This window comes from Acipenser ruthenus, chromosome 8 (genome assembly GCF_902713425.1).
Source record: "Acipenser ruthenus chromosome 8, fAciRut3.2 maternal haplotype, whole genome shotgun sequence".
In the NCBI taxonomy this organism is placed as follows: domain Eukaryota; kingdom Metazoa; phylum Chordata; class Actinopteri; order Acipenseriformes; family Acipenseridae; genus Acipenser; species Acipenser ruthenus.
The window spans coordinates 54325121-54397209 of record NC_081196.1 but is presented as its reverse complement, the minus strand read 5'-3'; the positions used below and the strand labels follow the sequence as shown (position 1 = coordinate 54397209).

The window sequence follows — 72089 nt, the reverse complement described above, 5'->3', positions numbered from 1 at the left end:
TTACCATTTATTATATTCCAGGTATAACTTTTAGGTTTTAGTGTCAGTTAAAATAATTGACCGCAATATGGATAGTGCTGCATCTATTCATACAAATTTTCCCATTACAAAACATGTAGTAAGAATGCCAGTATATATCCATCTGTGTATTAGTATTAGGTTTGACACTATGTCAAAGGAACTATATTGAAGGTCAAGATGGTGTCATAATAGATGCTGGTCTATTCGAGAAGTCACCTGTCATGAAATAAAATAAAATAAGACTGTGTTTGACAGCTACATGTAAGGATTAAACAGGGCAGTCAGAGGCCAAATAAGGTTGTAAAAACAAAGTGAAGCACATGTATGTCAAAACAATATTTGACAGTTTGTTGGTGAATGTCATGTTAACTATGTTAATACTGGTATGTGTTACAAACACACACACACACACACACACACACACACACACATATATATATTATATATTTTTTAAACAAGAAAATAAACACTTTTGGAGACATAGTGAGTGCAAAGGCAAATATTCCAAGTAAGGTAAAAACAAACAAACAAAAAAAAAACTATTTTACAGTGTAAGAGAACTAGAGTGTCAGAATTGGTTTATTTATTTTACAAAAGGGGGCTTTGTTTTTGCTCTTATAATACAGGGCCCCTAGATCTTGTCTTTACTGGCTGGGAGGATTGGCAAGCAACTAAAGCTGCATGGTGAAGGTAACGTATTCCAAGACACAAAAGCAGACGATTCTCTGTGCATTAAGACCAATCTTACAAAGGGCAACAATAGCTTGCATAAACACTATTTAAAACTATTCACATGGTATTGAAGACAGGGGCGTTGACACAGTATTGCAGCAAAGCCAGCACATTGTGTTGAGGAGAAAGGAGGCCTAATGAACAGGAAGCATTATTTGAGCGGGCTGACAGTAACCATACAACGGCCGCATTGTAGGACTGCCATCAACCCTGTGGGTCCCTGCATTAAGAGAAATGATGAGAAAGTAACCTCCAAAGATGTACTGGCTCTTTTTCTGGAGCCTACATGGGGCACTATAACAAACATGACAAACTGCGCCTTACATGCATAGGACACAACACGTTTTCAAACATTGTCATTCTTATGGAAATGTTTATGCTCCCATGGATTTTTTTTGTCACATCCTTGTAACTGAAGGATTTGTTTTTTTATTTATAAATCAAATTCATGCCTTCAAATAGTATAATAAAATGTATATAAACATCCCACAGTAAACCTAGTTATATATATATATATATACACAGACGTGCTCAAATTTGTTGGTACCCCTCCACAAAAAACAAAGAATGCACAATTTTCTCTGAAATAACTTGAAACTGACAAAAGTAATTGGCATCCACCATTGTTTATTCCATATTTAATAGAAATCAGACTTTGCTTTTGATTTTTTATTCAACATAATATTGTAAATACAAAAACAAATGAAAATGGCATGGACAAAAATGATGGGACCGCTAACCTAATATTTTGTTGCACAACCTTTAGAGGCAATCACTGCAATCAGACATTTTCTGTAGCTCTCAATGAGACTTCTGCACCTGTTAACAGGTAGTTTGGCCCACTCTTCCTGAGCAAACTCCTCCAGCTGTCTCAGGTTTGATGGGTGCCTTCTCCAGACTGCAAGTTTCAGCTCTTTCCATAGATGTTCGATAGGATTCAGATCAGGACTCATAGAAGGCCACTTCAGAATAGTCCAATGTTTTGTTCTTATCCATTCTTGGGTGCTTTTAGCTGTGTGTTTTGGGTCATTATCCTGTTGGAGGACCCATGACCTGCGACTGAGACAGAGCTTTCTGACACTGGGCAGTACGTTTCGCTCCAGAATGCCTTGATAGTTTTGAGATTTCATTGTGCCCTGCACAGATTCAAGGCACCCTGTGCCAGGTGCAGCAAAGCAGCCCCAAAACATAACCGAGCCTCCTCCATGTTTCACTGTAGGTATGGTGTTCTTTTCTTTGAAAGCTTCATTTTTTCGTCTGTGAACATAGAGCTGATGTGACTTGCCAAAAAGCTCCAGTTTTAACTCATCTGTCCAAAGGACATTCTTCCAGAAGGATTGTGGCTTGTCAATATGCATTTTAGCAAATTCCAGTCTGGCTTTTTTATGTTTTTCTTTCAAAAGTGGAGTCCTCCTGGGTCTTCTTCCATGGAGCCCACTTTCGCTCAAAAAGCGACGGATGGTGTGATCAGAAACTGACGTACCTTCACCTTGGGGTTCAGCTTGTATCTCTTTGGCAGTTATCCTTGGTTCTTTTTCTACCATTCGCACTATCCTTCTGTTCAATCTGGGGTCGATTTTCCTCTTGCGGCCGCGCCCAGGGAGGTTGGCTACAGTTCCATGGACCTTAAACTTCTTAATAATATTTGCAACTGTTGTCACAGGAACATCAAGCTGCTTGGAGGTGGTCTTGTAGCCTTTACCTTTACCATGCTTGTCTATTATTTTCTTTCTGATCTCCTCAGACAACTCTCTCCTTTGCTTTCTCTGGTCCATGTTCAGTGTGGTGCACACAATGATACCAAACAGCACAGTGACTACTTTTCTCCATTTAAATAGGCTGAATGACTGATTACAAGATTGGAGACATGTGTGATACTAATTAAAGAAACTAATTAGTTTGAAATATCATTATAATCCAGTTATTTATTATCTTTTCTAAGGGGTACCAACAAATGTGTCCAGGCTATTTTAGAATATCTTTGTAGAATAAGCAATAATTCATCTCTTTTCACAGCTTCTTTGCTTTATTCTATGACATACCAAAGGCATGCAAGTATACATGATAAAATAGCTTTTAATTTCATCACTTTTCAGGAGGAATGAAGCATTATTTCAATGAGCTGTAAGGGTACCAACAAATTTGAGCACGTCTGTATATATATATATATATATATATATATATATATATATATATATATATATATATATATGGTCTTTGGGGTGTTTCTGACAACTGAGTGCAGTATATAATTATTTTTTTTAATAACTATTGGTATATAAACCCAAATTAACTAAATGTAAATCTTTTAAGTAAATATTTCAAGAAAGTTAGTAAATTCTGATATGACTCTAAACCACCACCAAATCTTGTCCTGAGCTTCATCATTTTCTTATAAAAGGATGACATCATCAATAACCATTTTCTCCTTAAGCTCCAGGCAATAACGTACGTTATTTATTGATGAGATAAGCCCCTCTGTTGTCCATTGCATTTTTTTCACTTGCATCTTAAGAATTGCATGGCATTTTGCGGAGTCTTTACAGAGTTAAAGCAGGCAAATGGCTTTGAATTGTCTTCTATTTTCTTTATTTGTCCCTGGGCACGGCCTTGCCAAAAACTGATTTCAGGTAAACCACTCAGCTGGATGAGGGTAGTCTGTGTTCCTCAGTTAATGTCAAGGGTAGTTTCTCAGGCATAGTGAATGACTGTTCTGTAATTGCATACATTTTGTCGAATCTAGGTATGCACAAATTCAAATTCAATTTTGTATCTTGGCAGCAGTGTGTCCGGGTACCCATGATACTGTACTTCTGATGTTCTGCATTAACAAGTTGCTAGTGCCTATTTCAATTGTCTAAATGGAGGCAAGATTAAATAAAGCCATCTATTTATTCCCACCATTGTCCCCGCCCCCCCAATGTGGCGATTTATGTTAGCATTATTAAATTATATAAAATAAGTCTGCAGCAGGTTTTTTTTTTTAAGGTGGTGACATTAAGGTCTTCTTTCCATTCTGATGGTCATCATGACCAACGTTCCACTTCAGCACACAACCTTGGGGTCATCTTCAATCAAGAATTAAACTGTACAGGGAATGGGTTAGATTTGATAATATACATTCTTCCATTGGTGCAACACCATCAAGCTGAGGATCTCTTTGAAAAGTTGGTTCATGCACGATTGAACTTCTCCAGAGAAGACTTCTGTCATGCTATCTTCACAGCTCTATCCACATAAGTCCAGGTTCTAGTGCGTCCAGAAAGGATGTTGAGCAAAACAAAGCTTTCAGAGCAGATAACGCCTGTCCATGCATCCCTGCACTGGGCCAGTTATCTGATTGATTTTATTGTTCCTGCTTTTAACATACAGATCTCCATTCATCTTACTTGCTACTTGGAGCTTGGGTGGCTTACCATCCCCTTGACTATCAGCATTTACTATAAATCTCATGGATTTAGCTTTTTTGCTGTTTGCTCAGTTTGCTGATCTGACAGCCATGCACAGCCATGTAGTTTTAATGTTATTATTTTATTTAACTTCAAAGTTTATTATTTTAATTTGTATATCATAAAATAAATACCTTATGACCAAAACCGTGCATTCAACTGTAGTAGAATGCGTTATTATTATTATAGTATATGTTTGTAAAGGTATATAAAAGAAACATTATTTGTAATAAAATTACCTACAACAGTTAGTACAGAGTTATACAAGGCAAATAATTGTATATTATTAAGTAGCCTCAATACAGTTTAGATAATCTTTAAATAGGGCAGGTAATATAAAACATAAAATGTGTCTTTATCGAGGTACTTTGTAAAATTAGTGTCATTGTGTTTATAAACTACTAGAGTTGAATATGCTACATTAAGTGCATATTAATCATATTCTTTTGGTACCAGGAACATTGTTTATTAAATTAACATTAAAATTCATGACCAAGGAAAAGTCAAATTTATAAAAATGAGCTCTCCAAAAAAAGAAAAAAGTCAGTGGGTTAGGATTTACATTTAATTTGAACCTTCGGGAACTAAATTTTTTTTTTTTTTTTAAAAAGCCCATTTAAATTCTACAAACCACTGTATTTCTTTAGCTTTATACCAGAAGAAAAGGGGATGAACGTTAAATAAAAGTGAATCAAGGTTTAGTCAAAAAGCCTCCTCAGCATGTCTATCACAACCCCAATGACAAACATCCATGATACAATTGTTTTGTAACATATGGGTTAATCAACCAGCATATTTTTTAAGGGAAATTTGGAATTAGAAGCACTATTAACATCGATTGTTGCTGGGAATGGTCTAAATTAAATGTCTAGTAATTCAGATATTTGGGCTTACAATTAATAAATATTCATTTGAATAGAACATTGAAAAACCTGGCAGTGTGTATATACATTAATGCTAAGCATGTTAATGTGTCTGTCACAAGCCCTGGTTTGAATTTTACAACAATGCATATTTTGTATGGATTTGGAAATCGAAACAATTATATTAGACAGCCATTGCAAGACACCAAATAGCAATTAACATGTTTTACATGCCTTGTAGTTCAGTGATCGTGCCTTCATGCATCTCTTTTCACAGAAGTGGAAAATGCAGCATATTAAAAAAAAAGTTCCTTTCCCCTAGTTCCTGTTATCACCTACCATTCTACCTTACCTTCCCATAATCCGCATGTGCAGTCATTTCAATGAAAAACACATATTTGGTCATATATTTGTCCAACTTAAACTCATAACCATAAGACGTTTCTTTATGTAGCAGATGTAGTTTGAACTTAAAGCCATATAATTAGGTGAGGGGTACACCCAAGCTTGGTCAGTTCGGTAATGAGTTTTGAAAATGCCGATTCTGCATGATTTCAATTAATGTCATACTAATAAAATTATAAGAGGCTACGATGTTGTACTATTGAGAAATACTTAAATAGCACACTACAGTACATAGCAAAACTTTTGTTACATGCACTTAATTTGTTTTGACTTTAAAATGTGTCACTGCAAACCATGTCCCACAATCCCCAAGTAATTATACACTACTTAGAGAATAGTCTTAAATCTTTCTATCTAATGATTTGAGTATGTAGAGTATTTATTTTTCTCACTTTGCATTAATTGTTTCTTACTTGGATTAACCAAGTCATTAGTAGGTGAACCAGATGCTAGTGTAGTTTTTTAAACTGTAAATGAAGAAGTGGGGTGCAAGCCTACAGAACTGTGTAATAAACATGAAGCAAATAGGATATCAGATTCAATTTAAGAAATTATAATATAAGAAAAAAAAAACAGATTTGCAGGTTGCTTTTTTGTTTGGAGCTTCAATAAATCAAAGCTAGACAGCAGCACTGTCTTTATATTATGCTTGTTACAGTTTACAGGCCTCCAATAAATGCATTCCTTGGGAAACTTGTAAGAGATTTTGTTTGCAGTGCTTGAGAAATGTTGAAAACACAGCCTCTGGGGAACCTCAAGACTCAGAATCTCTTCTCCGTGTCACCAACAGAGAACAAAGCCAGTATAGTTGTTTCTTATAATTCCACCACTGCCTGATTCAGTTACTTCCATATGTAAAGTACACAGAGGTGATCAGTCTGAACTGAGTTACACAAACTTAAGCGCGCGCACACACACACACACACACACACATCGCCTCTCCAGCCTGGCTTTTACTGTTTTATTAAAGCAGCATATGTTATTCTGTTGCCAAAATGGCTGTTTATTAAAGCAATATCAGCACTCTGTTGACAGCTTTGCTATTACGCAGAGGATCAGATATGCTGTTAAGGCTATTACTGTGTTAAGAATGCTGCTATTATCCACAGTGCACCAATGTATTGGGTGTATAATAATACTTATTGTGCAAACTTTGTAGTTCTTCTAGTTCCGGACACTATCAGAAAGGATTGTGATGATATGTGTTGACTGGGACGTAGATTGTGTTCTGGGCATTCATATTGTGTTGACAGTATGCACTACTTTTGCAGATATGTTTTGAATACTGTAGTGCTGTATGGGGTATATAAGAGATCCTTTACTGCTGCAGCTGCTCAGTTGCTGTCCCTCCATCAGTCCTGGCCAACAGCCCTGACATCCCTGCACAAAGTAATCACAGATCACAGCATTTAATCACTGAAACAAGCACTCCAGAGAACAGCAGTGTCAATATCCCACTCTCTCATTATCTGTTTGGATTGCACATCCATACTGTCAGATAAACAGAGTGGAAAATTAAGATTAAAAATATGGTAATTTCATTTCAGGCAGCAAGCTCCACTCACTGCCCCATTATGCCATTGATTACCTCTGAATTCAATTTTTCTTTCAATGCAAACTTTAATCTGTTTGCAACCCAGCAATCCAACTCCCCAAGGGCTATTTGAGTGTAAGTAACCATTTAATATGATGCTAACTGAAAAATCACTATCTTTAATGAATTGTGTAAATCATTCAGCTTTAAAAGGACCTCTGGCTTCCATTCCAGTGTGTGTGTGTGTGTGTGTGTGTGTGTGTGTGTGTGTGTGTGTGTGTGCCCGCTTTCTGTTTAATGTGGGCTAACTGTGGCAGTGAATAATTACATTGTTGCCAGTATATTTAATAAGAAAATATGATAAAACTACTCTATTACAGCATATGTAATTCTAGTGTAGAAAAGTTATTCATTTAAGAAAGGCTTGGAAGCGAGATATCAGCCACTGTAATTACCTGTTTAATTTAAAATAGGTATTCTCTGTTGACGATATACAAAAATATGACATGCCATTACATTTATTTGAAAAGTCTTTTGATGTAAATTAAAATTAGCCTCCAACAAGACACAATTGCCTTCTCGGGAGGCATGGTAAAGTGGTGCTGAAAAAACATTTGATATTCTTATACAATACATGTATACAAATAAAATTGACATCAGTAACACTTTAATTTATATATGACCATGTACATCGTGTAGAGCGTGTAAACAAATTGTTTTGGTTCATGTTTACCATTTTTTCAAAAAGTAACCCAAAGTTCCCTGTAGCATACTAATACCATTTTTATGTGCCGTGTGGTCTTTTTCTGTTGGTGTTTGTTGCATTTGCACAATCTGACCAGTGACAAGGTGGCCTCTCATTTTAATGTAAATGGTATGAATAACTGCATTAATGTATCATTCCTCTCATTGTCTTCGGTCTGAGCTGATAAAACCCGTATTATTCTATTTACATAAAGCGGGTTATGGAACTGCTGCTACATACTTACTAAACAAACACATGGAATGCAGCCTGCTGTTCTCTTCGTACTGCTTGAAGTGAGCGCTACTTGCATCTAATACATTACTCACTTTTGAAAACGTGATATTCTATCAATTTGTATTCAATTTTGAATGTATTTTCCCTATAATCCTCTAATTGATTTATTTATTTTAACAGTCGTCTTCCAATCATCGGTTTTACATAACGTTTCAGATAGTTATGATTTGAGCTTTCTTTACCGTGCTAATTTACATTAATAAAGGAAACTCGTCTTGGTATTCCAAACGATTGTGTTCTTATTCTTTGGTTATTTGAAATATGTATGTTCTGACCCATGGTTTTGATTATTTATACAATTATGGGTAATTATAAAGTAAATCAAATAAAACTATTATTTCTATTTTGAGGAAGCAGTCAGTGCTAAAACGTCACTAGATGTGTAATCCAGTCCTTTATGTTTATGAGGAGGGGAATGGCTGGCATTTAATATCAACCCCCTCGAGGCTTTTATGTAATTCAGATGGGTGCTTTGGTTTCGTTATTCTGTATCAGACTGAAACGCTATCATTAAAACACCTAAAAAACGATCTTATTACATTCGAATAGCCCAATAGACTCTTAAACAGAACTGACCCTCTCCCTCCTGTTTGTTATGTACAGTTACGTGCTATCACTGTTATTCAGCACTTTCAGCAAAGTGCTCATTATTGTGATAGGCAGTGTGATATGTCTTCTGTGGTTGTCTCTCTGACTAACATGCTGTGTCTGCCCCGAACCACAACATTTTACAGAAGCTGCTGCAACCCATAATACCTGTTAAATTACATCAACCGCCCACTGATTCACCTTTACAATTATATCAAACATATGAAACTCAATCGCACATCAATTTAGGATATTCAAACGCCTCTGGGGAGCCAAAACATTAACTCTTCAAAGGAGACACGTCTGTTAAAATGTTTTTACAAATATAATTCTAACCTCTATAGGTTCCCAGAACTCTTTCCACATTTAAAATGAATACCATGTTTTTTTTTTTGTTGTTTTATAAATAAAAAGCGGTAATAAACTAAAAGTGAAAATTGGGTACCGGCATGATTTAACAAACATAAGTACCGTTGTTTTAAAGAAAGCATGTGTTTGGTAAAGAAAAATAAATACGTGATATGTGGTATACTTCGCATTAAAGATACATTCCTTAACTGAATTAAACAAGGTCTGTTTACATCTGTTTTAACCTGGCATTAATGCAGTACATAAATAGGCTAGATCAGAAAACGGCAAGTTTACTTACAGGTATTGTTTCAGTACTCTGCATCGTTTCTCCGGCTACGAGTGTCTTATCTTCTCTGTTCTCTGTGTCCACGTTTTTGGGTGGTTTGCATGTTGCTAGTAAACCGATGTTCTTTTAATTATCGAAAACCGAACAGATTACAATCATCTCCACCTGTAATCTGTTTTACACATCACAACACGGTCAGATTAACCCCGGCAAGATCAGAATTTCCTCAACATTTCGAAACGAAGTTCTAATTGAAATCGGCAGTAAGAAAGAGGAGGGAAAGGAATCGAAGCCCCTGTCCAGGTAGCCCCAGCATGTAAAAAGAACACACACGTTTTTGTTAGTGTTTTATTTTATTTTATTCAATCACCAATAATAGTGCATACCGTCTATTATTACGAGTAATAATAATTGCCTTAATATTCAGCCAGTGCCACCCCTTTAAAAAAAAAGAAAAAAAAAAGGTGTATGACAGTTTAAAAACAATTATTCAGGTCAAAGTAATTTTCAGATTGCAGGAGCACTTTTAGTTCATAATAAAATTAACTTGATTGACGATGTGTGTTTAACTGTTGAGAACATAAGGTCATAGAAACACATGTTTTGTTTACAAGGATCCCTTTAAAAAATAACATGTATTGTGTACAACAATCACAAGAGTCATACATATAGTAAACGAATTTGCAGTTCAAATAAGTGAATAAACTGATCCAGCAGAGGCGTTCTGGAAAATGCTTACATTCAGTTTCCAGTCTGCTTTGCAGCGCAATGTAAGCACTTCCAGTTACTCTTTATATTACGAACTGTAATACAATACAGCCAAAAATTAAATTGCAACAGCACCTTGTGATTGAGAAAAGATTTATATGGACCAAAACATATGCGTTCAAAAAAACAGCACAAATTAATTACATATATATATGTGTGTGTATGAATATATATATGAGAGAGAGAGAGAGAGAGAGGGAATACGTAATCATTCAGTAGAGAGTCATTAAAAAGTGTAAACAGTATGAAGGAAGAAACCACAAGGCAGTTTTAAATTTCCACCCGACTTTAACACAGTACGTTAATATGTGTGCAAGTAACACCAAATCCTCCCTGTGTACCTTTAAGTACACAGAAAGCAATACATTTCGTGTTTATTTGTACAGAGCACAACTCCTTTTAAACCTTATTGTTCAGGAAGAGCTTATCTTAAAAAGAAATACTCCGGGACAACATTAAGCTCCGTGCAATTCATAAACACGAGTTAGTGTTTAAAATGTCACTTACAAAAACATTGGAATTGTGTTCGTTTTATTCTTAAAACAAACATACGATGGATTCATTCACTCACCAAGACAGCTGTGGACTATATTGATAAAAACATATTTACCAAATGAACATTTCTTAATAAGGCTGTGTTACCTTAAACTGCTTTAAAAAAAAAGTTTTTAAAAAGCCCAATGTTTTGTATTTTTAGCGTCTTATAACTGAGGTAAAACTACAGAAAGTCAGTTGTTTTATAACGATAAATCTAAAGTTGCATTCAGTCCACGCTATACCTCGTAAAATCTTCACGGTGCTCAAGGAGAGGAAGAAACAGACATCCAGCGCAGTACAGGATGTTGTTACTCAGGAAGCCGTTTCTTTTGTGAGCTCTGTATCAACACTACCGCACCTGTAACTACCTATGTGTATCTGGAGTTCTGGATGCTTATTTTTGCGCTGATTTAAAGGCCCAAGGCCGGATAAACACAGGGCTTCAGATTTTGAGGGTCCCCCTCCCAAAAAAAAATATATATATATATATATATATATAATTTAGAATACAATATCTAAAATAAATAAGTAGCGTGTGACACTGGATCGGAACAACGAGGCTGTTTAACTACGCCGCATTCAAGAGCAGCAACTGCCTGATCATATGACTTGACCTGCGATCAAATCACATGACACTTTTATCAGTTGTGTTGCGGCGCCAACGTGACGCAGTTCAGAACCGGTGTAGCGTTAGAAAGTGCCACTTTGTCAGATTTGAGTACATGTGCAATCAATTGCGATCTGATGGGTGTTTCGGTAATGTGAAAAGGAGGTACATTTTTCACTTAACAATGAGTGTTTTGCAGCAGTGCATTTTTCAGTGGGATTTTTTTTGGCTGTATTTGACTCTCTTCATATAAAAATTCTCTAAAAAATCTATTTTTTACAGGAGCATCTTGGATGGTGTCCTTTTTTCATAACACTCCAGGGAACATTATAAAGTTCTTCAGAAACCATACAAACGTTTCACTTTTTTTTAAACACCATATATATATATATATATATATATATATATATATATATATATATATATATATATATATTTTATGTATTTTTTTTTATTATGTCTTCTGCTTAGATATACATACTTCCTGAAAGTTTTGTTGAAAAATATTGATGTTTGGGCAAATTATAAGACATTGTTTCACCTGAATGATTGCAATGACATAATACACGTTTATTCTCAGGGTCTTTTATAAGCAATCATTTACACTACTCTCGATTATTTTCTCAAAATAAATATTTATAAATAACATAATAGTTATTCATTCCATTATTATCAGTAGTAAGAAAAATGTACCTGATAATTTTAGTTAATGAAATGTACCTGATAACTTTAGTTAATGAATATTTTCTTCTGATTCACAAAAACTGTTTGAAAAAGTTGATAAATGCAATTCTCCGTGGGAGTTTAAATATTGTTACATTTTCTTTACACACAGTACAGTAGCTACATAAGAACGAGAGGAGGCCATTCATATATATATATGTGTGTGTGTGTGTGTGTGTTTTTGTGATGTCAATAATGTATTATTGTGAAAACTGAAGGTAATTTATCTCTGCCTGTAACATGGGTATATAAAGCACCTGAGTGAGTTCAATACATTTTTTGTTTTCAAGAATGGGAAACTCTGCTGCTGTCACTTAGACAGTGCACCAGTAGGAGGGTGATTTATTAGAAGATGTTCTTCCAAGGTGTTTGCCTACCCTGTGTACACTTGAACTCAACCGAGTTGACAATTTGGGTGTGTGTGTGAGTTGAGGAGACAAGAAAATCTCTGGCTCAATAGAATCATTTTAAATCTTTGTGAGGAGCTGGAGGGGGAATTAAAAACAGACAAACCCTGCATAATTATGCAGCGCCCCGTTTCTGTAAAACACCAGCGGTATAGCCACCGCCAGCGCCAACAGCTTCCCTATGGAGATGCACCGCTTTATTTTTCAAAAAAGTTTTCTGCCATCGCTTCTGACAAGCCAAGATGCTTCATTTTACAACCGAGACAGCATTGACATGTCCTGTTACTTCTGCTCACATTTCTTTTTGCTCAGTTTTATTGATGCACTTTTTTCCTCCCAACAATTTCACTGTATTTGCAACAACCTCTCCTCTAAAAACGATTAAGATCCTGAGTGGAACATTTGGGGTTTCTATTCCTCGCTCAGAATGGTTTGAGTTCCACAAGCCTGTAGTGCAACAAAATGAACTTTCCAGCCAGCTCTGTTGACGATATAGGAATGGGACAAGTTCATTTAAATAAATAAATAAATAAATAAATAAATAAAAATAATTAGCTGTCACTATATTGATCCTAACTGTGTTTTTATGAAAATCAGAAAAAACAAAACAAAACAAAACAAAAAAACACATGCACATTGGGACAATCTGGAAGTCTTTTTATGCATAACCCCCATGCATTTCTTAAGATGCAACACATTTTATTGAAAGATTAACCTGTGATCTAGAATGCAACAAGCACACATTTTTCAGGTGTTGTTCAGGCTTTCGTTTTCAATGGTGCGACCAGGCAGAACAAGACACATATCACTTACTGAACTCCCTCAACAAGATTTCTTTCTCCACCACACTACCCATGAGGATAAAATCTATTCTGAAATAAGTAGTACAGATGTTGTCAGAATTGGTTAATACTTTTGGTACCGCATCTTAAAATCCCTGTTCAGGATGTTCATACAATCCACTTCAGATCAGCTGGTGACACAGCTCTATTTGGCTAACTGCTCACATGGTGGAATCAACCTTTTGACCTCACATATAGATGCACTTCTTTGTGGCTTCTCCGAAAACAAACCTGTTCTCAGATGACATTTTTCACAATGAGTAAGGACTTATAAAATCAATGTATTTATTTTGCAATCATTCTGTTTGGTTTGAAATAATTATAAAGTGCACTAAGGCTATGATGAGGCCATTTTAAAAACATTATTGTTGGCTAGTCAAGAGTGTTATACTCATCAGATTATGTAATGCTACCACAACATACTTAGGGCTACAAGACTTGAATGTTGCTAAAATGAGCAAACTATGACTCGACATGTAACCCAAAGAAAGTTCTACACAAGAGCAATCTGCTTTAATTTCAGTTCTGATGCAAATCTGTCATTGTTTTTATTAAATCAGTAAAATTAGCTAAAACCTCATAAAATAAAAGCACTTTTAACTCCCGAAACAGAAAACTCAATTTTATTGGGATTTCTTTTTTACCCTTGATCCAAGGACAACATTTGAAAGTCTTTATCCAAGGCGACTTACAGAGACTAGGGTGTGTGAACTATTCATCAGCTGCAGAGTCACTTACAACTACATCTCACACACAAGACAGAGCACAAGGAGGTTAAGTGACTTGCTCAGGGTCACACAATGAGTCAGTGGCTGAGGTGGGATTTGAACTGGGGACCTCCTGGTTACAAGCCCTTTTCTTTGACCACTGGACCACACAGCCTTCTTATATAATATTATAAAACCATTGTCTGCTTTGCCACTTATTATTCTAATAAGGCACTATTAATTATTCAATCTACTGTAATTACAAATTACATTCAGAGTATTTTGTCCCTAGTGGGGTTCCATCAGATTCTATGTGGTTCACATAGTAAAAACGGGCCTGTACATCAGTTCACATTATCTGTGAACAAACAATCATTCTTAAGGCTTAAAGAATACTATAGGCTAAATCACATGTCACTCTTTATATGAAGTGCTTGAGATATAGGTTTGGAGTGTGTTAGAATCCCAGCACTGGCCTTCCAGGTGAACAGTACTGAAAGAATGTGCAGGCAGCATACAGAGCAACTTGTTACAGAGTTAAAGTGCGCTTTCAAAGACAATGAAACTGGGGTCTGTGTCTTTCGAACTGGTCGTGGTGTGCATCTGACCATTTGGCACAGTATTTGGACGACTGCTTTTCATATATACCTGAAAAAAAATAAAAAAAATAAACATGCAATTAATTAAAACAGCTGATAATTTATAATTTGAAGACTTAAAACATTAAAATAATTATTATTATTATTATTTTAAACCATTATGTTATACATAATAAGAACAAAAATTAATCTATTATAAAGACACTTGTGTAAGTGGGATGAGTCACCAATACTGTGACAATAACATCTTCAGTATTTTGGAGAGGTGCATTCTTTCCATTTTGAATTTTATGCCAAAGCAATCCTCATTGTTACGAGCCTAGAGGCAATATACTTTTGTTAATACTCTCTTTACAAGTTACATTGAAACTGGGAGTGTGGTACTGCAGTACAGGAACACAATGCCCAAGATTCAGACAATGGGACAAAAACAAACACACACACATATATATATATATAAAAACTGCCTTACAAAAAAGTTACATTGCAATGCAGCAAAAAGTAATTTCAAATGCTTGTAAAAGATGGAAAAAAAAAACCCAGTTAACAACAATAGTAGATCTACTTCTGACACAAGGTTCCTCATTCAATGCACACAATAGATTTGGAGGTTATTATCAGATTATGATCCCAATGTATTTAAACCCTGACTGACAACTATAGAAACTTCACACTCTATTTATGAAATGTCTCAGTATTTAATAAGTGGTGCTAGGCGGTTATGGGAGTTAAAGTAATCTGATCTGTGGAGGGAACCGTACAATAAAGAAACGAGACGCAAGTGCTCCAACAATGTCTCAACCAAGCAACTACTATGCAGCGTAAGGTGATACTAAACAATAGGACACTATGCAGAGTCTTTGAAATCTAGTATTTTGCCATTTTCTGTCTGGGCTTGAAGAGATACAGCTTTTCTGATAAATGTGTAAGAGGGACAGAAAGGAAATGAGATGATGCCAAGTTTGTCTTATTCCACAATGACCAGCTTTAAGGTGCTATATTGTATGTGTGGTTCCTGGCAGATGCACATGAAAAAATCATATTGAATGATGAATAGACTGATATCTGAAATACATTGGAAGGAAAAATGCACCACAAATGAATTAATGAAAAAAAAGGATGAAAACTATTGTAGTAAAGCCCATAGAAAATTTACTATAATCCAGTTACATTAAAGATATGCAGGGAATGAGACTAGCCTACAAACCCCACTTCAGCAATACAGTTTGGAATTACACAAATTTAGATAAGACCATATATATTTTAGAAAAGCTGTAATCCTTTCAATACAAACAAAGTAAACTCTCACAGTTCATCCCAATAACACAACTGCAATGCAGTGGAGAATTGTGACCTCTGCCTGGGACTCTGGGTTACGGCTACCCATGGCAACAAAACAGGGTGTTTCCACTGCTCGCCCAAGCAAGGCTATCGGGTCAGGTTTTGCACTTTATATTAAACGTAGACAAACTGGCTAAAAGGAAGTGTGTCATCATATAGGTAAAGCACACATATGACATTTTCTTTATTGTTTTTGTTTAAGCTTTATTGTATTCTCCGAACAGCAGAGCACTTTTTTGAATTAAATTGAACTTGCTTCGGCACACAAGGTAAAAGTCTGGCTGTTTGTTTGGCTCTGCTTTACTTCTTCTTTTTGTACAAGATACACCAACAAACCCCCTTATACCTTTTTAAAAAACTATTTTAAAGAAATTAACAATACGACAAGTAATGCAAGTAATAGAGTATATAGTATATTTTACACTTAGTAGCATCATGTTAACACTTTAAGGGCAAAATTAGCTCAAATGTATGGCGTGTGCAAAAAGGTGGTTTATAGTAGGCAGTGCCCCTCTGAGTAGCCATAGCAGACACCCTTGCTTCACAAGATTTATTTTGGCTTCATAACACTTTAAACATCATGTTTAAATCCTGGGTTGTGCAAAAGAGAACTAAGGTATTGAGAACTGCAGTGAAAATGCTGTGCAATGAAAAAAAAGTGAGTGGCTCAGCCAGTTGTCCATGTAATGATAGCCTGTGTGATGTCTTACCTGTTTGGCTGTCTCAAGAAGAGCTGCAGCTTCAGCCTTGCCAGTCTGCTGAACCATCTTACAGAATATGCTGTCATTATTTTGCAGAAGAACATAGGGCTCATCATATTCATGTATTCTTCCTGCATCTAAAACCTGTAATCAGTACAAACATGTATAAGCAAAAGTTTGTTGCCCTCAACTCTTTATCTTGATTATCATAACTGGTACTTCAGATGTGTTAGTTAGCTGGGAATAATAAAACAAAATACATTAAAAAAAAAAAAAAAAAACACAGGGTATGGTATTACAGTTCATCTTGACGTGACACAAACGAGATCCCTTTACTGTACTATTATACTAAATGTAGCCGTAGTAGTTGAAATTGAGTACGAGTTGAAACTGGAACCTTCTATAAGCCCGTTTCTACATTATACATTCAAAAGTACTTGGCACACTTTAACAGTTCTGATTATTAGTCATTTGTATACATATTTACCCTATAGATGGCTATTATCCAGGCTAGAATGAGCTCCACACAGGAATAACATGTCCATTCTAGACTGATAGGAGGAAGGAGTTGACCTGCATATGGGTTTCTTCTAGGACATAATGAACTTCCAAAGTGCTCAAAGTCATTCCCAGCAGAGGACTGGCAATGGGATTCAAAGCCTTTCACAATACTCAGAAACTATGAACACATACGGGTAGGAATTCAAAAGGCACTATATATAGCTAAGGCTCTGCTATCCAATTATAAAAACTCCCTTCCATCTTCCATCTCAATTTAACTCAAATGTGGGAAAAATCAGTGGCCTGCTGGCAGACCACAAAACACTGCAGTGTGTATTCACATGTTCCCTCATGCTGCGCTCAATCATTATCATGCTTAGGTGGTTATATAATGGAAGCCTGTCTGCAGGTAGGTCCCTATCTACCAATTACTGTTTGTTTGCTTTTTGACCTGTATATCATTATATGATTATGAGGACAGTGGAAGTACAGTATGTGGCAATATTTGTGTTTTTAGCTGTACAGTGTAACATATAGCACTGCCACTGGTATGGACAAGTACATTTACAAAAAGTTTAAAACAGCCGTCCTGTTCCTAACTGTATTTACTGTGGCTGTAATTGGGGATAAGTCTATCATATCTGTATGTACTGAACAAAACCCGTAAAAGGTGGATCTACACTGGAAGCGAGCAAATAATTTAGAAGTGACTGGAATGTATGGGTGCGTCTGCACTGAGTAGCGATGCGAGCGGCCAGTCTGTGTGGAGCGAGCTATTCCAGAGGAATAGAAATGTGTTCTATTTTTCCGCCACCAGTCGTGAGTGACTAGAGTGAAGCAGACCAATCAGAAGCAAAGTCAGTTTAAACCCACTCACAAAACCACATCCAGGGTCAGTTTCAGCCTTATGTCCAGGCACAGCCCCAGGGTCTGTCCCAATTCCAGTTCCAGGATAAGCCCCACCTGCAACACCTTTAATGCAGTATGGACAGTTGGGACTGTGGGAGAGGGTCGACGAGAAGGGGAAATTATGTAAATAGATGTTTGTGTACTGTTTTGTGGGCATCGGGGGTGTATTATGTTGTATTACTGTGAACGTGATTGTGTGTGTTTTGCTCGCGTCGCCCACTTCCAGTGTAGATCCACCTTAAGGGACTTGATTTAGGGAATCAGAGAACACAGCTATGTATCAATTATAAATACCATGTCGCAAAAGTGTGCCGTCTCTATCGTGAATCAACCGAAAACACTTTCCCGCTGTCAATGTCATTTGGTCTTTCGTGTTTAAAGAATATGAACCGAGAACCTCTGATGGTCTCCGAGAAGGATTTCTTTATTTATTTTCACATTTCTACAAAGTGTACATCTGGCTTGTTCTCCCCCTAAAGCGTACAGGGTGTTCATTTCTATGTACATATCAAATAATAAGAAGAAACACATGAAATATTTAACAGAGACTCTTACCAGTATTCTATCACTGTCAATAATAGTGTTAAGTCTGTGTGCAATGGTAAGTACTGTACATTGCTCAAACTTTTCGCGAATCGTCTTTTGAATTAACTCATCGGTTCTGCAGAAAAGCAAGAAAACATTTTTAGTCAATCATGGGTCGCATTTTTCAATTTACACCTTGCATATCTTAAAACTTTAAAAAGAATAACAGAGTGACAAATTAACCATACGCAGCCAAACAGAGAACGCTTAAAACATATCTGTATTCCTGCACTTTGCTATGTGTTAGCCTCTGTCAAACTGGTTAGTGTGAAGCATACGATAGCTGAACAGAAGCTGAAATTAGAACATTTTAAACAGGCATATGTTTTAAATCAATGTGCGTACAGCAAGTATGTTTGCCAAGTCATAAGACTAGAATAACAAAAAAATATGTAAAATCACAAAAAAGTAAAGATAACTGTGAGTGATTATTTAATGACATCACTGCATAAAATTTCCAAAACCATCAATTACCTTTGTAACACTTGTTGTAAGTTTGGGCATTTTGTACATTTAAAAGCTGATAAAGCAAGCTGTGCCAGAATTAAAATGGAATCTTATGGTTAGAGCCAGTTTGAGGGTCTAGTAAACGAATAGTCCATGATAGAGCAGGGAAACTTCCAACACTGCGTAGGCACCATGGCCAGGTCTCACTTGTTACTAAAGATGACCATTGCAGTGTAATATTTGCACAGTTGCATGCATGTTGAGCACATTACCTTGGGTCCACATTCGCTGTTGCTTCATCGATTATCAGTATACGCGTTTTCCTAAGGATTGCCCTGGCAAGGCACACCAGCTGCCTCTGGCCAACACTAAAATTTGATCCAGATTCAGCCAGCTCTGTCTCCATCTTACTTGGCAATTCTTCCACTACCCCCTTCAGTTGCACCTGTACAAGGAATACAATTACCATTTATCCACAGGCATCAAAACACCAGGATCATTCCTCTCTTTCTACATTCCCTCTATTCAAATCGAGGGACCGTGAGCTAGAACAATGAGCTAATCAACCAGTCTCTAAAAAACAGAAATCAGCATGTCGTGTCCCATCTGACTGACCAACAGGAATGAATGGGGCCATATGGTTAGACACCTGGTTATGATCCATATCAGCTGTTGCTACCCCATTTGTATACACACCATGAAGACCCAGGCCACTAAACCCCTCCAATACAGAGATCATCAATGCAAATGGCCAAAGATCAGGAACAAGAAACTCTGAGCACATTCAACACATCCCCTTACATCTTCACTTCGGCATAGCACAAAGCAGCCCTAACAGGATCTCTCTTCAGTTTCTGGTGCTTAACAGCAAACAATTCATTACGTCCTTGTCCTCGTCAAAAAAGAGACCCCCCACACCCCCCCAGAACAGCCCTCTGTAAAACACTTGGGAGTGTGAAGAGATGATTCAAACACAGATTGCATTCCTCCAGTACCTCTTGGAGTGCATTCCACAGGTCCTCATCAGTGTGCTCGTTAAATGGATCAAGGTTCTTCCTCATGGTGCCAGTAAACAACACAGGGTCCTGGAGAAAAGAAGAAGGGGTATTAAACACAATAGCATCCCAAGGGCGATGTGAAATGGTACTGACACGTGGAATAGGAGGCTGTGTGGTCCAGTGGTTAAAGAAAAGGGCTTGTAACCAGGAGGTCCCCGGTTCAAATCCCACCTCAGCCACTGACTCATTGTGTGATCCTGAGCAAGTCACTTAGCCTCCTTGTGCTCCGTCTTTCGGGTGAGACGTTGTTGTAAGTGACTCTGCAGCTGATGCATAGTTCACACACCCTACTCTCTGTAAGTCGCCTTGGATAAAGGCGTCTGCTAAATAAACTAATAATAATAATAATACAGCTGCAAGCAGAGAGTGTGCAACATTTCATATCAAATCATCTCACCGCCATTCACCATGTGTGATGGCTAAAGGATTATATATCATAACTAGGAGGTGATGGGATTATACGTGATGCCAATGTAAAAAAAACTAAAAGAAAATTTAAATAAATAATTTCAATAAATCAATCAATCAATCACCATTCCAGGAGGAACCTTATATCTTTGAAATGTTTCTCATTCAAGCATAAACTAGATATACAAATTTAAAATGTTCCAGTTACATGTAGCATGTAACATGTAAAAATGTGTTATACATATTTACGTACAGGCACCTCCATATAAATTTCTATTTTGAATAAAATGGTTCTCTAGATTGGCATTCCTTGCATCACTTCTCTAGTTACTGATTCTTAATAACATCTATAGTTTGATCAAGGTCCTGCAATTGGGCTCCATTGAAGAAGAGCAAATAAAATACTTTATTTTATTGCTGTCTGCACACGCACTTTCCCCGTCAGCACGCTAAACACCAAACAGTGTTCCAACATTCCATACTCGCTGCTGGAAATCTAGGTCGACAGGTTGTTAACAATAAAGCTATGTGACTTCAATTTAAATTGGCAAGTCTGCTAAACATTTTACATGTGGAAAAACACAGGAAGTTGATTTGTTTAAAAGCAGTAACAAAATATGATTGGAGGCTTTCCATGCTATCTTATTAATTTCTCATTGTTTCGCAATTGTAGCACCTAAAGTAAACATATCTATTGCCTGCTACCTTGGCGAACAGCAATATTTACGATACTTTAGATGGTTATTTGATAAAACATTAACAGGGAAGTATTGGCCTGTTTATGTCCTGCAGATAAACAGTGGCAGGACATGTGGTTTGTAGTCAAAGGAACTCATCTAAGAAAACAGTCAAACAATTAAAATACAATTTTCAGATTGAGAAGTCTTGGATGGAAAAATGAGCCTCTTCATTTGCAAACTGCCATACACAGAATTCCTGTATGAAGTCCCCGACTGACAGTGACATCACGTTAGCTATGTGAGAGAAACTACTCTTTGTATATATTTGTTTTCAAACAGACTGATTTTTTGGGGGGGCTCAAAATAATGAATTTGCCACCCTATAACATTTTTTTGCATTCACTTTTCCCAACACTCAACTGCCATGATATTTAACCATTTCAAATCCAATGTTTATTTTAATGAGGATTCCAGGTAAACCTGGAACAAGAGACTCTAACATGAAGCTTTCTAAGGAGTGATTGTGTAATTGTTCATACTAGGCCTACACTTCATGTTCATGTATATGTTGATGTCATTTCTGCACATTGAATAGAACCTGAAATGGATTTAGTTTTAACATATACTATTACAGATTTTATCATAATAGTAGATTGAGTCTCCGAAGCTACCAGTACAATATACAGGACCTAAATCGCATGTAGACTTTTCTACAGGATAGTGCCTTGAGCATATGCTCACTCTCATGAGAGCTCAGGTGATAAGGTGGGGAAGTGAAACTAGTGGGAGAAAAAATGCCTTAAACAATGGGACCTGACATGACAGGTAATCCCTTCAGCACAGACTGGTCTGAGTAAAATCACCCTGGCAGAACTGGTATCGAATGACTGGTGAATCACCACTATGCAGGGTCTTTGTGTTATCATAACAAAACTAATAAATATAAGAAAAAAACATGCTCACACAACCTTTGTAAATCACAGGAGTAGCAGAAAACAAGTGCTTCTTTATATAAAAGAGAAACCTTATATGTGATACAACTGATACCAGAAACCCCCAAAGCCATCGGAAACACTAAACAATTAGGCTACAGCCATAAGATTAGAGAAGATTTTTTAAAATGTTTCCACAAAAAATATCTTCTGTCACCAGCTATTTTACAAGGTGCAAGAGTTCATCCCCTGAACTTACCAAAAAACATTTCCAAAGGGTGGTATTTTCTTAATACGGTACCACATTTCATAATGCAGAAATAACCTCAAATCTTATTAGAATTCCCCCAACACACACACACCTTTTTAAAGCCTGCATCTCCTAAATGAACTGATCATCACCTGTTTGCAGTAGAAAAAGCACATTGTACTTGCACAAAGCACACAAATTTAAGTCCATGTAAAGTCCTCTTCACAGACTCAAAGGTTACCAGCTTGAGAGAGTAGCAGTACTGTGCCTTGATGAAGTGCTCAGTGTGTAGAAACAAAGCTTTGTTGGAAACGGAATATCAAACTCCCTGCAGTGAATTGCCGTTCCTCTCACAGGTGAAGCCCTTCTCATGGCATGGTTGCCCACAACCCTCTGACAAGCATGGGACGAAAGCACAAAAACTCTTACATTTCAGGCAGTTGCTACTTCCTTGAGCTTCTGTGTTTAATAAAATGTTGATGTACATTGTAATTTTGAAGCCAGGTAATCTGTGAGATAACTAAAACCGAAGGTTGCCCTCTTGTCATGGTGCTTAACACACTTGTGATTTACTTTATTGGTACCCTTAGCCACTCTTATGACACTGTGTGATGTTGGTGAAATGCAAATAACCTTTTCTTTCTGGATTCCAGTTGTCCAAAACGGGAAGACCTGCTCTAACAACATCCCCACATTGTTTCTTCACGTCAGCAGGGTACTCTACCTGAGGGATGATTGACATTTTCATACGAAGATCATGAAGTCCAAGTTCAGAGGTCAAAACTCCGTCAATTCGGATATTGCCGTCAGGTTCAGCCAGCCGAAACAGGGCAGAGATGAGAGAGCTTTTTCCAGCACCAGTCCTTCCAACAACACCAACCTACAAGACAAAAACAAGCACGGATCAGGAACTGGAGTTTGAGAGAAAGAAACATGAAGTAAAACAGACACAGTCTGTTTCACTGATCTAACTAGTGATTAAAACAATATGGCAGGGAAACGGGTCATTTGTAATGGACAGCACCTGTAACAGATTTTATTTAAGAGAACCAAATATAACCTGTATTTATATGGCAAGAGGTTAAAACAATGTGGCACTGACAGTTATCTTAAAACCTTAAGAGATACTTATCAGTACTTGCTGTTGGAATTCTAGCACTGTGCAGAGTCTGCCACTTGGTGCTATAGAACTGTGTACCAAATATTACTATACAAGACGTGCCTCTGTACTCATAGTGAAATAGGACATCAATACAGGATTTACTATGCCAGAAGTCAAGTTAATACAGTGGTGCCCAAAATCAGTGACATCCTCCTATCTATTCAATGTAAATTGATATCACATTTAAGAAATGTGGAGATCAATTAACTATATATAAACATTCTTCTAAATATGTTTTGTTTTTATTTATTATTTTATTTATTTATTTATTAATTAGCAGACACCCTTATCCAGGGCGACTTAGAGTTGGTACAAAGTACCACATTACAGATAATAGCAGTTATAGAATACAATAAAATAAAATAAAAGCATGGTAATGTTTATTGACTAGTATATTATGTTTATTATTATTATTATTATTATCAGTTGTATTATTTCTATAATGTATTAATTATTACTGTACTGTATTTTTTGTATTCATGCATTAATTATTATTTTACCAATTACTGTACAGTATTATTCAGTACATTAATTACATCAGTTATTTTTTGTTATTTTGCATTAATTCATTTAGCTGACCATCTTTATCCAAGGCAACAGAATTACTGTATTAATTTTACATAACCCAATGGAAATTTATAATATCTAGAAATTTCTCGAAAACAAAGAATTTTAGGAACAATCTTTTGTAGCAATAGTTTTGCTTTTGTAGGTGAGGAAAAAAAAAAAGTTACAAGAAAAAGAAGTTTACAATTATTTATTAAAACAATCATTTTGCAAAACTGCAAAAATGCTAATTCAAAAGTATTCATACCCTTTAATAATGCAGAACCTAATTCTAGAAAAGTCTAGAAAATGCTGGATTGTAGGTGAACATTCTTAGAGAGTATAAAAGGGTTAGGCATAGGATGATTGCTGTCATTACCAAGAAGTCAATATGGGAAAAAGCAAAGAGCAAAGACCTTAGGCAGAAAATTATTTATTGTCACAACGCTTCCTCGGTCTGGAAGAAAGAAGATTCTTTCACCAAGTAGAAAAATTGTGAGGAAGGTTAATAACAATCTGAGATTGACTGCCATATATATAAAATGGATCAAAAAAGAAAAAGAACCAAGAGCACTCTTAGGTTTAAACTGTTAATATAACAATATTATGAAAAAGGTGCTCTTTGGAGTCAAGGGTTTCTTCAAAAGTTTAGTAAAAAAATAGGTGAAAAAATACCTGTATCCATTATTTTCATTGTCATCAGGCAAAGCAGCATGTTCTTGCAAATCAGCAAAACTAGCCTCCATCAGGGTATAGTCTGGTAAAACAGATTCCATAGCATACCAAAAGATATTGGCCAATCATCTGAAACTCTCCGCTACAAAACTTTAAAGCACAACTGGATGTTCCAACACAACAATGATCTAAAGCACCCATCAAAATCTACTTCAGAGTGGTTAAAGAAGAAAAAAAATCAAGGTTCTGGAATGGCCTAGTCAAAGTCCTGATCTAAATCTGATTGAGAATCTTTGGTATGAGTTGAAGAAGGCTCTGCACAAGAGAAGTCCTCAGAATTATGAGTTGAAGAATGGTCAAAAATCACTAAAGAATCATGCCAAAAGCTCACTGACAAATATCCTAATTGTTTAAAAGAGGTTATTATTGCTAAAGATGCCTCAAATTGCTATTCATTTCATTTTCCTTGTCAGGATACGAATACTTTTGAATTAGCATTTTTGCAAAAAAAATGCTGAAATAAATAATTGTAGACATCTGTTTCTTGTAACTTTTTTCCTACATCCACAAAAGTTTTGCTACTAAAGACTTTCCCTATAATTTGTTTTGGAGAAATTTCTAGAAATTATAAATTTCCATTGGGGTATGTAAACTTGACTACAACTGTATATACATACATATAAACACCTTTCTAAAATTGAGCCCAATCAAATAAAGTATGCCTGCATCATTCAGTGAAGAATAAACATGGCAGCAGTGACAGGTTTCTATGATAGACAAACAGATTAATTAGAAGTATATTGTTGTGGTAGTAAAGTAAAGCATTGCCCTGATAATCTCTCTCTCTGCAGCAAATAACGGCCCACATTTCCCCATTTTCAGCGATTCACAGGTATTTGTGTTTGATTTTGCTACAAAGGGTGATGAGTGATAGGTGCTTGTTCCACTTATGGTGTTTACAAAGAGCTGTCAGCACATACACAAACTAACAGGTCTACGGCACCAAAGGAATGCACTTCTTAAAATGCTGTGAAAGTCTTTTCAAGGCCACTTGAAATCTGCCCTTTTCATTTCCAAACCATCCAATGCAGAATCCACAGAATCAATTATCATTCATTCATTTTTCAAAAGAAAATGTGGCTGGCCTCTGTGGTGCTTACACAGTAAATGTGGTGTATTCAGGCCAGTTCATTTATTTATTTGTATTTGTATTTTTTTATTTTTCGAAAGGACACACATTGTGCATATACAGTTATATGTACAAAAATAAAGAAAATACTAGAATGAGTAATATGTTATTTCTAATGGATCACTGATGAAGGCACTAGATGAAAAAAAAGCATGTATATACTGTATGTATGATTGCTCTGGTTTATATAACCACAATAATGTTTTTGTTGTGTATAGGGGCATTAAAACGATTCATTGCTTATGCACTGCGTTTTGGTGCGTGGAATACATTATTCAGTATGCTAATTAGCAGTTATATGTTAATTTTGTTTTTCAGTTTTTTTATTTGTTTTGTCTTAATGGAAGTGCCTTAAATCTACTGAAAACACCTGCATAATGTTACGATATTGAGTCTGCAAACAAATACTGTATGCCTGACAGTGTAGCAGTGTTTTTTTTTAAACAAATATGTTTTATTTATTTAATAGAAACTTACGTAGTATACCAACCTTTTCTTTGGATCTGAAAACTGCATGCATGTTCTTAAGAACATGCGGCCCGTCACGGCTGTAAGCAAAGTTCACTCCCTCGAAGACAATCACTCCGTGCCTTGGCCAGTCTGGGGGAGGCCGGCACTCCGTCACCCAGGGGGCCTCGCTCTCCAGCTCAGTGTAATCCAGCACCCGCTCCACTGACGTCATCTGAAGGTGGTCGTACATAATTAGTGTCGCATCTTAATCTTCTACAAAAAGTTCAAAATGTACACGGCAGAATTTCAGAATTTACGTCATTTGGTGTGAAGAATTTCAACGTTTGTAGTAAAATTTACAGACAACAATCCTACAACTTGAGGAGTTTTGGACCAAGAGATGTGGATCTTCTTCAACTAGTGGGCACGTCTTAATTATGATAGCAGTGAGCCACCATGACTGCCTGTAATAACACAGCACAATCTGTCAATGAAAACACTGGGGCTGTGAGAATGGAAGCTCTGCTTGATTTGTGGTTGAAGGTACCGCTGCCTTGAACAAAAACCTGTGAATGAAGCTGTCAACCAGAGCAAACATTAGCATGCTACAGCACAGCACTGAGACTCCGCATCAGGGCTCTGTATCCATGTATTCTTTACCAAGTCAAACATGTATTGTTTTCAGTTAGAAATCGTGGTATGCAACAATGTCTACATTGTACAAACAAACCTGATCTTACCTGATTCTCAATAAAAACCAGAGGGATTTTTGTAATGACTGGACAAAGTTTTATTGAGATTGATTTTTTTTTGCTTGTTTTTTGTTTTCATGATAGGATGAATTACCTGATTCTCAACTTCGGCACTTTGCCGGACACCCCACTGGAACATTCCTATCAGAGTGACGGCGTAGGAAAGCGCCAGACCAACGTCGCCAGCCTCCAGTTCTGTAGAACAGGAAAAAGAAAAAGGGGAAGTATGTAAACTGCCCTGCTTCGAAAGGACGCCATTTTCTGGATATGACCTAAATCTAGCACAATTTCATTTTCCAAAAATTGTTATTTATTTTTTGTTTTGAATTATGATAGTGGATCTGTCTTTCGAGAGCCTTAACACATTGTTTGTCAGCGTGTTTTAACACTGGAGTACAATTGCACTCCACATGCAGTCGAACTGGGCTATTTTAGATTGGTAGTGATGAAAGTACACAGGAGCAATATCTATGTATTAACATTATTTTAGGGCATGAGAAAGCTCAGTTGCTCCTATAAAACCCATTACTTAAATGTCTTTAGATAACCTAGCCTTCCTTGTGGGCAATCAAGTTTTTTCACCACATCTTTAATATTCCATATACATACACACACACAGAGCACATCACTTCAGGTTTAGTGACCAGTTTAGTATTTGTTCAAATTTGTCTGAAACATAACCTGGTGGTTTTATTACAATGGCACCAAGCTTAAATGGGAAGAACATCCAGTTTAGGAGACTATCTGATCCAAATCTGGAAGTGCATTAGCAAATACTTAGTTATTGCAAAGCAAATCACATTTCTTACCATTCGCAAGGAGAAGAGATCCAAAGGCAATTGTTGTGACAAAAATTGCACAAAGGACATCTAGTCGAACAGCAAACCACCGTGATGTGGTTAAAAACAAAAACCAGGACTCTGAGGGGAGGAACAAAAAGTCCTGATAAAACACGGTTGTTAATTAAAGAGCTTCAGACAATCCAATCATTAAATCAGAGGTTAAAGCCCTGTGGCAGTGAAAGAGTTATTTTTGACTGTGCAACATCAGTAATGGATTATAAAAGACATTCAAAAGAATTGGTTTACCACATTAATACAATTACTCCATACAGCAGAAATTTAAAGTTACATGGCCTCAATATGAGATATGAGGCTTTGACACTGGCAGTGACAGCTCTGTAAATATAATGAAAGGATACATCATAGAATATAGTTCTAGAATGTAGTTGTGTCTGAAGCCAATCTCTCAAAGCATTAGGTCTTTATCATCTGGAAACCAAGAAGTGGCGTTGGCAGACAATCTGCAAATTCATACAAGCTTCCCTTACATGGAATGACCAGAACTTTCCTTTAATACCCCAGTCAATAAGGTGTCAGTACCGTGAGTCAACAAACGTCCATGCAAAGTTTAATAACATTTCGGCAAACTGTTATGAATATATAGTGTTAATCAATTAGAGGCCACAGTGGCCCAGATTAAGAACTGGGAATTTTTAACAAATTCATACAGTTTGAATTACTGGTGTATAAAGAATTTACTCTATTTCAAGACAGACATAAGAAAAGGAATGAAGATCTTGCCATGCATGTCTTGGAGTTTGCGCAAGGGTTGAAGAAGCTATCTTCCTCCTAAGTCATTGGTACGCTAACCTGAATGGAGATCTTGATGGTCATCAAATTCTCTTTGAAATCTTTGTTCTGCTTTAAAGGCACGAATGGTCCACAGCCCTTGGAGAGACGAAGACAGGTGGGAGAAGACAGGACTCCGAGCTAAAAAAAATAATTAAGACTCAGGAATCTTTTTATTTTCATGATGCTTATGTCTTTCCATTTTTTCACACAATTATTAATTTTACCACATCTAAAACTGGGGTACGGCTTCTCCAGATCACCGAGTAAAGGCTAGACGCTGAGGCAAGTGGCTTGACAGCAGGAGACATTTAAATTGGGCATTTTTTAATAGGGTAGAAAAGCCAGTGGGAAAATTTGTGAATAAAACATAATAAAAAAATACTGGGGTAAAAGTAAACAAGCTGTCATAATTTGTAAATGTACATAATATCTTAAATTGCTTAAAACAAACTGGCTGACTATTCAACAGCTTCTTCAAACAGCCATTTTAACAATGTACTTTCTCAATGAACCTTACAGCTGTGTTGAAACAGTTGTTTGAATAAGCCACGTGTTCCAAGTTTAAAGTTTGAGAAAAAAAAAAGAAAAAAAAGAGGTTCAGGTATGGATTGCAATGTGTCCCAGAATGCGTCTCATTATCACATGCAGTGTGGGCTAAATACTTAAAGCTATTTAACACCTTAAATAAATAAGCATACAAAAAGAGTTGATGAAATTGTCAAAATAAAATGATATATCTTGCTCCTTGAACTATTATTATTATTATTATTATTATTATTATTATTATTTATTTCTTAGCAGACGCCCTTATCCAGGGCGACTTACAATTGTTACAAGATACCACATTATACATTATTTCACATTATACAGATATCACATTATTTTACATACAATTACCCATTTATACAGTTGGGTTTTTACTGGAGCAATCTAGGTAAAGTACCTTGCTCAAGGGTACAACAGCAGTGTCCCCCACTGGGGATTGAACCCACAACCCTCTGGTCAAGAGTCCAGAGCCCTAACCACTACTCCACACTGCTGCAGGAGAGGACAATCTGCTATGTGCAAGCGTACAAACCTGGACAGGTGAATGAACAGACCATAATTAAAAGGTTAGTAAGTACACCTCTAAAATCTTCAGTTGATATACATGCTGTAAAACAATAATAATTAATGGTCTGTGCCTATGGTTACAGAGTAAGTCAGGGAGGGTGGATTTCTAATTGCTGATCTCTTGGATATCCACTGTAATTTAGCCATGCTGAACTGGTGCACTGTTGGAGAACTACTTACTATGTCTTGTAATAAAGAATGCCTTGGATTTATACACATTGATTTCAGTTCACCACTATTAGTACGCTATGCTTATAAAAAAAAGGCCAAGAAAAAAGAATGAGCTTCTTAAAACCTACTGGTGGATTCCAAGCGCTTGATATCTCGAGAGGTCTGCAGGAAATACCGGCGCAGGATTATGAAAATGATCAAGAGTGGAATGAGCGGGATTATAATCCAGGGGATTACAGACACAGCCACGGCTATCACACCCACAATCTGCAGGAAGGTCTGTGGAGGGAAAATAAAACATGTGTTGTCAGTTTATTATCTCTTTAAAAAGCATGAGCCAAAGGGCAAGGTGAGGCGGGGGGGGGTTAATGCAGTAGTTGTTCACTCCCGGAGCTCACTGTCCTCCTAAAAGGCTGATAACACTAGGTCAGGACTGGATGATTGTGGGTTACTGTGCTGAATCTCACATAGCTATCCCTGCTCTGTGGAGGAATAGCAATGGATAGAGTTCACAGCTGCAGAAGCATATTACAATAATTGATTTTGAGTTTCAGTGTTTTAAAATAAATATCAAACAGAATGAAATTTCAATGTACCATTTGTAATTCAGTAATATGAGAGAATTGGTCAGGGGTCTGAATACTTTTGCAAGGCACTGTATAAAAAAAAAAAAAAAAAAATCAGTAAATACAAGTCAAAGCAATAAATAAATAAATAAATAAATAAATAAATAAATAAATAAATAAATGTATGAAGTTGCACTGCGAGGTGTTTCTAGCTATGCAGAGAAGTAAACCTGGTAATTTGTGAGTCAAATGATATTGTGTCCTTAAAAAGATTCATTAACTCTTTTTGAACATTCTACTGCAAGTAATAAACTATATTAAGCAAGGCATTGCAGAAGCATGAACATATAATGTATCCATCAGTTGTCAATGTGGTTTTTACTCTTCTGTACTTTGGCCTGTGGGGAAAAGCTCAGTTACAATCTTTGTCAATCACATATTTGTTGTGGCTAAATCTTACTGTACTCTAAGGCTTTTGACAATACAATACACAAGGCAGGGCTGCAGTATAGGGTCTTTCTTTATGACCCACTTCTGACCCAGACCCGCTACTACAGGACCCAACACGAACCCGCAACCCGCTGCAACACCGTCTTCTTACCAACGACCTGACCCGACCCATTTTAATAAGACCTGCAACCCGACCCAAACCCACAAGTCTTTGTCCTTTACCTACTGCCTGCATGAACTGACTCTCTCACATTCATACACAGATATCTCTATCATTCTCCACGGATTGAGATTACACAATAGGCTATACAGCGTGGTAACTTTCTCTAGTGGTCTGGATATATTTTAAAACATAGAAACATTAACTCTCTCTAACTTACTTTACCATAAAATACCTGTCTATTCCTTTCGTGTCACCAGTTGAAAGGGAGCTACACCTGTGCTTTCACAGAGATAATCTACCAGTTCTGACAGGTTTGACATAATGACAGGTTTTACAAGCAACGGATCCAGTCACATGTTTATTATTTTCATTCGCTATGATTTCAAAATAATTCAATGCTTTTGATTTACCTCTCGAACTACATGATATAAACCCTGCGCTATCTTTTGTTTCACCTCGTTCACAAACATTTTTAATATCACCAAGCAGACGTGATAAAAAGATCTTGCAACGTATCAAACAAGCGGGAACAACACTGCTTAGTCAGTTGACTCCTCCCTAATTGTCTCCTGCTTTAGTGCAGGAAATACAGGTACATTTACCTTCTAATACATTATTTGGGAAGAGGTTACAGACGGGTACGCTGAAAGGACAGAAAACATTTCTGGCGATTCAAATTCAGACCTGAAAATTATTTTGTTTTGACCCGCACCTGAACCGCAAACCGCGAAAAAGTTCACATTCGACCCGAACCCGACCTGCTTTTGCGGGTCACCCGCGGGTACCCAACCCGATGCAGGACTCTACTGCAGTAGGTACTTAATCCTGATGGATTTTGAGAATTAAACACATTTTTTTCTATGCATTCAACAATATAACTCTCTCCTTTGAAATACCTAATAATGGAATTAGACCAGGACTTTTTTGTTTTTTTGTTTTAAGGAAATCAAATGATCGGCATGATAATTTCATATTTGCTATGCCATTGAAGCACGGTATGAATTTTAAACAGTAACTATAGTTTAACACTTTAATGGAATGAAACAAAAATACACAGGCCTCCTACAAGTTGTGGGACACCTGCTGTATTGCAAAAACAGATTAAAATAATTATTCTCTTAATCTAAGTAATTGAGACAAGTAGTATTACAGATCATTTAGAAAGGTAAATTAACTATGTTATTATGAAGATTTTTAAAATGAGGACGTCTCTTTAAAGCCAGGCAGGAGAGAACTAAATGTTCCCAAAGAGTATGGTGTGAAACTAGTAGCTAAGTATTTTACTTTTCACATAATGACTGGCACTCCTCAAACCACTATGAGTCTTTTCTACACTTTGTGGTTTCAGCTTTCTCCCCCAGGCCTCGATCAGTCAGTTCTTACTAGTATGGAACTGCCAACTGTGGGACATCCCCATTTACGCACTAGCAATCACTGTTTGACGTAGTGTGATTTAGCAGTACATTAGAAAACCACAGCTACACCTTTGTAATTGCAAAATGACAAGTCACTTTTCATATTAGGCCCCCGACACAGCATGTACAGTACATGGCCAATGCTAAATTTCACTCCCTTAAGTTCAAACCTACTTTGGAAGCACAATTCTTTCTCTACTGCCTGGCTTTTTTTAAAGCTGGGGTGTCAGCCTGAGCCATTGCCCAGCCACACTTCATCTTGCTAGCAGTTCACTTCCTGCAGCAGTGCCTTGAGCAAGTGACCAGTTGTGGGGATCAAGGGAAGAAATACTGGGAGTTGGGAGAGAAGACACGGGTAACATGCAGAGAAAGGAATATGGTGGTTCAGTTTACACTGAGTGAATGAAATAAAAAGTCCTAAAACTGTCATTAGTACTAGGAATTTCAGAAACTGTTCCAAATTAGTATTTTAGAATGCAGACTTAAATACACAATGTATTAAATGTTCAAGTACATATCGTTTATAAATCAGAAAATTGTGACCTGGACAGCAAAGAATCAGGCATAACCAGCCATCAGTCCAGACAGCACACATTAATTTAGCACCTTAATTACAGATCTTATCATGTGGATAACCACATGTTTACAGCACAGGGTATTCCGACTATATTTCTGCTACCACTGTGGTGTAGTGTAAACCATCAAGCATCAAGCTGAAACTACTAGAATTAGAGATTCCATAATGATGCAAAGGTAAAAGTATCCACAAGGGGCTGGGCAGAATTCTAGTGTCAGTCTCATTTGGTAGCTACAGGTACACACAGGTATGACTGGATAAATCTCGACCCCAGGTAAATTAAGTAGAACCGCAAATACTGCTATCCCTCAACAGCCATTAAACCGGACAAGAATGATTGAAATGCTACTCTGCAATATGCTAGTTACTTCAGAGATTGGCTGCTACAGAACATACTAGTATATACTACAAGTGACACGCTAATACTTCTGAAACGGTATCTCTTGATTGCAAGATCATACAGGTTTGAAAAGATTTTTTTTTTCTGGTACATGTGCAACAACTTTTTAGGTACCAGCAGTGACATTTCTATTAACCCAGGAGGCTTCATTTTTAAGTTCTATTTTTATATCACTTCTGGTTTAAACTAGAATCACTAGCAAAGAACGAAGACACAAAGTTATTTCAAGTGATCTGGGCGGATAGGAAACAGCACAGCAAGGTCCAATGCATCTTGCAGGTATGGTTATAACTTATATGGCACATGGACATGGCACTAGCTAATTCAAAAGTGTCAAATGTTCAAACTTCACAGTAACAGGATGGAAATAGCCACTTGTACACATTTGTCTTGCAGGTAACATTTAGTAGTATGATTCTGTTTTGTTACTGAAAATATAGTTCATTTGAGGCAAACAAGCCAAGCAGGACAATTTATTTTTTAGCCGAGCCTTACTAAGTCCCTGATGATTTAGTGTCGCCATGCTCTTGTTTGATCAATTTGCCTGGTCTGCCAGTTATCATGTCAGAATCTCAGAAAGCCTTGCCCCACCCACCCTACATACAGATGAGGTCAATTACAATAAACAACCTCCCAAATCTAAAGCCTGATGCACATGAAAGTGAAAGAAATGCTTGTGTATATAAACAGTTTAAATAAAGCATTACCTCTAATTGCTTTCCAGCAAGAATAGAAGGCTACTGTAGGCATGCGATTTGGTGGTTTAGCTGAAGCGGGCACGATGCTGTACCCATACTTCATTCAGATCTCAGCTGCCTAACTGCTTTATTTTGTAAGCGATACTAATCTGCACTTTGATGTCCAAATAAAATTAGAAAATTGGACAAAATTGCAATATTTGTGTTCTGTGCCGATAGGAACTGTTGTTCCACAATCCAACATAAACATATCTCTGACAATTAAACATCCTCCGAGATCGAGTGTCAGCAGGGCCCCTTTCTTCTCAATTCAGCGGCTGTGTGCAGAGTTTTGAAGCAAGAACAGTCACTGGAATAACAAAATGACAAAGACGCATGTGAAGCATTATTGCTGGAATTTTTTCTACACACTTTCCCTGACATGGTCGCACAATCAAATGTAAGGGTCAGTGGTGCTGAAACAAGGGAAGGCATTTCCACTCTTTTACATGCCAGAATGCAAGTGATCCATGCTATTATCCCTGTCTTCAGGCCCCTTTGTTTAACATACCCAGATGCAGCAGCTACTCTTAGAAAAATGACTGTGGACACCTCCTTCACATTTTCCCTTTCTTCAGCATTTTCACTTCATAAAGCTGCAGTCAATGTGTTTTGTGTGTGGTGAGGAGGGACTGACACATTCCGTGGTGGTCTCAGTCACTGCCTACATTGGTGGCTCAAGTGGTCTAAGGATTAGGTCTTTGTGTCCAATGAAAAGTCAGTTATTTGGGCTCAGTCAAGCTGTTGATTTTTGTTGGGTTTTTTTTGGTCTGGAAAAAAGGTTTTGTAATTCACTCTTTCCTATAAATCATTGCTCATTCTCCAAAGTCCAGCTGCAAGATCATTCACATGCCTTCACATCCAAGCTCATATTCGCTCTCGCACTCGCAAACACAAAAAAAATAAATAAAATTGAGGTCTGGTTTAAGATTAAGAGAAAAAGGATAGGGAAAGGTTCTTGCTGAAAAACAAACTTTCCTGAGGGGAAGAGCCAACTAATATTTCTGGTGAGTGGGCAGCAACAAGAACAAGGGCCTTAGTGACAGAACTAACTCCTTTGCTGAGTTTATATTCGTAACATGCCTAGTGGGGGTAGAATATCATACAGCTTTCTATTGACAAAAGACACCTGTGAACTAAAAGACAACTGATCTGTCATCCGCAGGGTTATCCACTGAATATCAGGGCAAAGTCAAGCTATGTGAAAAATGTACTGGACCACAATGCTGTGAGACCACACATGTTTTGGCGACTTTCACACGGGGCTCTGAGGCACATGACTGCTGGTGTCGTTCTCAGCCTCTTAGTCAGCCACTTTTCCTTTTTCTAGTCATTCACGTGAAAATAGTCCAAACTTAGTGAAGAGCTTCACACTGTCTGCCATGCAGTGAGGAAACTTTGTGAAATAATATGAAGAATCATTTATATATCAACATAAGTATAATGCAATAATGCATAATTTCTTCATAAAAACCCCCAAAACACACATTTGCCTATATTACACATTTTCAGGTTCTTGCAACTGCATACACAATACAGGTATGTTAACAACTTTCAGTTACACTGTAGCTATGTTACTAAAGGCACTCCATACATTAAGAACATTTATTTAGAAAAGTACAATTTTCCGATCATATACACGTAATGCTGTTGTAAGTACACATATTAAACAATGTAAATACAGTGTAGCTCCACTTTACTGGACCCGTATTTTGAACTGTTTAGTTCTCTATAGCCCTTTTATTTTTAAGGAATGATTACTGAGGTTTTAAATTCAATTATTTCGTGCAGCCTAAATTAAGCATTCAATAAAGGATTATTCTCCTTGCCGACCCTGGTTCTGGTTCTCTCTCACTCACACTGTGCTGAAGAGCTTGATCATGGCGGATAAACACTTAGTGCGGCTACGTGACGGGCGGATATACGATGGATTACTGTATTTAAAAAACGATGTAAAACATGCTGTAACTCAGTATTGTTCCTGTAAAGACTGAAATGTATATCTATTAGGTGTGTCCTAACCAATGCTTATTGAAGCAGCGAATATTTGTTACTTTACGCAAATTTTAACACCTCCCTTCAGGTTGAAGCGAGGTGGCTGTGCTGGATCGTTTTAGTACTGATTTAACTTGCAGACAGGAATACTTCTTGTCTGCGCTGACTTTCCAGTTTGGTTTCTGAAAGCTGTTTATTTTCCGTTCTGTTCAGCAGCCTCTGTAGTAGCCTTTTGTTTAACGTGTGATTCTGAAGCTAAATAGCGATAGATCGTATTTTCGCCAGACACATTCAGATATGCAAAACAATTACCTCAGTCTGCATGTACAGTTTCTTTGGGAAATATCTGAAACGATCATCAGCCGAAATATACTTTGCTTTCTTTGTTGTCCATTTCTACTATTTTACCTCCAATGCTGAAAAGTAGATTTTAGCAACCTAAATCAAAACCATGCAACACCAACTTTTTCCCACCCCGTACAGATCACATAAAAGCAGTAAAGACGCACTGATAGGCTGATTAAAACTTTGTCATTTGAATAGTAAACAAGAACTTTAACTGCTTTGGAGAATTTTTTTTGTAAATGTTATTTGTGGACGTTTTTTCTTTGTTTGTTTTTTGCTTAAGTGCAATGCCCACGGGACGGCGAAGGAATAAAAAAATGCTATCTACAGAAGGAAGACACGTAGTTTGCATTGCTTGCGTTGTGCAGTAGTTCATTTAAAACAAGGTTTCTTTTTTTTCCTCTCCGTACTTGTTTGTATGCATTGGCCCCTAAGAGGTGAATTTCGCGGTGACCCCTCAATTTCACGATTTCCGCGAAATCGCGATTTAGGTAGACCCCTACTCTCAAGCTGTCAAAGCGGTCAGGCCAAGGCCTTTGTGCTTCCTCCTGTCCTGTCCTTCACAAGCTTTATATCCAGGCCCTCTGGTTTCACATCCTAAATTGGCCAGTTTTCAAATGAAAAAGCAACCTGGGATTTAAAGGTCAACCTTTCACAAAAGCCAAATGTTCTAATTCCCTTAGGTGGTTTTAAATAGATGATTTCACTATTTCTTTCTTCGTCAATTTGAAAAAGAGAAAGGTATAGTTCCTTTCAAGTATCTCAAATGCACGGTTAAATGGTCTTTAAACCACAGAGAATAAAATATCGCTTGGGAGAAGCACCAGATTAAGAATATTTGGTCCTCTTTAAAACTGCCAAGTGCTAACCCCAGTATAAAAGGCCACTGCTTAAATGCTAATCCCCCACACAGTGAGATAAAGCAGTTACTGCATTGTTTATTAAGTTTCACTTTATTCCCCTTGACAACCATTTAAACAATGACTGTTGGGAAACGTCCCTCAGAGAATGAACAACAATGGCAAGGATCAGTGGCTTTTCTGTCTGGCTAATACTTTGTAAAAAGAGGGAAAACAGCTCTTCCTGAAAGAATTAAAGAATGTTCTTTTAAAAGGCACCTGCAAACAAAAATATAATGGGCGCCAAACAAAAGCACTTTGTCAAAATGATGCCACCTTTGTACCTCGCACAATAAACCTGCATTTTTTAAAGCCGGGAAAGAGTACATTGTGCCCACACAATGCATAGCCATACATATGGTACATGCTGAAATAATTAGCTTTATTCTCGGCATTGTTTTTAGAAAAGGGGACTTAAATTAGCATATGCCAAGCACTGTGCCATAGCTGAAGCACAGAGGTCTCTCTACAGTGCAAGAAAACGTTGAAGCTACCAAACTACAAATTATGTCTACTCAAAATTGTTCAACCCAAAGCTTGTGTAGAGACTAATGAACCCTGTTCAAGCCCATTTCTTATGGGGGGGGGGGGGGGGGGGGGGGGGGGGGGGGGGAGTTATTCCTTAGAATCAGCCAGTATCCATAGCATTGTCAGACATGGTCATTGTTTGCTAGAAAGAAATGTTAATTAATGTCCCATTTATTAAAAATATGCACGTTACAAATCAGAATAATTACTACAGTGGGTTTATATACAGTACAGGCTTCTCCCTGCTTTGCATTTCCTATTTTTTTCCCAGCTTGACAATTAAGTTCATGCGGTTTATCTTACTTTATGATGTAGAGTTGCTAGAAACTGTCTTGGTGGTGTATACTGTAAAGCTATTAGAAGTAGTGTTTATTAATGTTATGAATGTTTTGTCAAAAGTCATCATTGTAGAATATAAATAACCACGACCAACACAGGTACAACTAGAAATGGAAACACTCCTGGTAGCATTCTCAGGGGTACGTCACATCCCATCAAATGATGTGTAAACATGAAGTAAAATACAAATGTGAAAAAAAGACTATCATGGATATTTTCAAAGGTTTACAACAATGCGGCACTGAAAGGGTTAATGTTCCCTGGACAGCACCTGTAATGGCACTTTGAGAATCACATACTGCCAACTATGAAGACCCTACGTCAAAGCATAGCTGGGGTTTAAAGCAATGCAGCATGGAAAGGGTTACTTTTTACTTTTACACAGCATTAGATATAATGGCTTTGATTGTGTTTTTCAAAATCATAGAATATTTGAATACTTTCTCTAAATTTTGACCGGATATCCTAATATGAAAATTCCATGTACATCCCAGCACTATGAAATACTAGCAGTAGTAGGTGTGGGGGCTGACAGACTCATAGAGGCTCACCTTGTGGGGGATACTTAATTACTGGGACTAACCAAACTGGTTTTTTGTTTTTGAATCAGGTAAACCCATGAAGTCTAACTAAAAACATAAAATACTGGTATATCAGGAAACAGATTTAACATGGTAAACCTTTATTTATGTATGTTTTATCCCATAATGTAATTCATTGCATTTCAATTTCTGACAGTATCCTTAAATATGTTTTTCTTTTTATTTTCATTTTTAATCTTTATCTAACATAGCATAAAAAAGGAGAAAATCAGAGTACAAAACAGGCTTTTGTGCTTTTGATCTTTTGTGCTTCCACCATTTAAGATGGCTTTTGTTCCAGTCAAGGTTTTTATCTGCCATTAACATCACTCTTTTATTACTGACAGTATTGTGTTCATCCCAGCATTGTTCTTCTTTTGTCTATGCTTAACCAAGGAACCACACCCGCTCCTGAACCTCAGATTGTGCAGCAAACATTCCCTTCTTTGTGCTAATAGGTGCATGAGCTGGTTCATCATATTTCGTGAGAGTGAACTGTTTCTGTATTGCGGTCAGATTTCGTAATGCTACCTGGACATGTGCCAGAGAGCTGGAGGGTGGCTGAACAAGAGGCAGCGTATGACACTGAATACCCAGGCTCCACCTTCCCAATAATTAGGACTCCCATTAACTTTTCCAGTGGCTGCTAATGGTGCTTAATTGAAATTGTCAGTCCACCCTCTGCTCGTGTGCAGACACTTTTATTAAAGCAGCGTTAATGCTCTGTCAGGCAAGTTATTAATCCCAAAGTAATTGTTTTGTGATCACAAGGGGCACCGGCCGCAGAGCAGGCCCAGCAGACCATGAAATCATCTCACAGTGTAAAATTCATGATTCGCAGATGAACCGCCTTACCTGGACGAAGTCAGCAAACGTCAAGGCAAGCAAGTTGTCCAACTGGCCGATGTCTTTGGAGAAACGGTTCAGGATTCTCCCTGAAATCAAATAATGCAAGATATTCAATAAAATAACATTTTTAAAAGAGTAATGTCACCTCATGAAATAATGGCATTTTAGCAGGGGATTTGGAAAGCCATAAACTTACTGTATTTTATGAGACAGTAGGCCACCCCATTGTTAGCAGTTGCCTGGCTAAGAGACGACACTAATGCAATGAAGAGCAGGAGAAAGCTGACATCATCCACTCAATTTAAGTGCTGCTGCTGCTGCTGTTGTGACACACTTGCCCCAGCCACGTAAAGTTGAAGAGAAAGCCTTAATGTCCAAAAGCAGTTTGGACCCCGAAAACAGTACTAGAATTGACAGATACACCGCAGTTATGCAAGCTGGGTTTAACAGCTCAAGCGGATCAAATTCTGGTATCCTCCATATGTGGGTGATGATACATTGACCAAGCATGACAGAGAAAAAGGTTCCACGATAACTGTAGTATGCATGCTAAAGAAAGGTTGAGTAACTCATTTCTCACATAGCGCAAAGCTTGTGAAAAGGACCATTTTGATTAACTTTAGGCTAGACAAATAGTTTTTTAAAGCTTGTTTCAAGGGCTTTCCACTGAAAGCCAGTTACCTATTGAGAAACTACTTTCAGTAAGTATCACTGGAACAAAGATTGTGCACCCCCCCACTTGACTTTGTTTTCACCGTGTATGTTGTACTTTTTGTGCTATATGTACAGAATGTTTGTTTCATCGATGCAATGTACAGTAATTCTTTGTAATAATCTAATCTGGCGATTTATCATTTCTAGTTTATAAAATTAATCACATTTTCCTGCGTGACTGTCAGCTGAGTATTATGTATACATTCAGGACTATCGGATGGTCAAATATTGAGCTATATCTAAATTAAACAATGATTCATTGAATCGCCTTTATTATACAAAGCCTGTGTACTCTGCACTGAATACACCAGAAGCTCTTTTGTTCCGAAACAAAAAGGTTCCAAAACCTCTGTACCTGCCATTCTTTTAGAAGCAGCTATGTCAATGCCTTTAATTGCGTTCACTCCAGTGTGTTCAGGTGTTCATTATCCCCTTTTGGTTTTGCAGGTGCTCGATCGGCACTTTCTTGTGGGTCCTTTGTACACGAGATTACATCACACCTGCACTGATATGTTCATAACATGAGTCCTAATCACTGCACCCAAAGCCACGCAAGAAAAGTTAGGACTCCATCAACCTGAAAGAACATTGCAAATGTGCCGAAAACAACTGGGTGTACCCGTGGTTGAGGGTTTAAGTTCCCAGGCAACAAACATACACTGGGAAATAAGACTTACAGTATGTTTAATAACAAAACATGGTGGCTGATAGTTTTTGAGGTGGAGACAGGGCAGTTGGTGTAATGCATTCAGTGCCTTCCATGCAGTTGACATTCTAGTGGTGAAATAGGTTGAACCAAGTTCTACCCAAATACAAGAACAATGGAAAAATCCAATGGTCTCTAGTAAAGAGAGCATTCTATTGATGGAACACATGACTCTGGTCTGCTACCATACCAAATAACCCATGGCCCTTCCCTAAATGCCTAGACCACGAACTTAAAAATGGACTACTGTAACAATACCTAGTATATTATTTAATGTGAAAGGCTGGACAGGGACAGTTAGTCCATCCATAATTATAAAACACTCAATAGTGGTACATTTAGAAATACTAAGAGAAACTTAGTAAATTCAATGACAAACGTTTCAAGAAAATGTTTCGTCTAAACATTTGTTTCACCTTCATTCCAAATGTATGCCTGAAAAAAATATTTTTACTAAATGGAGTGCATCTTGAAACTAAGCATTTAAATACAATGACCTGCTGATGAAGAACACAAAAAAAAGTAAGATGTGGGTAAAATTACTATGAGGGGCAAGCTATCAGATTACTTTGGCACATTCTTTCAGTTAAAAAAAACAGTAAAAAGATTAAGGTAGTGAATTTGATTGCTGTAAGGACACTTATCAGTCGAGCGCCATGAGGTTTATAGCTTGTTTCCTTATTATTTTCTCCCCAATTTGAAATGCCCAATTATTTTTAGGCTCAGCTCACCGCTACCACTCCTGCGCTGACTCGGGAGGGGCGAAGATGAACACACGCTGTCCTCCGAAGCGTGTGCCGTGCAGCCGTCTCAGAGCTACAGCGTCGGAGGACAACGCAACTCTGGGCAGCTTACAGGCAAGCCCGCAGGCGCCCGGCCAGACTACAGGGTTTTTTTTGCTTTAGATTTGAAGGTATTATATGTTGTATCTTTTGTGCCAATTGTTTTGGGAATGCTACTGCTGCCTAAATTGCTGTTCTTATCCTAGTTAAATAAATACAATTGAATTACATTGAACTGAAGAGCGAAGTGGGCAGTCCCTGGGAGCAAAGATCACCTGTCAGTCACTGGCTTCTAAGTAACGACACTTGCCTATTCCCCAGTACTCCACACCGCCAATACTAACACATTATGAATCAATTATGTATGGTGCTGGGTTGAGGGCCTTGCAATCCATATTTCCTTGATGCAATTAAATTGTCTAACTGTGCAGCAGTGGGGAGTCATATCACCCTACCTCCACACACACACTCTCAAATGTGAAGTCCACATTAGAATTTTAGATTACATCTGCCATGAGATTATGCTTCTTACAGCACAGTGAAGAAAACAAATCCCCCCCCCCCCCCCCCGCCCCCCCCTTAGATAAATATATAAATCAGTTTTAAATCCGCACATAAAATAAGCAGCTGTTTGAGTAGGTGTTAACAGAATGTTGGGTAGCTTCTTTAAAAAAGAATTGGCTGAAGCAAGGTTAGGACAGTGTGGTTCTACAGATACCAGAAAAAAGTCCCAATTACTAACACCAAGATGTTTAAAGAGACTGTATAATGTACTATTATTGGGAAATGCTGTGCTATGCTTTACTTATTCATTTGCTTAGGCACCTCTTGCTCAGAAGACTGTGGCTAACAGTCTCGGTAGGGATTATCCTAGTTAGTACATTTAAATTAAAAAAGAATAAACATTTACAGAGAAAATCTACAGTGACAAGCTGAGCATGGGTCAATTATACTGTACATTCTCCAAAGCCATCACACTAGGGACAAGGCAGCTGTCAGGAATGTGCAGGCAGTGTGATTAGTATTGGTTAGGGCTTCTGATTTTGAAATAAAATGCCCCCCCCCCCCCCCCCTAGATTAATGATGTAACCCTGGGGAAGACCTCTTTTGTTTTACTGAACAATTCTCCAGATTCTTCAAGCAAGCCCCAATGGAAACAGCCTTGGTTCAAATTTACTTGGTTAATGGATTCAAAATATCTTACAGAACTTTTTCAGCAAAAACAAAATCCTTTAAGGAAGTCAAGACATCATTTTAAAAGGGCTTACGAAGGGGAAAGATCCGAGTTTAATCCTCTGCACTGTTTACTTGACATGGGCAGCTCCTTATGACTGGCCCTACTGCACAATGGTAACTGATAGCAACACAACAGCAATCAGATAACAGCAACTGTAAAGCAGTTTTACAATCAAATAAAACTCTCACATTACGAGCTGTAAAAGAGCTCCTCCCATAAACCTATTTCTAAAAGTCACACCAAGTTCTACACTGTTGTATAAGAGAGTTAAAAAAAAAAAAAAAAAAAAAAAAACCAATGTTTGTTCTAAACACTGTGAACCAAAACATGTCTTAAAATCACTCCACCTACTCCAAATATTTGGCAGCGTCACAGCATCTTAACACCCTCAAATCATAGTTAGTGTTTTATTATGTGGTTGTTATGAGTCATTATGGCAGATACTATATGTCGTCATGTCTTAGGTTCTAAATAGTATAGACTATTAACAATTATAGATGTATATTGATTATGAGATAAGAAAAATGTATTTATCTATTTATCTATATATATATCTATATGTCTATATATATCTACAGTATGTATCTCAAGCATATCAATAACATTCATCCCCTGCCGCAGTTGTAAATGAATGTACAGTATGTTTGATATACAGACCAAGATTATGATATAGTCTCAATACCGTTTGCTAAAGAATAGCGTTAAGAGTCTTTACAATTTGAGAAGCGGTTCTCAAGATGCATGTGTGATATACAGTCAGACTCTATTTACACCCTGTAGGTTATGTGTTAAAGAAGGTCCTTAGCAGGTTTTATGACAATTGGATAAGCAGTTCTAACATGACATAGAGAAAGACAAACACATGCTCTGTGATTCTCATACATAACATACCTTGGGCTAAATTGTGAGCATATGAGATGCACACTGTTCGAGATGCAAAACTCTGAAGTATGTCATACTGCACTGTAACCCCCAGTGGGGATATGCATCCTTAGCAGGGGGTAGTAATACAGAGCCATCCATTGAAAAAGCTAGATGTATTTGGAATCATTTTTTACTGGCATAACATTAAACAAGCATTCTCTACTGAAGCAACATTTAGTTCAATCATTTATTCTGAATTGATTTGGGACACAAATAAATAAATAAAATCAATCAATCAATCGACACATTTGGTTTCTACAGATTATAATAATATTACTACCTAAATCTATTTACTGTTTATTGACACAATCTTGTATACTTGGGAGATTTATTTGTACAAACTGCTGTTTGTTGGAGGAAAACCAAATGTTTACTACAGTGAAAAATCCTTACTGTGATCAAGTATGTACACCTTCACGTTTAAATCACTTATAGCAGATCACTCAGTGCAGCTTTGCTAGGCCCACCTGTCAGCTGAACTTTTTCAACTATAGCCTACTAAGCTAATTCAGTAATCAAAAGGTGTCAGATAAGGTTCCCAGGGCAAATTGTTCTGTATTTGCTCAACGCTATTGTACAAATACCTTCTAGTATTCAAGATATCCTCTAATCAGTGTTTCCACTGATTGCAATATATCAATGTCGCTCCTGCCTGCACTCGCAAGTGAATTAGCCACAAAGACCAAAATACAAAATGTATGGTAGGTTTAACAAACAATCAGTATAAAAACCTTTTTTGCTACTTTTACATTAAAGGTTTCTAAATGTTATTAAATTAATACATTAATTGAGTGAAAACCATTACACAGTAAACAAAGCTGCATTATAAAGTCAATAGCCAAAAAAAGAGCTAATTATTTCCAACATCTGCTGAAGAGCGTATTGGCAACACAGCAGAGGATGGTATGACCCAAAGCATACAACTCTGGAATTCTTGAAGAAAACAAAAGGATAAAAGTTCTGGAATGGGATTCGCAATAGAAATGCTTTGGACTGATCTGAAAAAAGCTGTAGCCAAGCATTGTGTATCCAGTCTGGCTGAGCTGAAGGAAATATGCAAGACAGAATGGGCCCAGATTTCACCAACAAGCTGTAACATACTGGAATTATCATAAACGTCTAAAAGTCAGAATAAAAGTAAAAGGAGGACACATGAAATACTAAAACAAGGTTGCCAGCGCTCTTGTCATGAACGATTACATTCAATGAAATAAATGTGTTTGTTTTTTGATAAAGATTATTTGTCACATTTCTAGAAATTGTGCATTTTGCTTTTTGTTTTATTAAAAAGTGGTTAAAGTTTACTAAATGTTTGTCCTTAATTTGTTACCTTGAATTATGGTACAATAAGCATAGAGTGCCAATACTTTTGTCTGCAACCTGTAGCTGTTACTTAGTGAGAGAATATTTATAACGTAAAACATTCAAATTGGAGGTGTTCACAAAATGCTGTTCCTGGCCAACTGAATGGAACTTATTTAGTTCTATGAATAACATTTACATTTAATAAAGGTTGGGATTTTTGCTTGGCATATTTTTGGTGTCTTCAAAATATGGAACCTGATTTGATTTCACAACTTTTCCTGCTGAAACCATGTACAGCAATAAAAGGCTGCACTCTAGTGGTGAAATAAAGCAAATCATTTAAAAAGGTGGAAAAAGAGCAAATATTATTATACGACCCCACTTATGTTTACATAAGAACAGTTGAAATATTATTTTAAAAGAGTCTGTATTTCTTCACATGTATACATGCCTTGCCACTATGCCCTCAGCAAGGAAGCATTCTTATTTTTAAGTCAAATTATTTTACCCCAAATTTAGAACATCCAATTACGTTCCATTTCATTACACAATCAACTCCAGTCAAGAACGAGAACTTGGCACAGCCAGGAAGCAAACATACGCTTCCCTCACTGTATGTCTCTGGCTAGGAGAGCCACTCTACATAGCCAGCAAATCCTCCTTAATATACATACTGTAGAAGAGAACTAAAAAAAGTCACTTACCAATAGGATTTATATCGAAGAACCGAACTGGAGTTCTCAGTATGGATTGAAACATTTGGTTGTGCAGAGTCTGTGCTGAGTTTACTAGCACCTTAAAGAACAGCAGGCTTCGAAGAAATCCAAATATTACAGTTACCACGGTTAAACCTAAAAAACAAAAACGAACAATCTTAAAATGTGGAAAGATCACTTTTCATAAGATCAGTTACAGGTGTACGTAACGTTGTGTGACACACTGTCGTTAAGGATTCTGTCCTGTCATTGAGATAAGATGAGGTTACCAGCTCTAAAACCACAAATGCAGATGAGCTCGGCTCTTTTGCACAGTGCTTAAGATGCTTGCTTGCGGTGTGTTCGCCAGTTCCTGCCTGTCCTCCCCCGGTTTACATGTACAACATATCTGTTTGCAGTCGTAACAAAATATATGAAATCTGTGCTTGGCTGTATTTGTTACAGCTATTTGCCTGTTCCAACTGCTGTACTGCAGGTTACCGACATGTGATCGTGAGCGCTTGTGGGGCGTTGCAGTGCAAAGACTGCACTGTTCATAAATGTGAACGCTTGAACTGTAATCAAACAAACTTGTTGAACCTTTTGCTTTCGCTCCATAGCACTGCACTTGTCAATACCACACGTCTGTCAGCATCAAGGACCTTTCTTTTAAAACAGTTTTACAAAATTAGTAAAAAAAAAAAATCGATCACTTTATTCACCTGCATACACTCCTAAATAAAAGCCAAGGTCCAACTGTTGAGTTTCATTATGATTGTGAGCACCCTGAGTAACGTTTAACTTCTCCTGTTTAGATGCCCTGTAGCAAACACAAAAAAGAATCACAATCTGGAAAGTTAAATACAGGTCTATGTAATCCCAGCCACTAGCTGTATGATAAAAAAAAAAAAAGGTAGCAAAGGCGCAGCATGAAGCAGGGCTATGTGCCGACTCTAAAATAGACAGCTACAGGATTGATGCAAGAAAAGAGTGCTGAAGACAGAAGTTAACGTGTTGGTTGAAGCTCCCTTAAGACTTTTTATGATTTATTTGAGTAGACACAAACAGAGTCCTTTTTGAACAATGACAATGTCAGCATGCAGTTGGGAAATTAACAGGTAAATGGTGCCCATAGTTTGAAAAAATACAGGGTTGTGCAAAACCACAGTACACTATGGTGGAAAGGTAGAGTTTGAGCTAAGGCAGACAACTGCAGTTATTCTTGAATTAAAATGCCCAAAGAATACTGATGTTGGTAATACTTTATCAAAAGGTTACATACAATACAAAATACATTTAATAGAAAATAATAGAATCTGAAGTGGTAAAAATGACCATACTGAATAAAACTAGAACCAGTTGGTATTTCTTACCAATAGGACAACCACCAGTCCTGCAGGATATAAGTGGTCTAGAAATAAGAAAACAGAAAAAAAGTTAAATTGATACAGCAGTGTAGCACAAATAATATGGCTGTTGTTACATTTGAAACACAATTCATCGTGTTCGACTCTTAAGACAGTTAAGTGACCTCTCTAGCATCAACACAGCTCATGAAATCCGAAACCAGCACTCCTCGTACAGCAAAATGGTCATACCCAAGCCTACTGCAACCACTAAATTAGCAATTTCTTGTTGCAGGCAGTGCTTTGAAACTTGTCAATATACGTATTTATCTCCAGCTATATGTATCTATTTATATTTAATACATGACACACTAAATGCATTGTTTGGAGAAACCTTTTAAAAGCCCAAAACAATAAAGCTGTGTGCCAAGGATACCATTCGTAAATGACCTGTTCAACATGAAGCTAGATGAGGCCGGTTAGTTATGTAAGAGAGTAAACCGAGATGTGTCATATTCTTGGGTTGCTTTCACAGAATCGCCACATACCTGTGCTAAAAGGTTGAGCAGGAACAGAAGCAGAAGGACAGCACAATTGGCTCCGGCAATAAAATACTTCCAATAAAGCCGTACACCAATGGACCCCTCTGAACGACTCTCCTCTGACAGCACTGTTGTCACTGCCTCTGCCTGAAAACGACATACAGCAACAGACCATTTGTTTAGGCAGAATTTCCATTTGAATGCAAGCTATGCTGAAGAATGAAGGTGTCCAGCGTCACAAACAGTTGGTGATTTGTAATGGAACGAATTCAACTGAGCAACTGTGTAGACATTGTTTTTTAATCACTCCATGCCAAGTTGTCTTGGAATGAGATTATTGTGTCTGATAGGCAGTGTACCGATTTACTATAACCATTACTGCTGGAACAGCAGCATTCGTTTACAGACTACAACAGTGCAGTAATATGGTGGTATGAATAAAAAGGGACACTGTACAATGTTACGAACAGGAGTTACAGTTCTTTTTAAAGTTTACTGTAAACTGACACCTTTTACTTGACCACTTTCATACTCTTTACCAATTATCATGCTTCTCTTATACCAAGACCAGGGACCTCAGTAAACGTTAGCAAGCGCAAAACAGAATAAAAGACTGCAAACTGTGACAGTAGCATCTCATATTCGATGACCCATTATTTCTGTGGTTTGTTTGTTTTGTTTTTAAATTGAGGTTCACAATATTTGAAAAGAAAAAAAAATATTAGAAAAACATGACACTACATTCAGTAGATACACTTATGTTAATAATTAATTCATTTTAGTGCAATATACAACTGTTTGTCAAAGATACTGTAGTACTAATACAACATCACCAGTTTTATATTACTACTAATGCAGAAATTGCTCATAAATTCAGTAGCATCGTGACCAGTGGGTCACTATGACTGGCAAAGTATCCATAAAACTTTCTATTATTATTATTATTATTATTAGTTATTTAGCAGACGCCTTTATCCAAGGCGACTTACAGAGACTAGGGTGTGTGAACTATACATCAGCTGCAGAGTCACTTACAATTACATCTCACCCGAAAGACGGAGCACAAGGAGGTTAAGTGACTTGCTCAGAGTCACACAATGTGTCAGTGGCTGAGGTGGGATTTGAACTGGGGACCTCCTGGTTACAGGCCTGTTTCTTTAACCACTGAACCATACAGCCTCCACACATTCAGTGAGAAATAAAATACCAATATTTTGCTTCAGTTGTTCCAATATAAGCAGTTAATGTAAAAAAAAAATAACTTTTGTACTCCTCCACTATATTCCTCAAGATTGTGGGAATAAAAACAAAAAAACTTGGCTTTTAAAAGTTTCTAAAATAAACATATATAGCATGATTCAAATATGTGATTAATTTTAAACTGTAGAATTTAAAATACAAAAAGTGCATACTTCAACTGTACATAGCGCGTTTGTCTAAGGTATATTTAATCTCAGAGCACAGATTGAAGTATAATATTATCCTTCATTGATCTGTACAGAATGCACAGTCATGTACTGCACCAATAATGTAATTCTGCCATCTTGTGGCTGAATACAGAAGTGAAGATCTGAAGATCAAGGCGTACTGTATGTTTAGGGCTTGGACTTTTCGGTTTTTATTTTTCAAATCTCTACTAAGCTGTCTCTGCAGCCTAATAAAGAGAAAACTACTAATTAAAGACAGTGTTTAAGATTATTTTTGTCTTTGCTACAAATCAAGCAGATTTTAAATGGTGGACTTGCTATCAGTGTACATCCTGTACTGGGTATTTTATGCTGCAAATAATCAGTCAGGACAACTCTGTTAGTGTTAAAAAAGAAACAATAAAACTAGGAGACTGCAAGAATGAAATGCAATTAGGATCAACGATGAGCAATTAACGCAGTTTGTCACAAAACAGAATCAGGCTCAGTCCAGATATGAAGGTAAAAATAAGCGACGTTGTTTTGTAATGAACAATTTTTAATTACAATCGTCTCAAAATAAAAGTTTAAAGGGACAAAAAAATAAAACCCGAAAACTTCAAGCCCTATGTACTGTATGTTACACTTTGGAGCCCTGCATTCTGGTAATCAGACACCATTCTTTGGTGTTAACGAGCACCGAGGACTCAAATCCAGTACATTCATAGAAATATTAGATGTAGTTCTCCTTAGAAGCACACCATTTTGTTGTACAATGGTACAAATTGCTAGTTTGGGCACTGAAGATTAAAAATGTACAATGTAAAAGTAGTAACTGAAACATAAGTGCTATAATGTTACGCAGCTAAAAGCAGCATAGAATTAAATAAATTAACTCCCCAGCCTGGGAATCATTGCTTTGTCAGGTGTTGTGTTATTTGGGTGCTACGCTGGGGCACCCCTGAAACCATCTTGTGGTCCCTAGTTTAGGAAACACCGGCAAAGCTTTCTAATGTGTTGCCATAAAGTACAAATCAGTTAAAAACATTTGTGCAGTATTCTTTTGACCATTTACTTGTTGCTGTTTTTTTTTTGTTTTTTTTACTGCCTTGAGTTGTAACATGTCTGTATCTTTCACAAAGTACCAACTTCTACAAAAAGTCTCTGTGTACATACTGGAGGCAGGTCTGCAGTCCCATCTGTGGTAGACTGGCTGGAGGAAGTCTGTGACCAGACAGAGTTTTGGGAGATGGTGCGACAGCGTGCTGACCTGCTGCCGTTCTGCTCTGTAGGAGCCTGCTCATCCTCTTCATCTTCATCTTTCTTTAACAGGGAAGTAAAATCCACTCCAGACCGCTGCAGCTCTCCATAGGTCCCTTTGGCCACCATGTGACCCTAAAAGCAAAACAAAATAAACGCGAATGACAAAGAGGCTGAGCGGATCATACTGTATGCAATGGGATGCAAACTCATTCGTATCTTGACGTTGAAAAGGCTTCTAGTCAAAACTTCTTGTCAACAAAGGTACTAGTTTATTTTAGTACTGTACATGTCAACAGGTAAGCAATTTATAGGTATGGATAAAAACACTATTGCAGCTCTGGAATCTGTGAAATCAGGCCTCCGAACGAGCAGCACCTTAAAAAAAGGACTAAGGATTTTCAAAACAGAACATGCAGCGTCTGACATTGCTGTCTGTAACTGTTCTGTGGACAAAAAGGATTTAGCAATAGGTACCACCAAATATTTTTAAAGAAAGATTAAAAGGGTGGTGTTTTTTTCTGCCAGGCCTACTAAAGATTCTGCCAGGACCCCACCCAAAAGCTGGGAATCACCAAAGTTATAGTATTTGATGCTTTGAAATACAAGCAACATATTTTTATTTTCTATTTGTTTATATATGGGTGCAACGTAAGACAAACAAAAGGTTACCTGTAACCTGTAAGCGTACCTCTTTTAGTACTAGAATCTGGTCTGCAGCTTGCAAGTACTGCAGCTGATGTGTGACAAGAATACGAGGTTTGTTACGCAGGACACCACATATACACCTGGATATAAAGAGAACAGAAAATCCATATAAAAAAGCTCACACAGAGAAGCAATACTGATGGATAGTAACTGCATAGCGCTGCAGTGAGTATTCAATAAACGAAACCACTTCTCATCTTAAAAGCATTCTAGCACAAATATATGTCAATGGGCAATAATAGTTAGCATTTTTTTTTTTTTTTTTTTTATTATTTCCAGTTCATGTTTCATTTTAATCCTTAGCAAAACTGCTTGACTTACTTTTCAAACAAGTGTCTTCCTACTTCAGCATCCACAGCACTGAGAGGGTCATCCAGCAAATATATGTCAGTATCCTGATAGACAGCTCTTCAAAATAAAACAGAACCACAATAAACTGCAGCATTTTCAACATATCAGCATTACTCTTCACTGTTCAACAGAGTGTCCTCAAATTTCTTATTAACCCCCCATATCCCAGGTAATATTTCATAATGTTTTGGACTATCATTTCTTATAGCCAGACATGGCAAAAAAACATTTTTAAATCAATATGGTGTAAATGTTAATAGTATTTAGAAACCGCCCATTCAATTTGTTTTTGACCCTGTGATCTACAAGGTCACATGACTTTGACCAAAATATTACCTTGAATAATTATTACAGATGCACGATAAACTGTTGTTATAATTGCACTGCATCGTTAAGTCTAGCCTCATATTAAGTCTTGTTCCAAACATTTAAAAAGAGTATAACAACCCCAGAATGACCTATGTTGCTCAATTAAAACCTTTATGAAAACTCTTTGTATCTTGAAAACACAGGGCGGACAGAGATCTGCAATGTGGTGTGCTGTGTTCTATTTACTCACTCAATGCACCCCATTTCATACAAGTCTCAAATGGAGAGAAAAAATGCATCCGGATGCATCAAATAAGAACTTGTTTCGAAATAAGGTTTTTTTCTGTAACAGGTCTTCAGACACAATACAATAGGCGCGTTCTTAAATTTTGTTAACCTAATGTAAATGTGACCTCAAGAAGAGACTGTACTACTTAGTCTTGTATTATTTGGAGCTGGATCTTTTGAAAATGAAAACACTTTTTACAGGCATGCAGAAACAAGGCATAAATCATTAGGTTCATCAAATACCTAGCAAGGTTTACTCGGGCCTTCTGACCACCACTAAGCGTAGCGCCTCGATCCCCAATCACAGTCATATCGCCGTCTGGTAAAATATCTATATCCTGCAAGAAAAAAAAAAAAGTATCACATATACCGTGTGAATTTCAGCTTTCGTGATTTTGAGTTTTAAACAAAGAAAAGAAAAAGTCTGACTGGACATACATAAATAGCATGTATCACTAGGGGCTCTCTAGCATGATTTAAACTGTAAAGCTGAAGCTAGGGCTCAAATGAAAAAGTGACCCTGCCTACCGCCAAAGTAAAAAAAAAATGAAACATACTTTCTTGAGAGCACAAGCTCTGATGACTTGTTCATACTTCTGTGGGTTGTACTCCATCCCAAACAGAATGTTGCTCCGCAGAGTTCCTGAGAACACCCAGGGCTGCTGTGCTGCAAAGGTTAGTTTCCCTTTCACCTTAATGTCTCCCTGGTCTTTAGGCAGCTCTCCCAGAATAGCACTGAGGAGAGAGGACTGAAAATAGAATTCAAAAGTTAATTCGTACACATTGGCGCCATGTAATATTTCTAGAAATATTGTGTAATTTGCCATGAAACAAATACATTTAGGAAATCCACACTCAAATTTGTTGAGAATTAAACAAAAGTCTATAATCATTTACACTTGTCCAATATTTATCAAATGTATAATGATTTATTTTTAAAATTTTTCTATAGCTAGTTTTATGAAATTCTAAAAGTAACTTAAATTCAATGACAACCGTTTGACCAGAAAAGGCGTTTTGTCAATTCATTTTATTGGGTTTCTTTTAGTATTTCTAAATTTAGAACCATTGAGTGTTTAATACTTACAAATGTCCTCAATTACAAACTATTTTAAGATTCTTGAACCCCTAAATGATTTAGTGCTATTTGCTATCTTGCTAAAATGGCTAAAGAGGCATGTCCTAATAAGCAACAACGGAACATTGTAAATAAAGTGAAAAAATGACTAACTTTTCCTGCTCCCACTGGTCCAATCACAGCAAGCAACTGGCCTGGATGGACTGTGAAAGAAACATTCTGCAATGTCGGTGCATCCAGGTTCTGTAAAGTAGCAAAAGGTGGGTAAAAACAATCACATAACAAAATTGCATTCAAATGTTGCTAGATGATGTATTTAGCGTGTTGGTTTTTGGGGTATTTTGTGGGAGCCTCCAACAGTACTTGCTGCACTCCTCCACCATTACGAAGTTGTATTGTCACATCAATCCAACAAGGCATTCAGTTCACAAACTTTCATAGAAACAAACAAAAATCCAGATAAGAAAACACTATGGGGCTGATGTAAGGATAGGCGCAGTGCAAACCATTGAGGCAGCAAAATCCAAATTGCTTAGTGGCCAGGCAATTATTTTGCATTGCAGCCTATGTAAGTTTAACAGTAATGCAAATTACTCACACACAAATAATGAGCTAAAATCATGATAATGAGGGTCGCAATGAGCGCTGCCTGTGCATCGGGATATATAGCGGCTGCACTTACAGCCCAGAGGTGAGGTGAGTTAGGAGTACAGAGAGCAGTAGGCGCTGTATGAGATGTTAGGAGCTCAAAATCAAAACAAGGGCAGCAAAAGTCAGCAAAGTCCTGTGTTGCTCAGGTACCTATGTTTTTGCAGTTTAAGTCCCTAATGTCATGTCATCTCATCTCATGCATGGGTGCGAAATGTCTTCTGAGGGTTTCTGGGTTCTGTTGGTCCACTATAATATATATTTTTTATTTTCTTTATATACTGTATGTCTTTATCTGGCTTTGATTACAATAATGTTGAGACTTGAGAACTCAATACTGGATCAAAAGAATTCAGAATGAGAATTCGATACTGGATCAAGAGAATTCAGAATCAGAATTCGATACTGGATCAAGAGAATTCAGAATGAGAACTCGATACTGGATCAGAATGATGGCAAACATCACACAAAAGGAAAATGGAAACAATTAAAAGGCATGTGGTGCTTCAGAAACACTAGAAAACTGTTTAAACTGCAATAGGGACTCGGCTTTGAGACTGAGACAGACTGAAGGGTGCACCTAAATGGGAAACAGAATTTCATTTTACTGTATTTACACCCAGTACGAGGGAGTTTAGCAATACATTCAATGTTTTTGAATTAAAAAATCAACCGTAATGAAAAGTTGGATTGTAGAAAGGGTTAATGAGCTGCTTTCTTGTTTTAGCAGACACATAACAGAAACAGAAAAAAAAAGCTAGTTCTTTAACTCCCTGGTGGGACATGGTACTGAGCGAACTAAGTTCAGGGGGTTTGATAACATGCAAAAGCAACGTGCTTCTGGCACACAGCCACACACTTACTACATGTTTTTTATTTTAAGTTTACAGACAGCAACAGAAAGTCTGCTCAATTGGCAAAATGGGCAGCAATAAAACATTTTGACAGTGAAAAACAGGGCAGGTGTTAACAAAACTATGAAAATGCATTGTATAAACCTGAAATGCGTTACCGTGTACAGTATTTGTGCATAGTCATTCACAGGGGAAGTGAAAGCAGAGCAAGGTGGCCAATTATACAGCTTGTTGTTTTCCAGATACATTATGGGTGTACTTCTGTGTGTTTATGTCCTGCTGGGACTCACCATAGTTAAATATTGCTTTCTTCCTGTAATTCTCACTTTGTAATTAGAGAAGTAACACTATACAATGGTATGTTGTCACACAGGTTCATGTTACTATAAACTAGAAAGAACAGCTTTACCTTGTCCCAGTAACAAATCACATCCTTCATGTGAATAAGTACATCCTTTTTCTCTTCCTTGTGTAACTCCACGCTGGGCTTAACAATCTCATCCAGTGTTAAAAAGTTCTAAAAAAAAAAAAAAAAAAAGGATTTATGCAGTGTGGTTAAAAATTAGCTATTTCCCTTAAAAGGTAAGTGCAGTATACTGCAATAATAGCATTGCAAAATCTGGTAAAGTATAGTAAAAGCAAGACACGGCATAAACAAGCATGGTAAATCAAAGAGAAGTGTGGGTCATCATTGTCAAAATCATGTTTAACCAAATCATCATATTTATTTGCAACATCTGTTTTCTTGGTGTCCTACTTTACAACTAGGAGAGTGCTGGGATTTACCCAGATTACACAATCAGTGTCTGAGCTAGGATTGCACTGCTCAAAAACATTTGATCACTTCCATTACGCCACCCAGGTGTAATGGTTTCTAAGCAGTGTGGAGTAGTGGTTAGGGCTCTGGACTCTTGACCGGAGGGTTGTGGGTTCAATCCCCAGTGGGGGACACTGCTGTTGTACCCTTGAGCAAGGTACTTTACCTAGATTGCTCCAGTAAAAACCCAACTGTATAAATGGGTAATTGTATGTAAAATAATGTGATATCTGTATAATGTGAAATAATGTGATATCTTGTAACAATTGTAAGTCGCCCTGGATAAGGGCGTCTGCTAAGAAATAAATAATAATAAATAATAATAACAGTGCTGTCACAAGCAGATTAGAATGTGGGCTTGAAGACAGAAGTATCTGTAGAACTAAATGTGTGTGTACAGTATAATATACAGAGCTCTTCACTTCCTACAGAGAATAAGGTAAAGGTTTAGACTGCAATGAGCGAGACCAGGGAACGTAATGAGAATACCAAGCAGACAGTGCTCTGGCTTAGCTTCGCTAGACTGCATGCAGAACACAAGCATTCTCTAATGCAGTGTTTGCCTTCTCTAGGCCTAACCTTTATTCTGCGAATGCTGATCATGGTTTCTGAGGCCCTCTCGATAGCTGATGGGAAGAAGAGGGTGACGGTGAGCCTGACTGCACTGTACAGTGACACAGTGACAAAGACTTTGCTGGCAGAGATGGGGTTCCCCAGCAGCACAAAAGTGGTGAAAGTGATAAACAGGATAATCTTGTTGGCCACGAAGAAAGAAGCCATGTTCATCCCACGGAGATAGGAGCTCTTTTTGACCTTAGAAATCTCCTTCCTGCAGAAAACAAGAAATCCAAAACCTTCTCACAACATAGTATACACAGTACCAATATTATTAATTACAACTACTTTAAATAGGAATAAGAAAGAATTACAAGCACAACATTATTTTACATAAAAAGACCTCATTTTGATCACCCTTAATTAATCTGTAGATACCTCATTTAAATGTTTTAGTGTTTGAAGAAAATCAAATAGCTATTGCAATGAGAGTAAATATATTACATGGATAGTATCTATATTTACACTGTGGCCCATGCTAAGAAAAGATCATGTTGCATGATTGATTTTCCCTGTCAATCAAGATTAGCTCGAGCAAAAAGCGTCACGTTTTCCACACCCAGCCGACACTGATGTTTGAAAGACTTTGATCAGTCAACAAGACAATGTAATCACGTTGAAGACAACCACATTTGACTTAGCTCTAGTAAAATCTTATCTAACTGAGATCGGAGAGCACAGAAATCCAGAAGCAATACTTGTGTCTGAGCTTGACACACACCGGCCAAATTTCATTTTCTGCGTAACGAAAAACAACGGCAATAAGTAATAACCTGACACTCGGTGTTGTAGAAGCCTTCTCTCTCTCCTTGTGTTGATGTTTCCTGTTAGAAACATTGCAGGGCTTTCCCCAGAGGCTCTGGTCTGACCAAGGCTGGGGATTGCTGCCTAAAAACAGCCAAATTACCTTGAGCTACACGCCTGGGTTTTTCTTTATAGACCCGGTAGGTTACATCTTTTTAAAGAATCCTACAACACTTGTTATTGTCATTTATGCATTACGAAAAGAGACATCAGTGAGTATTTCGGGGTTCTGTGCCATTTCATAAACCACTCAAGGTTCGCTCTGGTGGTTTATCATGTCACATAGCCAGCCCCTCAATTATTTTCTCGTAATGCACTGCACATACGTACATATACACAGTACACCCTTGCTCTAACAGCCTTCATTATAACAAACTTGGGATATGCCACCTCAGTAGTGAAGTCAACTCTTTTGTCTTAATAAAAAGTGTGCACTGTGTAACTATACAGAAACAAAAACCTTTTTATGTTGCAACAAAGCTGGAAACTATATTGATCATTTGAAAAAAGGCATATCTGTCGTGAATATAGGTTTTCAAAAAGCACAAAAAAAGTTGGACTTGTTCAGCAACTACGCGGCAAAGAAAAATGGATTGAAGAAAAAACAACAACAACAAACTTGAGGATCTGATGAACTTTTCATGACAGGTTGATTTGGAATTTGGAATAAGAGCTCATTCTTACATGTTGGATTACGATTTGGTGCACTTTGAAACGATTCATGTCAGATTGATTATCAATAAAAGTTCAGCTTCAATTTTGGGATTTCTGCTTTTTCACTGCGTTTTATGCGTTGCACACGAGACGACAAGTACCTGGAATTCTACTTTTAATCACAATCTCATCTCAAACTTACTCCAACAGTTTATCCTTCATTTTGATTGTCCTTTTGCTATAACGAACCCCTGGATATAACGAAAAAAAGGCTTGGACCCCAACAGGTTTGTTCGTTCGTTCTATCTATCTATCTATCTATATTACTATTTTGATATATTTCCTTATCTTTTGGTATTAAAATATGGAGGCTCCAAATTACCTTCTGATTTCAGAGACCAGTTTTGCAAATGGCTTCTCCCATGCATACATCTTAATTATCCTCATTCCTGACACAACTTCGTTCATTGTGCGAATTCGTGTGTCTGTAAACGCTGCAGTTTTGCTCCTACAGGGGGAAATACAGAGTATAGATGAAGTAAAACAAACCTGTTACCCAAATGAAATAAGAGAAGCACTTTGGTATAGTACAATGTTATTTATTTCTGCATTGGTTTCTTTGCACAATGTCTTTTGATACAACTGATAAATACATACTTATATATATATATAAATATTTATATATATATAAATACATACAGTAATGTTTAGCATCGAATACATTTCAAGCAGGGTTTATTCGAATATTTGTCCCAGCACTAATACAGTATAAGATGTTTCCAATATCTGAATCTAAAGAGCAAGAATTAATTCGATTCTTTCTAAGATCACATATCAGGGTGAGAAGGATTATAAATGTGGAGAATTACCTTAGCTTTGAAAATAATCGACCAAAACATGTTTGCAGAGGCATCAGAAAAACAAGAATTGCCATTCCTGCAAGACATGATGGGCCTATCTCCTGCCACAGAAGGGCTGTCACTGCTGCTGCCTGCAGTGGACCAATCCATAAGAAGTGCAAAAAAATTGTAACCTGTAGTAAAAAAGACAGGGAAGATGAAAGCTCATCATTCAAATGTATTTACTTTACACCTAAAGATAAATTGAACTTGATGCTACATTTTCTGTATGAAGCAGTTTGCCATTTTTGTTTGGCAGGATATGAAAACCAGTAAATTCCTGTTGACACACCGTTGGCTGACATACAAGAATTAAGGATTATTGAAAGTATTTAAAGTAATCAGATATTAAAACTAATGAAAGCCAAATGTTTGTCGACATGTTAGTGGAATTTCACTGCAACAAAACAATTAAAAAAAAACAAACCAAAAGTACTGGACACACAACAGACATCACAAGGCCAAACATGTCAGTGCTCTGTGACTAATACTGGTCCTTTTCTCCACCCTTGCTGGTTTGTCCGCAAGTGACAATATAACCACTGAGAACTACAGTACAGTAGTTGACCCTCCATTGAGGACACAAGCTTAATTTAGCCCCACCGCTCTGCCCGTCCAACTTGTAACCGAATCTCACTGATCACATAAGAAAGATGCAGTGGCACCGAGTAACTTGCAGTGCTTCTGTTTAAGAAGACCTGCTATAGCACCGGTGTTTCAAACACAGGCTAAGGTGCCAAATCTTCCCAACTTTTTTTTTATTTTGTGTGCCTAATTATTATACCTCTAGTTTTCTCCACAATTTAGAATGTCCAATAATTGTTGCCCCTCACAGCTCAGGAGAACTGGAGGCTCCGTGGGCGTCCTCCGATCCCACGACCAAGCCAGCTTCCTCTTCTGCACGCAGGAACTCGAGAACGGATGTCAGTGAGCTAGCGGCCAGTGGAGGACAAGGGTCAGTCCTGCGGGTGTCCGCCTGAGCTCATTAGGCACCCGGCCACCAGGGCTCTATGTAGTGCGATGAGAAAGTCCCCTGGCAGTTTTGTCTCCCTTCAGAATCCCCAATATTCCCAACTTTTAAATGGCATCTGGCACTAATGATTAAAGTGTGCCTTTATCAAGTGCAATGTGCCCTTCACACACAGATTTACCACATGAGCTCTTCTCAGTTCTTCATTGTATTTACAAATGATCGGCCTCATTGGTCAGGTGAGAAAAGATATCAGCACACTCTGGCCCTTCAGGGGCTAAAATTCTATTGAAGGTAATGATGTGGAACAATTAGGTATGTGTATAAATCGTGGTTGATTTATTCATTTTACCCGTGACCTTACAGGAGCACACTCTGCCCCACTGTTCTCCCAATACTATTCAAGCAAGGTAAGCAATGTCAAATATGAAGAGTACCTCATCAAACTTGTTGACGTCATTCGATAAAAGATTTACAATCTGTCCTGTTGTTGTTTTTCCCAGGGCTGTGTTACTAAGGCAAAGGGCCTAGAAATACCAGAAACACATTAAACAGATGTAAAAGTAGGGATGCAATGGTTATGATTTCCCCAAAAAGTGAAACTGACATTTTCATAACCTAAAAGTAATTTTTTTTTTACAAAAAATAACACATGTTTTTTTCTTTCAAATGCGCAAATCCAAAGATCTATATAGTGTGGGGCAGTGAGGGCTAATAAGTATGTCAGTCTGAGGCTGACAAGATCTATGTTCCCCTGTTAAGGTGAAAAACTTGTAGTTCATGATAGGCGTCATGGCCGAAGTGGCTGAGGAAACTACATTTCCCGGAAGCCTTTAGGGCTGATGGTATTCAGCCAGAAAAGGGAAAAACACCTGTCTAATTGGGTAGATAGGGTGTTGATTGTCTGAGTGTTTGCAATTATCTGTGCTATATAAACTGTTCTTTTGTTCTTAGTGTAAGAAGGAGGTGGCAGGAGTGTTGAATGTGGAGAATGTAAGTACAGAGGGATTAAAATAATTGATAAACTAGATTTGAGCTTAGCTGTCCTGTGTGAGTTAGGGACTTCAATACAGTGAAGTTAGTATCTTCAAGTGAAGATAGGCTTTTGGTTTGTTCTGTTTGTAAAAAGGTTTTATAGTATTTTGGTTCAAATATTTACTTTGTTCCTGTGTTTTGTTTTATTTGGTGAGAATAAAAGTGCGCCAAGGCGCTGAACTCTGTCTGTGGGTGTTTGCTGTTCCTGCCACTAGTCAGTCTTGACTGCCTGCCACGCTACCACAATAGCTAATGGAAGTGTAAATCAGGTAAGCTTTATGGGTTTATTTTATTAACTACAATTACTTCAACAGTGTCAATCTTTCTGACACAGCAGAAACAAGCAACAGTAAATGATCATCAATCTAGCCAGGGTTAAGTTCCTGATACAGACTAACACAGAGGAGGCGAGTAGACAATTGCATAAATATAGGGGATAAAGAGCAATAGAAACACATGCCACTGTAAAAACATATATTGATATTTCATCATTTACCTTTTTAAAAATCATATGACACATAGCCACTCGAATTTTCATTCCTGATCTTTGGACATGATAAAAATACAGGTGGTGGAAAATAGCGAACAGAAAGGTTGAGAGAGACACACCTGCCGCATATCCGTAAGCAACATACAGAGCTTCCCTGTTGTCAGGATTGTAGGTTTCAAAAAAAATAATCAATTTGCCTAAAAACACAGGCTGGATTACTTTGAGAGTCTCCTGCAAGAAATAAGAGACACATTTCAGACGCAATTCACACCCCTAAAATCATAGAAAGCAAATTAAAATTGCTACATAAAAATATCACAACTGCTAACAAATGAATAGGTTTGCAAAACAAAACTAAATAGAAAACTGAAAACTGAGAGTCTAACCCATTGTTAAAAAGTTAACTTTGTTCACAGAAGTCTAAGATTAGAACAAACAATTCAGCGCATACTTTTTCTCTATGGTTAGAAAAAGAGCAGATGAACATGTAAGCCCAATTTCCAGCATTATTATTCCACAGCCTGGAAAAATCCATCTTGCTGTTATAGAGTTCCTTCGCCTTTCTAACTGAACAGTACTTAATGTCGTTAGTTGATAGTTGATCAGGGGCTACTACAAAAAAAGACTTTCCTGTATTGTGAGTGGAGCCCTTTCCTTTAGGTTGCTTTGCCATCGTGCATTAGACTAGTCCTTATATTCCTGTTAAAACTGCAAAATACACAACTAAACATTACTATATTAGAAAGAAACACACCAGCATACTTAAGGTCATTGGTGTTTATTAATGAACAAGAAATCCAAATATGCATGGATCGGTTCAGTGCGTTTGGAGTGGAAATCATTTCTACCCTAACAGAAGTTGTACACGGTTTAGTTCCATCTACTGTACTGGACTAACGGATTAGCTTGACAATCACACAATCCTGACAACCTGCAAAATCTTTCTTACTAAACATACTGTATCTTCTTCATACCAATTCAAACAATTACACTCATTACACCATGTAACACAATTTTTGTTCCTGGGTAGTAAGGCTAATTGCTTATGCCTCAAAAGTATAGAAAATGGCTATTATTCCCCACAAACTTTGCTTTTGTGACCAGGACAGTGATATTTTGAAATTTACCTTCCCAACTTTTTTTATTTTGTGTGCCTAATTATTATACCTCTAGTTTTCTCCACAATTTTGAATGTCCAATAATTATTTCCCATCCCAGCTAAGGAGAACTGGAGGCTCCGTGGGCGTCCTCCGATCCCACGACCAAGCCAGCAATCTCGTTTTCAAATGCGTGATGAGTTTCAGTTTTGTCTTGGCAGCATTCTTAAAGATTATATACAAGCTAGTCCAAACTGCAAAATATTCAAACCCAATCTGTAGCTCATCTTCCCATAAATGCAAAGGAAACACACAAATTCAGACACCATATTAAATATAATACATATCCTAAACAACGTAACTCCACCCACATACAATAAGACTGTATCTCTGAACATGATCATTTACACTTACCTCGATCAATGTGAAAGCCCCTAAAACAGCATAGGACTTCCAGTAACATTTCACAATAGCTTTAGTAAGCTGTGGTACCCGTAGATCTTTCTTCGCTTGCTCGACTTCTTTATCCCAGTACCTGTGGAACACAATACAGTTGGGCCCAGTCGCTGTATACGGAGGTTTCACAGAAGCACAAAGTACATGAGCACCAGAGTTCCTGTTTTCATATAAAATGCCGCATGTCCAAATCTTCTGTTACAACTGAAACAATACTACAATAGGGTTGTGAAAATGGGCATGTTTATTTGTATAGGCAAAGGAAAGTATGTATTACATTTTGTAAATGCAAGTGTCTCCAATAAGTAGATGCTTATGTGCTAGGTATATCATTTGTGAACATGACCTATATTATGTAGTCATAAAGTAGTTGCAATAATTAAAAAAAAAAAAACACACATGTTTTTGCAACAGTATTTCATACCAGAAGATGGCCTAGCACAGGCTTGCTGCACATAGCAGAACAATCAGGTTATTACTGTAAGCCGATTAGCAGAGAGGTAAATGTGGGGAAAGATTAGTCTTCATAAGGAATGAGGTCACAGGAAGTGGATCAGCATCGACAGCGATGAGACCTGCGTGTGTACAGTGCAGAAGACTGCTGTTAAGTAAAGTCTATCGGAGAACGCTGCTATCTTTGAATGATGCTGAAAATGATAGCAGATAGTAAAACTGCCTGAACCGACGATACGGCTGTAAGGGCTGCAAATCAATCACAGTACCTCTGTGGAACGTCTGCAAAAAACCTAGTAATGAACTGGCACTTGCAGTACAAGAGCAGGTAACAATCCCAATGCTTCTAATGAAGCTAGACCTGGTTTACTGATATTCAGTAATAAGTACTGGTGATTTGTTTCCCACAGAATACCTATTCTCCATTGCATACTTGACAATAGCATACATTTAAAATCGCCTCATTGTGTGTAAAACAATACAGGCCTAATTATTTTTGTTCTGAGATTCCTATTATGAAAGTGTTTGGAACTGAAATGGTTCCTTGCATCACTGAGTCACTTCAGGGAATTTGTGACAAATATACTTTAAGAAATCAGTGCCAGCATTCATAAGAGAAAGTTTGACTAAACAGGATAAGGGCAAATAAATACTTGTGTGAGAAGTAATGGGAGCGTACAGTATTATTCTTTAGAACTGTAATAACAGGACATGATTAAACCATTACACCAATGTGCAACTGCTGTGGGAAATTAAGACATGCCCTGCAGCAAATGTTACACATTTAAAAAGAGATAAACTGACTTCCAAAAAAATACATTTAATGAACTCTTAATGTATTGAAACCATATGCATCATTGTTGACTTGCTACTGTAACAGACAAGAAGAATTTATAAAAAAATAATGAAGAAATCCCATTGCATGTCATTTTTTTGTTTCTCTATGTTCTCCACAATGTGCTCATCCTATTCTTTAAACCAGGTTCTTCTCTGGATGTGAGCAGTGAATTACTGTACAATCAATGAAAGCCTTTTGGTGTGTGTAGTCTAGGTGGCAGTCTGTGACCAAGGCCCTGGCATGGTGCCCCGTCTAAAAGTCACTTTCATGCTCTTGATATCGATTTTGGAACAGCACTTTCTAGAAATTACACAGTGAAAAATGGCACAATATGTGAAGATAATTTTAAAAATGAAAAAAAAAAAGTGTTCAGATACACAGAAATTGAAACAGATTGAACTGTTAAAATCAGTTTCACAGAATGTGACAGGCTGTATGCGACAGGCTATCGGACAGACACATTAGAAAGTCTCCATAAACCCCCCAGATTACGATGCACACAAAAAACTGTGCTGAAAAAGGTCCTTAGCAAGTTACCCCACAATTCATCATATACAGTATGTACGACCAGCTGCACTACATTAAAAAAAGGACCACTAAGTTTGACCTTTGGGGAATTTATTGACTTATTGTCAACAGAGCTCTGAAGTGCAGTGTACTGCACAAAAAAGAAATACTGTACAGAACCAGGTACTGTACAGTAGAAGACAGACATACCACTGTAGCTCCTCTCCCAGTCTTTCTGATCGATCTTCTGGAAGCAGTTTGTACATATCATCTTCTTCTAGCTTTCTTTTATATCCAATTCGAAATAAAGGATTTAACCAACTGTAAGAGAAAATAACAAGCGTTTCAGTGACAGTCACCCCCCACCATGCCTTCATACACACCTGGATTCTGTTTCTCTAAATAGCTTGTGCTAAAGCATGTCAAGACCAAGTTTCATCATAAACAAACAAGTGCTTCTAATATGTAAAAACTTAGTTCGACATATGGAGGTAAACAGACTAATGGTGCCTAATACCAACAGATACTGAAACTCTTACACACTTGTGTCTTTGTCAAGTTCCATCATAATTGGGATTTGCAGTTATAGTTCCAGAGATATATGTAAAAATATAATTGTGACGGGAGTCACGCGATGCAGGGGAGAAGATGGCTGCCTAACTCTGAAGCTCCGTGCCCCTGCATCGAAAATCCTAAAACATCCTGATCAATACAGCCCTGACACGACTAAACAGAACGCCAAAACACAAACTAACCTCCCGAGATGCCATAGCTGGCCGACAGAATAATCAGACTGCCCCCACCCGCCCCAAAGAAAAAAAACAAAAGCGAAAAATCCCCTTCAACCAACAGAGCCAGAAACGGAACAAGATGGCAACACAGCAGATGAACACCCAAACAGTATCGCTAAAGACATTGCAAATATCTATGCGCTACTGAAAGACATCTCGGGCGATCCGAGGCTCGGGAAGAAATGAAGGTTGATTCTCCTGCCTCCCAGTCTGAATTGGAGCCTTCGCAGCAAGCTGGAAGACACTGAAATTAGAAAATCGGCGCAATAACCTCTGCTTCGTTGGGTTTCCTGAGGGGACATGATTAAAGGAGGATTACAGGAAACTAGAAATGGACAGAGCTCATCGGTCCCTGGGACACGTCCTGCCCCAGACCAATGCCCAAGGCCCATTAATTGCAAGATTATAATATGTTGCAACTTATATAATATTAAAGGAAATTTTGTGGCCTTTCATTTAATATGTTACATGCATGCAGTACATACTATCCAGTAGTTAAATACATAAATGAAAACAGTGAAAAACAGGCAGAAATAGGGATGAGTGTAAAGAGTTTAAAAAAGAAATGGAGTGCAGGTTAAAAAGAAAAACACCTTTTTCTTCTGCTGCATGCAAATACTTCACGTCATGCAATGGCAAAAGCAATGGAGAGTGCTGTCTCACAGTGATGAACAGCTGTAGGTCTCCTGACAGCAGCTTATTTTAAAGCAACACCAGTGTGAATGATGACGCAGTAAAAAAAAAAAAAAATATATATATATATATATATATATATATATATATATATATAGCTTTTTAATATGCAAAAGTGCCTTTTTTTTTTTTTTTGCCATTCCCCCCTAAAATTTTGGAATCCCCCCCATTGGCTGCAGCATAGGGAGGAAATCCCCCCAGCACACAAAAATGAAATTCAAGCCCTGGGTATTGTGACAAGGTACTTGTGTCACATGTGTGGGTAACCGTATTGCAAAACAGAGAGACATGGGAGTTGGAGTTGAAACGCCGCTCAGGTGCACAGGATTTATTAAACACAAAGCAGAAAGTAAACAAATGGGTCATGTGACACTACCAGTGATGGTAACACACAGAGGACACATACAGAAGACTGTACAAAAGGCAACATAAAACAGTAGTACAAAAACTACAAATAAAAGGTGCCACACAGGGCGAGTGCTAGCCTTACTGAATGAGGCGTCCCGCTCCAAGAACCTGCTACACTACATAACCCTCGCTACACATTACTTGGGAGCATTATCCCCTAAACCAGCTGTTTCAAACTGGGGTACGCATACCCCTGGGGGTACTCGAGCGCTCCTCAGGGGGTACGCTAGAAAAATCCTGTAATGGCGGACAACAGATTCTTTTTTTTTTTTTTTTTTTTTACCAAAATTGTAGTACTTTGCGACTTAGCCATCGAATTAATGTTAAATCTCCTTTCAAATAAAACCACAGCCGCACATGGCTAAATTACATAAACCATTGTATGATGTTGCTCCTTTTAAAAATGTGTAGTATTTACTAGATACGTTTACTTTCTGGAGTTGAAATGTTCAGTGTTTGTAGTTTAATCAGTTCAGTGTGTTTTACCGAAGTTTATGTTTTTAAATAACAGTATTACTGAGTTGAGCAGGCAGCTGTGCCCACTACGTTCTAATAGGGCTAATTTGTACTGAAAAAATCGTTTCTTGCTGTTGGGATTGTTAAAAACGGGTGTTCTTTATAAGAAGGGTTCGTTATAGTGAAGTTAGCCAGTATACACACACTTTATTTTAATTCCAGTCTTTTTATTTTTTTCATTTATTCTTAATTTTGAAGAATGGAGACACAATTTCATTAAAAATGCTGTTCTATAATCAGTTAAGTCTGAGGAAATGAGGGGGGCAAATCAGTGGATACTAACAATGTTCAGAAATCGAACGGGGAAGTGAAGAAAAATATCAGTGGAATAGATTGTTACAAATCAGCATTGGTATAATAGCACTGTTCAAGGAGTTGCGTTCAGTTCGAGCCAACGTCAAAATATATATTAAGAAAGGTATCGGAGATGATTTACATTGTTTAGTTTTAAACATAAGCATATTGAAATGCATTATATGAGTGATACTGATAACGAGTATTAATATTGGATCTTTCAAAAAGAAAAAACAGGATGGAATACAACTGATATGTACGTTGTGGGCATCTATGACTGATGTGGGGGTCACGGTTTGAGTGGTGGATCCCACTAGGAGAATCACAGACCTTAAAGTTTCACTAATGATTTTATTTTTTATCCAGTTGAATGTGCAGCTACTGTGGCCGGTTTCCAGATGTCTGTTTGCCTTTTCTCTTGGATAAGATATGCAAGCCTATAACTGAATAACAGATTAGCTATTGCCTCATGGAATGTGAAGGGCTTAAACCACCCTATTAAGAAAAAGAAGGTGTTGTCCAGTCTTAAGTCAAAGTGTGATCTTGCATTTTCACAGGAGACACATCTCTTTGAAGGGGACGCAAAGAAATTATGCAGAGACTCGGTCGGACATGTATCTTTTAGCATGGGTACCAGCAAGAGCAGGGAGGGTTATCATTTTACTCAACAAAAAACGACAATTCAAGCTTGTTAAAGAAATACGGTAGATTTGTGATACTATTGGCTGAGATACAGGGTTAGGGGGTTAACCTAGCTAATGTCTATGCTCCAAATTATGACGACACCGCATTTTTGGAGGATCTTGGTCAGTATCCATTGGTAGCAGGGGGAGCCTTTAATCAGATAATGGATTGCAGTTCCAGATCCATCAGTCTGACTAATAATAATGGGAACATCTGATCAATAATTCTCTCTTGCCTCCTGGGCAAAATCATGATAAAATTGATTCACCCTGACCAAGTGGAGTTTATTAGAGGCCGATGCTCAACCAACAATATTAGGCTTCTGATTGGTATTATGTGGGCTGCACAAAAAGCAGACTCTCCAATGGCTACTATCTCATTAGATAGCAGAAAAGGCCTTTGACAGGATGGAGTATTTGGTATTGGTCCTAATTTTATTCACTGGGTGCAATTGATATATCAACACCCAACAGTACCATTTTTAACAAATGGCTTAATGACCCAGCAGTTTGACCTGGGAAGGGCACCAGACAGTGATGCCCTCTTTCACCCTTACTATTTGCTCTAGCATTGGAACCACTTGCTGCTGCTGTTCGCATAGACCTCTCTTTTCCCAGGTGTTCAGGTGGGAGGTTCAACACATAAGCTTATGCTCTATGCTGCTGATATCCCCCCCAATTTCACCAATTTCACATGACGTGGCTATTTTCTACTAGAAAATTGTCCAACCTGTTATATTTACAAATATTCACAGCAATGCTTTGGCTGAAAATGGTTCTTGCTTTAGGTAGTAATGTATGACACCCAACTCCTGGTTATCTAAGGTAGTGGCAGCCAACTACAAGGGGTCGTGGGTTAGTAAAGGAGTCTGCCAGCATTGTTTGTTCTAGAATCATATTCAATCTATAAATAGCAAGTTAACTAACACACATGCGTAGCCTCTCCAACCATGGATATAGACAGAGCGTCAGCAGTCATCATTACTCAAATACCCACGCACAATGTCAATATATAGGATAACACAGGTTTGGTGTACACATTAGTGGTTAACCATTTTAGCATACACAATAAGGTATTGCAAAAGATGTACAGTAATTGCGCTTTGATTCAGTTAAAGACCAGACTAGGTTTAAATGACAAACACTTCAAATGTGACATTTTCCTAAGTGACAGTACAGTAATTCCACAAAAGAACGGGGATGTTTTACTTATGTGGCTAGTTAAAACTATATGCAAAGTGAGCACATTTGAACGTGTTTCTTTTTACAATTAGTCTGGTTACTATAATCCAAAAATCTAGTGCTAAAATATTTGATTTTTGATTATTTAATTATTTTTGTGCTTGATTTTCTTTAGACTGTGCAAACTCTGTATAAGGAACTTCTGTTTATGTTGGGCAGCTCTTTCAAGCAAATGAATGTGTCCTGTAAACACTACGGTTTGCACAATAGCAATAAGAATCTGTATTTTCTTTACAAAGCAGTGGACAACAGGGCAATCTAAAATCTCAAAGCTTTTCTCAAGGATCAATAAACCTTGAGGTCCCCAGAGGAAAGTTCAATACCTACAATGTGTCCTCCAATTCTCTAGTTAATATATACAGTACAAGTTTACTTAAACTGCCCTATTCTAGTGCTAAATAGCTATCGTTTACCCTACAACTATAAAAGTAAGCATTGCTCAGTAGATAAATGCTTTGAAAGTCATTGTGACACCTAGTTTTAGACCAGCGGATTGTATAGTTTTGTAGAAGAGGTCCGAGGTATGAAAGTACCAACACTACATCACACACTTTCTGTGTGATTTTTTCCTACAATAGCTTAAGTAACTAAAGGTAAATTTGACTGCAGTGTTCTGCATTGTATTAGAGATGAGCAAGGGCAGAAGGAACTTGTTTCAATTATATTTTAGATAATGTAATAGGACTGCATGTATTCACTATACATTAGTACCCAAAGGCCTCACTCAGCTCCTCAAAGGAGAGGCTGAATGCCACTCTATGTTAAATCATGTCATACACCTTTATTGTCAACTTTTTAGTTTTAGCATTAGAGTTGTCCAGACAGACACAGGCGGTGGGCAGGTCCGAACCCGGACCTCTTGCACTAAAGCATAGCACCAATACCGCTTTACAAAAGAGCCGGCTCTCTTGCAAGTAGCGTATATCGGGCTTATGTCTTTGTGTGTGATTACGTCACCTACCAGCCCTACTGCTGCCTTCCCCCTTGCACGCTACAATACTTTCAGAATAATTATTTTTTGTGAATAATAAACTGGTGGGAAGTGAAGGACAGTAGACTGCTGTTTAGTAAACTGTGGTTATCCACTGGGTGTGATACGTCATCGTACAAGTAAAATCGCATACATATGTAAAGGGAAATCAGGGAGAAGAGTGGAAACGGTCTGCCGCGCTATTTTTCTAGCGTATTTCAGTTTTTGATGCGAATAACTTTAGCTCCGCCCACAACGTCATCACGTCGGCCAAGTTTGTCCACTAGAAATGGATTTGAATGGAAACCCAATTTTAGGTTGATTAATTATGCGCATTACTTTTGCCGAATTTCAAATGCGCATAAGACGTTATTCGCTTTGATATCTTAATGGAAACACAGCCACTGTCAGTACCTCGCTAGGACCACGTGTACTACTAATGTTGTACAATTTACAGTATTCTTATGAAATTCATGATTACCTACCATGTTAAAAGTTTTAATTAATTCTTCCATCTATTCATTCATAATGAACATGTTTTGGGGGTTAAACATAACATCAAAACGTATAATTTATTGGTTTGATTAAGTTTTGGGTATCCTAGCTTTTTCTGTTTTTCTGAAACAGGAACCTGTTCATTCAAGTTAAGAATAATACATATACCAATTAAGCATATTGACAAGAGCTAAGAAAAGCAGAAGTACAAAGCTAAGGCAGAGATGTTGCGATACACCAGGATTTTTCAAAAACAGGAAAAATTATAACGTAATAACGAGCCACTCTAAAATAATACAGTTCACAGCAGGTCTGACTCAGTTTATTCTTGCAACCGACATCTCCTTCATCAATTGTTAAAAATAGAACATTGCAAAAATAAGAGACAGTGTCAATGTATTTAACTCCAACTAATAAAATCTAACTATTTATATGTGTAGTATACCCACGGTGACAATATTATACCCAAATAAGAAACAGATGAGCTAGTAATACAAATCAGAATTGGCTGTCAGAATCAAGGCTTACCTGTAGCTAACTCACTGACTTAGCTTTGCTTACCAGAAAAATATCTTGGAAAAGACACTAGCAGTAGCAGATGGATTTGGCTTCTCGTCTTTGTGTAGTGGTTCCATAACTGCGTGATTTCTTTGTCTTTAAAGTATGTGTCAATACAATTTCGGAGCGCTATTTTCTATAAGCAGCTTGTGAACGTTTTGTAACGCTATTTATATAAACAAAGTGTAGCTAATCTACCAAGTAGAGCCCTTAACGTTAGTTCAGTGCTGCAACACTTTTTTTTCTGTACTTGTGATCAAGAGATCTGGTTCCCCACTTACAGTTTGCAGCACGGAATCTCCGCCCATCTAAGACGAGATTGGCTGAGAAGGACCGAGGGAGAATTTAGTGGCTCCATGTGATTCTCACATGAACGTCTTCGTGTGAATCTGTTTTATGAACACGCATGCTGGAGACATGTAATTCAGCATAATTGTAATAATAAAGTAGTAATGTGCAATATATCATATAACCGTATTGATTTGATATTCTATTCTTTATTATTTGTTTTTGAAGATCAGAGAGCAATTGTACTGCTAATTAGTGCATTTACCACTAGTGGAGCAGAATACCGTCTCCATTCATTTTAATGTGTGTAAATAACCAATGTGCTGAGGATGCAAAAATAGTTCTTACTGACACTTTTTCCATTGTAGTGCATCACATGATTAAACTTCGCATGAACATTTGTCATAATAAACTAGAACAGTGCTGCCCAAACACGGTCCTGGAGAACCCCTATCCAGTGAGTTTTGTAGGTCACCCTAAATCGCTAATTTCTAAAGACTGGGAACACATGGAAGTTATTGATCAATTAAGCAAATAACTTGTTCAATTAAGTGAAC

The 72089-nt window shown here is 37.5% G+C and overlaps 1 protein-coding gene across 2 annotated transcripts; it reads right to left on the bottom strand.

Moving 5' to 3' along the window:
- Positions 1 to 12958: 12958 nt before the first annotated feature.
- Positions 12959 to 71856, bottom strand: LOC117407346 (ATP-binding cassette sub-family C member 4-like). Of its 2 annotated transcripts, XM_034012284.3 has the most exons (31): positions 71248 to 71825; positions 64805 to 64915; positions 62755 to 62875; positions 61250 to 61474; positions 60156 to 60245; positions 58719 to 58882; positions 58232 to 58357; positions 56356 to 56605; positions 55369 to 55476; positions 53611 to 53700; positions 52937 to 53128; positions 52623 to 52717; positions 51753 to 51839; positions 51415 to 51511; positions 50640 to 50858; positions 48064 to 48204; positions 47543 to 47580; positions 46892 to 46989; positions 46179 to 46325; positions 39813 to 39892; positions 30091 to 30241; positions 28697 to 28816; positions 27854 to 27964; positions 27139 to 27239; positions 26333 to 26524; positions 22995 to 23150; positions 19938 to 20027; positions 19215 to 19387; positions 18466 to 18571; positions 16510 to 16644; positions 12959 to 14507 (listed from the first exon to the last, which is right to left on the bottom strand). In XM_034012284.3, the coding sequence occupies exons 1-31, from the start codon at positions 71319 to 71321 to the stop codon at positions 14397 to 14399; spliced, it is 3999 nt and encodes a 1332-aa protein (XP_033868175.2). In that variant the 5' UTR covers positions 71322 to 71825; the 3' UTR covers positions 12959 to 14396. The 2 variants fall into 2 exon arrangements, 1 of the variants encoding a protein (XP_033868175.2); XR_009329419.1 differs by lacking the exons at positions 12959 to 14507; positions 16510 to 16644; positions 18466 to 18571; positions 19215 to 19387 and having other exon boundaries at positions 26320 to 26524; positions 71248 to 71856.
- Between the last annotated feature and the right edge of the window lie 233 nt (positions 71857 to 72089).

Bases quoted from the DNA above. Each gene is read 5' to 3' on its own strand.
- LOC117407346 (XM_034012284.3), bottom strand. From the start codon at position 71,321: ATGGAACCACTACACAAAGACGAGAAGCCAAATCCATCTGCTACTGCT. The intron at 61,475-62,754 runs GTAAGTGTAAAT...TATTTCTTGCAG, and splicing joins GGGCTTTCACATTGATCGAG to GAGACTCTCAAAGTAATCCA. The intron at 19,388-19,937 runs GTACTGGAGGAA...TTCCTTGTACAG, and splicing joins TGTGGAATGCACTCCAAGAG to GTGCAACTGAAGGGGGTAGT.